We start from the raw sequence: 71852 nt of genomic DNA, 5'->3' as shown, positions 1-71852 counted from the left end.
TCCTGAGACTCTGTGCTGATGTTTCCCTCGCGTATCTCAAGTAACTGGGGGGCTTTTTCCTTTAAAAAGCCAAAAAAGTCACCAAAACGCTAATTCAAGATTTCAGGAGCTAATTTCCAAGTTGTTCCATTTCAAATGACCTTAAAAGAAGCACGTGTTTCTTTGGATTAACTATCTATCATGGAACAGTTTTAAACTACACAGAATCAGAGAAAATAATAAAATAAACTGCCATGTACTGATCACTCAGTTTCAGCAATTATGAATTCAAGGACAGTCTTGTTTTCTCTCTACCCCCATTTGCTGTCCCACCCCACCCACTGGGTTGTTTTGAAGTAAATCCCACCTATATCATCTTATCAGCCAATTCAGTGAGGTTTTTATACTTGTGCTTCACAAGTTGAGGAACTTAAGGCCAAGGACGTCAGCTCTGCCAGCATTAATTACTCATCTGTTCCTACTCCCTCTACTCCCTAGGGCCAGGCAGCAACTTGCCCTGGATCACAGGGTCTCAAACTCTGACTACAAGAATAACTCTTCCAATACAGGTTCTGTGTCTCTATCAGCTAAAAATTAAAGCCTGGAAAAGCAAAACGCATTGTACAGACACGGGTTATATGTCTCCCTCTCTACCAAAAAAGATCTACCAGAAAGTACAAATAAACAGTGAGCAGTGTTTCCCGGAGAGTCAGTAGAGTATCAATTCCTGAACTCTCTACAAATGACTTGGGAGTATCTAAAGGACTCATCTTGTGGATGACTGTACCAGCAATTCATACTGTGGTAATAAACTTAAGTCTGAGCAGATGAGATGTGCTCTAGAGAAAATGAGAGCCCCTATGGGAAATTCTGAATGACTGAAAACCACTTCTCTCCAGCTTGGCCCTACCCCACCCCAAGCCACGGGGCCTGACCCATCCCATGGGAGGAATGGGTTTGTTTGGATGTTAGACATTACACAAAGCCATGTGGAGAATATCTGTCTGAGGAGTAGCCTTGAGAGGAAAGAAAAATGGCAATAGATAAAAAAAAAAAACTCAAGAGGCTACAGAAAAAAAAAAAGAAAAGAAAAAATATATACTGAAATTACATTTCCTGCAGTTTCAGGGAAAGCATGTGCTGTCATTCTATGAAAATTGTCCGCTATTCGCTTGTGGGCAGGGAATACAAGGAGAAGGCTGTGGTGTTTCCTGCCTTCTTCACTCCTGTGAACACGCAAAACCACCCACCCAAGTCTCGTACTTTGAGGTCTCTCAACCAAAGTATTTAAGTCACCCTTTCTACAAAGTACTCTTTCTGTACCCTGAAAAGCAATGTGTGTGTTTTTTCAGAGTACCCAAAGGAAAGCATGTTTACTTCACTTGTGCTACTTAAGATGTGCTTCTTTGAATTGCTTTTGCATGAAATACCTAAAATATATTTCTAAATGATCAAAAATCTACTACAGGCACATTTTAAAGCAATTTAAGGTATAGTATGTTCTAGTGAATTATTTCCTATACTGCAGATTTAACTAAAAGAGTCTTTTGAAAAGTCATGGTTATTTTTTTAAAATAAGAGCTAAATAGCCAGTCTGCTGAGTAACTTTGGTTATGATTTTTAACATATATATTTTTAAATTTTGACCTAGCTTTTCCCCAGATATAAGGCAGAAAAATCTGCTTATTTGGAGGTGCTTCTAAAGCTATGGTAAAATTTCCAGTTCTACTGAGACAGATAAAACATAGTTTCTCCTATAAGAAGCGTCTAAGTTAAGATGTGTATCTTCCAGGAAGTGACCACAGGATGGGTGGGAGAATCAAAGCAAAGACATTGCCGGAAAGTCTACAATGATAATGAATCTAAGGTATGAGTGGCATGACCTTGCATGCATCGTTGATTTTTTGCTTCCAGTCCTTAGAGGGTCATCACCTGCTGGTTTCCTTAAAATTTAATGTCCAAGCTATCCTTACCTCGATCCCACCCCCAAAAAACTAATAGCCTAAATTTCAGTTTTATTGTCTCCTGTTATTCCATAGAATCTAATCAGACTTTTTTTCTTTCTTTCTTCTTTCTTTCTTTCTTTCTTTCTTTCTTTCTTTCTTTATTTCTTCTTTCTTTCTTTCTTTCTTCTTTTTCTTTTTTTTTTTTTTTGTCACTTGAGCTTAGTAGATATTTGCTTGCTGCTGTGTTCTGGTTCTCCTGAGCCGTGGAACCAGCTGGGGACTCCCTGCCTTGTGGAATTATGAACGGTCAAAAAAACATTTAATGAGGATATGGAGTTTAGGTTCTTTCCTGAAGCAAATTTATTTTTTTATGGTGAAAAAGTTTTATTTATATATAGCCAGCTGAACTCAGTTTACATGATCCCAATTTTGTTGGCAACATTCGAAGTGTCATAGTCAGGAACCAGTTGTCTTCTTCTCTCTCTCAGGTTTGAGCAATGTGTTTACATTGGCCATGCCAATGTCATAGAGTTTCTTCACAGCCTGTTTGATCTGTTGCTTGTTGGTCTTGATGTCCACAACGAACACAAGTGTGTTGTCTTCTATTTTCTTCATGGCTGAGTAGGCAGTCAGGGGGAACTTGATGACAGCATCATGGTCAAGCTTATTTCTCATGGAGGCCGTCTTCCAAGGATATATGGGCTGCCTTTGGAGAAACAGCGTCTTGGGCCATCAGATTGTAGGTGACATGTGGATCTTGTTTTTGTGACTATGGACGCCTCTCAGCATTGCTGTCCTGGCCTTCAAAGTCTTCACTTTGACTTCAGCTTCGGGGGAGGCAGGGGCTTCCTTCTTTACCTTCAGCACCATCTTTGTGAAAAGTATCTTAAAGTTTAGACTCTGTGGACCACAAATTTATTTTTTGAATATACTCTTAAGTAACAATCCAGATATTGTTTGTTTTGAAGAACAGAGCTCTAATGACTAAACAAAAACACACATACCAGATGTATCTCTGCTCCAAAGGAAGCAGAATAAATTTTCCAACCACATCTCCTTAAATCCCCAAACAATGGAATGAATGAGTGATCTGGTATCCTTATTTTCCATGTGAGAGTCTGATGATCCAAGTTTCCTCAGAGAGTTAAGTCAATCTCTAAAGCCATATCTATCCCATTATAAAACCTGGGTCTTAACCAAAGTGTAGACCGCTATACACTCTACACACTGAGTTTTGTGTACTTTATATATCTAGGCAATCTAACACCATGCACATAGAAATTACAGCGACATTTGTCTGGTCTTACAAATACAACCAAGAACAGGTAGCATATGACGAAGAAAGGATATGGAAATTTTACTTTTTCATAGCCATCAAGAAGGATTCCAGGCTGAGTATTAAATTGTTATGAATAGTTATTTGTTGAATTATTTGTGTGTTCAACTAATGCTTAACATAAGGAGCCATCATTTAATGGCAAGCATAGGTAACAAACACAGTATATTCTACATACTATAATTCAGGTGGTCTCTACCTTACACCAAATACCTCTTTTGCTATTGTGAAATGAACTTGATAGAAAACAAAACCTACACATATATCAAAAAATAATGCATAAAGATTTTTGAGGACTTAAGAGAAGTTATAGTTATGTTGTTATAACAAAGGAGAGATTAACTGTACTGGAAGAGTATCGTACTGACTTCCATTTAAAGATGGTGAGCTGAGCACACATTTCAGTCTCCATGCTTTCCTGAAGCTCAACTAATATAATAGCAAAGGAATGTTTTTAAGGCATAAGCCATAAAGACCAAAACAAATGGGGGAAGTTGGAAAGTTATACAGTAACAGACCTTGCAGAACCAAGAAATTGAATACTAACCCAGTATTGGGAAAAGTCAAGAAAGAACCTAATATAAATGATAGACCTCCAAAATGCTGAAGAAATAGCATCATCTGATACTTCCAGAAAGACTTAAAACACCAGATAGTTGGTTAAAAGTTTGTTGAAGTAGCAGTAAGATCTCCATATCTACTCCTTTACTCCTGAGACTGCCTCTCCCTTCCATGGTGCAAGCATGGAGGTATATTCTCTGGAAAGGGTAGAACAGGGGGAGTCTCGGTTGGAGGAAGCCAAGCATCATTGAATGTGATGCTTGGGTTCCAAGGAAAGAAGGATTCAGTGAAGACATACAAAATATTGAAACCCTGACTGCAGTTGTCTCCCAGAGGCTGACAGCTCGACTTAAACCACCCAGACAGTAGACCAGCTAATCCAAAATCCACTTCAAAAGGGAAGACATATAAATACTGGTACAGAGTGAGTTTTTCCCAATGAAACAGCATATCTGGATCGTAGTAAGGTGCACCCCACAGTTAAAAAAAATGCCCAGATGCCCAGCACTGTCAATCAACCCTGAGTGCCCAACTGCTAACTATGAGTGGACAGCCAAGGAGTGGAAGATATTTGGTTTTTGCTTTTGTATTTTGTAAAAGATTTTACATGTAAAATCTGTAAAAAGATTTTATTTATTCATGAAGGGTACAGAGAAGGAGGGACAGAGACATAGGCAGAGAGAGAAGCAGGATCCATTCAGGGGGCCCGATGCGGGACTCGATCCCAGGAGCACAGGATCATGCCCTGAGCCAAAGGCAGACAACTCAACCACTGAGCCACATAGGTGCCCCATACATAAAATCTTTAAAATTTTTTTAAAAAATCTTCACCTTTAATATTGAGGAATCAATAGATAATGCCTATAAACAGGAAAATAAAGAAGCAGCAAGTATGTTACATAGTGAAATAAGGTTAATGTTACCAAAAAAATCAGAATTGTTGGAAGTAGTTGCCCCTAGAGAGCAGATAATGGAAGGAGGTAGTTCAGAGAACTAGGTTTTGGGGGGGTTAAAAACATAAAGAACAATTTAACTCTTAAACTATGTACAACTATAACTTTCATAAAAAATACAAAAAAATAAATTTATTATTAAAAAATACATTGTAAAACCAAAGAATGCATTGCAAGGAAGCTAATTGTGAAGCAAGAGGAAGGACCTAAGCAGATGGTGAAAGAGAGGGAAGGGTTAGCCATGAAAGGTGGGTGGAAAAGGCCTGGGGACTGGAAACTACAACCCATAAGCTGTGTCCGAAATAGAGTGGACTAGATTTCAGTGTGGCTGGAGTGTGCTGAGCAGTGAGGAGAAAGGCACTCGAGGAGCCTGGATGCCCAGATGGCACCACACTGGGTCTTGTCAGCCACATTAGCTCAGGCCCTTCACTCAGGAAGACCAAGTGGGAGATTCTGAAAGGTTTTCAGTGGGAGGGTGTCTCACATTCATGTTTAAGCTCACTGTTGAGGCTACCAAGAATGTGTTGGAGGGAGACGGGAGAGGAACAGGGTAAGGATGAAGGGGCAGTCCGGCATGATAGCCAGCTGTCTTCCTTGAGGCCCTTGGGGGGATTGGCTTTGAGTTATTGGGAAAGCACAGGAGGCATATTACTGAGGAGCAGAGATGTGGGATCAGAGATAAGTTCAATTTTAGTTATGACAGGTTTAAGTCATCTGAATCTAAGATGTCAAATGAGCAATTGGAGTCAGAAGTCATGAGCTTAACAGAAAGATATGGCTGAGGGGCACCTGGGTGGCTCAGTCAGCTAAGTGTCTGCCTTTGGCTCAGGCCAGGATCTCAGATTCCTGGGATCAAGTCCTGTGTCAGGCTCCCTGCTCAGTGAGGAGTCTGCTTCTCCCTCTGTTCTCTCTCTCTCTTTTGCTTCCTCTCACTTTCTCTCAGGTAAGTAAATAAAATCTTTAGGAAAAGAAAGATCTGGCCTAGGCATGAAGATTTGAGGGTCGTTAACATAACAGAGTGATGGTGATTGAAATCCGTGGAAGAAGGAAGATGGTTTAGAAAGAAAGCCCAGAGTGAAACCCCTGGGTTGAGCTGAATGTTGCACCATGATATAAAGATTAAGTATTGGAGGAGCTGCCAAAGGAGGCAGAGAAAGAATTGCCAGGGAGGGAGGGAGGAAACCTGTGGAGGGTACACTGGACTCACTCGGAGATCCACTGGGTTCACTTAGACACATAATTCAGACATTCAGGACCGGACGTCAGCCACACAAAGACAACAGCCTCAAGAGTAGACAAACAGAACAAAACTTGACCAGAGGGCTGCAGGCTGAGCACCATGGGTAGAAAAAGCAAGAGAGAGTCCCCACCAGCTGTGATGCTGGTGACAAAGGCTGGGGCACAAGAAGGTTCAAATGATGCCAATGAAGAAAAAGAACAAGAAAAAAAAAAGACATTGTGACAAACTGGAAATTAGCTAAACTTCTGAGAGTGTCAACACTTGACTTCATGGGTGCAAAACTGTTGTAACCAACCGGTTAATTTGTTTGATGCATGAAAACTAAACTGTGTGATTTCTTTGGTTTTTGTCATTCTTTTGGTCAGACTGATGCAAATTCTCACGTTGCTTTACCTTAGCCACTGACATGTGTCATTTCTGGATGGTTCCTCCCATCAGTGGGTGGCCTGGGACGTATGTTGTGAGAACCTCCTGTCCTGCCATGTGTACTTATCACACTCTGTGACTGAGGTCTTTCCAACTGCTGAAACCACTTCCTAAGTATGCGAAATGAGATGTTTTTCTACTCAGGTAAAACATAAAATATAAACACAGGCCCTCTTGAAAGGGTAACTGAATAGTATATTATGCCAAACTGGAATACCTAGCTTAAAAGTGCGAAAATAACAACTCTTATATTGAAAAAGTCTTATCAAATGCTGTTTTTTCTACACACTGTCTTAATAAAACAACATCAAAAAACCTGATTGGAAAGTGTTCTAACATTTTCCTTCAGAAAAAAAAAAAAAAAAAACCAACACTGCTAAGTGCGCAAGTTCCAGGCCTTTGGAAGGGCCATGGGGGTATACTCTGCATAGCTTCTGTGTATTGGGGGATCCCTGGGTGGCTCAGCAGTTTAGCGCCTGCCTTCAGCCCAGGGTATGATCCTGGAGTTCCGGGACTGAGTCCCACATCAGGCTCCCTGCATGGAGCCTACTTCTCCCTCTGCCTGTGTCTCTGCCTCTCTCTCTGGTGTCTCTCATGAATAAGTAAATAAAATCTTAAAAAAAAAAAAAAGATCCTGTGTATTGTCTGATTGGCATGGATAGCAAGTAAATAGTAAATGCTTCAGGGGAAGACTGCTTCCTTCTAATGAATGCTAACTGGTGGGAGTAAAAAATATTAGAAAAATCAAAGAATAGTGGTTTCAACCACATGAGCCACGATATTTATGGTCATGTGCTGTAATTAAAAGGAAATGCTTACTTCTTTTATTTGCCTTCTCAAGACAATGCTCATTAAATAATCCTTTGGAAAAAAATACAGGAATATATATATTTTTCTCTTCTCATCTATTTCTTTACTTCTTCATTTGTATTCCATTATTTACGTGGCTTGAAAATGTAGGCTCAGGGGATGGGTGAGTTACATCCAACGTTCACCTACCTGGAAAAATCTATGTATTTTAATCACAGTTCTTAGCTGTAAATGATAAAAAGTGACTCCAGTAAATTTTTGCAAAACTTATTGGAAACATAGTGAATGACTTGGCATCAGAAAGCAGGCAGCTGCCGTAGGAGTCCAGGTGGCTGAGCACACCACAGCTTAGAATGCTGCCATTGGCCTTTGCTACAGATCCCTGTCACATTCCACCTTTGGCCATCCTTCTGCCACTCACCCCCATTCGGTCACAGTAGTAATCTCTAACTGCCCTGAGTCTCTGCTTCAATCCCTCAAAATTCAAGGTTTTAGGTAAGAATATCCAATTGTGCTAGCCTTGGTAATGAAATCTTACTCTGGACTCCAAGGAGAGAAGCTACAGAATCCATTTTTCCATTTTGGATTCTGTAGAGGAAGACAGGAAGGACTCTGTCTTTATCACGAGTCATACAATTAGGCATTCCTCAATACCAGAGAGGGTGTTTCAATGCTGGGCAACCAAAAAGTGACATGACCTCCAGAGCAAGTTTCAATCTTTTTTCTCTGCGTTCCTAATAAGAAACACATTTACACCACACATCAAAACACACACACACACACACACACACACACACACACTCCTTCACATAAAGAAAAGTTTCATGTGTTACTTATCATTGCTTCTCAGACCCACCACCTTATGACCTGTGGGTGGTGCACAAAAAACACTAGGTGTGTCGTCCACATAAACTAAAATGCAAGTGACATTCTTAAAGTGTGCAGTGGCACAACCTGCACAACCATATCTAGCAGCCTTGTGTGCAGTGCCCTTTGTTCTCTTTTTTCTTATTTAAATTTTTGTAACTGTTCATTGCAAACCACTAAACTGACTTCATAACTCATATTATGGACCGATCATGCCCCCCCACCACCACCACACACACCAAAATTCAGACGTTCAAGCACTAACCTAAAATGGAAATGCCACTGTACTGAGAGATAAGGTATTTATATGGTAATTAAGGTTAATAAGGCCATCAGAGTTAGGTCCTAATTCGATAGGACTGGTGGCCTTACAAGAAGAGGAAGAGATCTCTCTCCCATCTTGCATCCAACAAACACACACTTAGGAAAGGCCATGTGACCACACAGCTAGAAAGTGAGAACGCATCCCTCTGCAAGCCAGGAAGAAAGCTCTCACCAGACACCAACACTGCTGTCACCCTGATCTCAGACTGCCAACCTCCAAAACAGGGAGAAAATAGATTTCTACTGTTTAAGCCACTCAGTCTGTGGTATTTTGTCATGGTCACCCTAGTAGACAAAACAACCTCGCGGTTATACCGCACTTAGGGCAATGCATGGAAACATGGGGACTCCCTTAACAGTCCACTTCTAGCTGCAGAGGTCCCTCATCATCCAGGCTGCAGCTGTTCCTGAGGAGAGCCTACCTATTGTGCAATTTCTCTCCCCAAGGGCTTTTTCTCCCTTTTGCATTCCATTGGACCACTTCATTAACTCAACATGGGCAAACTAAACAGATCATCTTCTTTCTTTCCTGGCTTGCTTGCTTGCTTGTTTTTTTCTTTTCTTCCTCCATTCTTTGCTCCCTCTTCCTCCGTTACTTCCTTTGATAAATGATTCCTTAAGATCTCCACTCTTCCTTAAGCTATGCTATCTCTTGAGAGCATGTTCATTAACTCAGAGCGGATTTCAAGTGCCTCTGGATCAAGACTGGATATATATCTGGCTTTGAAAGCTTTGTTAAGCTTCTCTTAGCATGAGCCTTCTCTTATCGTTATGAGCAAAGTGGGAGCTTTTACAAATAAAGAAGAGAAAGACCTATCTTTTTCTCATTTTAAAAACAAGCCTAGTCCCACTAACTGCATAAAAACAAATCTAAGGTAGTCTAGATTAGAACGTAGCCAAGACCAGTCTCTATCAAAAGGAATAATAAATTAAGGGAAGTTACCTTAAAAATTGTGCTGTCTCCCCTGTACTCTGTTCCTGCTTGTCTTATCTCTCTCCTTTCAGCACCTAGTATTGACTTGCACTCCAGATAAGAATGTATTTTCAATTGCCTCTTTCATCCAATCTCTCCTTTGCCTTCTTCTACTCCTTAAAATGTTGAAAGGCTGGAGAATTATCTTGCATTGACATTTACTATATTCCAGTTCCTTTGTATGTATTGTTACCTTATCTTCACACCTGTGGGGTAAACACTCTGAACCTTGCTTTATAGATGAGAACTTGAAGATTCAGATGGTTCAAGTTCACACTGGAGGAAGTTGCCGATTCATGTTTGTCCAATTCCAAAGTTTGCAATCCTTTGTTCTATACAATATTGTCTTCCAACTACATCTTTTTATTCAAATCAGACCAGAGTGCTATCTTTCAAAAAATTCTGTATTTGGACATCAGAGTGTCATAGATGTGGATACCATTGGCCTACTCCTCTCTAGGAGCTCCTAAGTCCATGTTCTGATGGTGGGAACTGCATGCAACCCCTGTGGGTGATAGTGTTCATTCCAGAAGAATTTATATTCTCCAGACAAATTGAAAATTCTGTTAAACTTCAAAGAGAAATTCACCAGGCTGAAAGCTTCATGGCTTTCCTATTACCGACCACATTAAACTTCTTACATCTTACTTTGAAAAATATCTACCCAACCTCATCCTCACATTGTAAACTATGACATAATATGCTCTTCAGTCTTTTGGAACATGTAGAACTAGGACAGGACCAACAGTCAGAAAAACTGAGCCTTTCCTTCTGGTTTTGACTCCTGGAAGCTCTGAGTCTTCTAGGCCATCAGCTTGCCTTCTGGGAAGATTGTCTCAGCAGCTCTGAATTAACAGAATTCAACCAAATCCTTTCCAATGTCACTTTTTGCTTTGGAATGCAGTGATCTTTTCATGTTATTTACTTTTCAGGTTTTTGTAGCCTTAAAAACCATTTTTTTTAATGGTGCTATTCTCTTTAGTTCTGAATACCTCTATTAGTTTCAAATAGCTAATTCTAAATCTGGTAGTTTAGAATCAACACTATTTTCTGGATTGGGAAAACTCATTTCTCCAAAGACTTAGGTACTAATACTGTAGTCTTTCTATTTTTTTTTAAAAGATGTATTTATTTATTCATGAGAGAGGCAGAGACACAGGCAGAGGGAGAAGCAGGCTCTTTGCAGGGAGCCTGATGTGGAACTCAATCCCCGGATGCTGGGATCACGCTCTGAGCCGAAGGCAGACGCTCAACCGCTGAGCCACCCAGGCATCCCTACTGTAGTGTGTCTAGATTGGCAGGGAAAGCAAAGGGAAGGTGTGGGAAGGAAGTGGTGAAGGCAAGGTGTCTGTAGTGAGCTCAAGGAGATAAACAGTGGTCAGTGAAGTGTGGGGAAATTTTTCTCTCTGGCCCTGCAAACAATCACACGCTAGAGTGATTCCCCAAGACATCTCTATCAGAAGTGCCCTGGGGTGCCCTCCTCTGAGAGCTGGCCCTGGGCCTTGACTGGACCAACTAGTTTACATCAGGTGGCCTGGGAGCTCCTCTCACTCTTTCTCTTCTCTCCTTTTGAAATGGAATTTCAGCTTTTCAAGCAGTAAAACCTTGAACAAAATATGGTATGAATCCAAGAGATCATGTGCTTTATAAACTTTCAACTTCATAAAAATGCACACAAATCAGAACAACAGTGCACCAACATGCTTACAAGCTTAGCACAGTGGGGCCACTCAGAGCTCAAGTGTTCAAGTGACCTTTTTATGTACTTTGGCTAATCAAGCAAAGCCATTGCCTAGGTACACCCAAGTTCAACATTTTGCACTTTAGGGAAATTTGAGGACCTAGGCCAGTGAGGAAGTTGAAGGCAAAGGAAATCCATACAACTCTGGGCACTGGGCCTCAAGCCAGTGTAGTGCTAGATCTCAATTAGGGGTATCTAGGTACCTAGGGGTCCTAAAGGTGACTGGTAGAGGTCTGAGGTGCAACAAGACCACACAACACCTCCTTGCAGGTGGACAAGTCTTGCTGGTGGGTGGGGATACAGTTGCCTACACAGTGTGCTTTGAAGGGCTTGGGAAGGGTAAACATTCCTCTCTTCTTCCTACACAATGGTCTTCTCTACAATGCCTGAAATTTTGCCACCTCACTGCCAGCTCTTCAGTTTTCATTAAAATGATAAATGCTTTTGGGAAACAGATCACACACTCTCCCTGGTGCTTTACTGCAAATAAGTCTAATATGTGGTACCAGGAAGCAAGGTAGGCCAGTGGAGACAGAGATCAGATAGGAGGGGAAGGTGGTGTCTCACTAGGGGAAAACCTACTAGCATCACAGATGTGCCGGGAACCAGCCCATCTCTCTGCCACACGATTTACTCCCACTGCAAGGGAAAATCTAAGATCATGGGTGTGTTTTCTCAAATCATTAAAGCTCTCCCAAAGATGACCTAGACTTGAAAACAATATGGCAAAGGAAAGACACCAAATGAGAAGAACAGGAGAGCGTTCTCGCATGGTACCTGTCACTTCATAGGTGTTCAGCAAATAGATGTGCCTTCTTTTCCTGGTGCTTCAATGTCTCTACTGAATTGATTCTTCTTCCCATAGTTACGGCCCCACAAAGTGTAGCTCTCATATCCAAAATGACCAGAAATTCCAAATAAAATTTTGGAAACATCGACCTTTGAGAAGGAACTGTTGCCATGGGGGATCAGCAGGGCTCCACACTTGTTCCACATGGGCTTGGATGCTCCCAGTTCTAGTAACTGGAGGTGGGAGTTAAATAAAGTCAGCGAAACAAGGAGGTGAAAATGGATGTCCTAGAGAAGGCACTGGGATGGTGCTCACTTCTCTCTGTATCATTTATTATTGCAAATATTTCTGGTGCCATTTCATGTGTAAGTGCTCTAACCATACAAGGCTGATGACAAAATGCAATATGATCATAGACCGTTGGTTCTCCATAGCAGTTTGTGCATTGGAAGGAAACAGACCCGGCAGCCCGGGTGGCTCAGCAGTTTAGCGCCTCTTTCCGCCCAGGGCGTGATCCTGGAGACCAGGGATCGAGTCCCACATTGGGTTCCCTGCACGGAGCCTGCTTCTGTCTCTGCCTGTGTCTCTGCCCCTCTCTCTCTCTCTCTCTCTCTCTCTCTCTCTCTGTGCCTCTCATGAAAAAATAAATAAATCTTTAAAAAAAATAGTGCAACCCTTTAAAAAAAAAAAGAAGAAACACACCTTTCCTGTTTCCTCTTACACACGTGGAATGAAGATGCCATCTTCGTTAGCCCCACTGAAGTCTTCACCAACTGATGTGTTCTGATTCCCGCTGCTCAGTGAGCGACAGTGTTTCCCGTACTGTTTCTCATATCTGGATCCCTGCAGCTGTGCTTCTAGCCTCCACGGCCCATTCATGGTCCTCTTTCCACTTCCCTTCCTCTTTTTTTGAGGTCCTTGTTTGCTGTTTCTGTCCTTTCTTCTTTTCCCTGCGTCAGCACCATGTCACACGTGTCTACTTCTCACTGCTGCTTTCTTCCCTTCATACGGAGACCATTCATTTCTTTGTGAATTCACTGAATGCACCTTATGTACTTGGCAGAGTAATAAATTTGGGGGAAATAGAAATGAAGGGTGCAGTCTTTCTTTAAGGGGCTCATCTGAGGGTAACAGATGCGCAAACCCATCTTTGTCACATAGTGCAAAGAATAACATGGCACAGGGGAGGGACTGAGGGTGGCAGGGACCCTTCCTGGAGAAGGTGACACTTGAGCTGATTCCCAAGAAGGGGCTGGAAAGTGGGGAGGACACACCCCCCACTCACGGGGCGGGTTGCTAGGATTATGGCTGGAATGGAAGGGCACGAGGGGGTGAGGAGGAAGTGGGCCGGGAGAAGGGCCAGGCCAAGGTCATTGTGCATTATGGGCAGGGTTAAGGAATTTTAGTTTTATGTGGAAAGAATGCAGAGCCCTCATGCCTAAGGAGCAGAGTGACACCCTGAGAGAGGCCACGCGGGCAAGGCCCGCTCAGAGTCCCCAGGCAGGAGCAGGAGGCAGAGGGCGTCTGAGGCTGGCTACAGAGGCTGCAGTGGAAGAGATGGGGACACAATTCAGATGGAGAAGATACAAGATTCAATGAGCAAAGAGGGGACAGAGCAGAACGGCTCTCGGAATTTCCACAAAGGCAACGGGGTGCACGGTAATGAGGGGCCCAAAGGCGTGGGAGGAGGAGCGGGTTCTAGGAAAATAGGAGAAAAGTTTCGCATACGATGATGCAGGTGGGGGTGAGTAGAGCTTGGGAGGGAGTCTGGGCTGGAGGGACCCAGTGAGGGCTCCAGGATGGATGGTGGCAGGTGGGCACAGGAAGGTAAACCAAGGGCTCTTCTCCCTGGGCTATGACCTGGCCCTCGCCCGCCCTCCTGACAGGACCACCGCCGGGGCTGCTGCCATTTCATTTTTGCCATGGGGTGGGGGGGGGAGTGGGGGGCAGCAGCCCCAGCTCACCCAGCACAAGGTCGGCGTCAGGAATACCACGGCTGCCTGGGACCCCCAGCTGCCCCCCGCTGCCCCTCAGCTCTGGCCTCTGTGCCTCTGTGTCGGACCACGTGCACACGAAGAAGGTAGGTGAGCAGGCGCTTGATGTCCACACCGAGAACAGCAGCCTTTTGCTGAGTGGGTCTCCAACAAGGTGAGAACAGCTGTCTGTGACATCAGGCCCCAGGGGGCTAAAAATGACCCCCACCTTCATCAGCAAGAGCACAGCCATCCAGGAGCTGTTGTCGCATCCAGAGCAGGTCAAGGCCACGCTCTGGGGCAGGGCCTGGGGGTGGGGCGTGGACCACATGGAGTCCCCGAGGCCCAAAGCGACAGGTGGCCAGGTCCCTGCATCCGGTTGGCATGTGGAGGAGGGCAGGTGTGTGGAGGAGGCAGGGGAGAAGGTGGTCTAGCGCTGTCTGGTGCCCCGTAAAGCGCAGAAGCCACATGAGGGCTTCTTCACTCACAACCTGTTCACACTGTGTGTGCACTTGCTCTTCTTCCTTCTGGGCATCACGTGCTGTGCAGGTGCCACCGTTAAAGCTTCTTCATAGTGGAAAGCAAAACAAAACAACATGCCAAACACTCCAAACTCTCTCCTACCCAAAGACCTGGTGCTTATTATTTCTTCTGTCTGGAAAATTCTCCTTTGGTTTTCCACCACTTTGTTCTTCAGGTCTCTTCAGAGAGCTCTTCCCTGGCCTTCCTGGATAGATCGGTGTCTCTGTGTTCTCAGGAACAGCAGTGTGCTTATTTCTTTCCTAATCATCAGGGCAATATGGGTTTAGTCACGTACTTACTCCATTTTCTCTCTCTCACTAAGCTTCATGCTGGCAGGGATCTGCTCTGTCTCATACACCATTGTATCCCTGTGCCCAGTGCAAAGCCTGACAAATTTAGCATTTGCCAAATACATGAATGAATAATGAATCCAAAACCTCCACGAAAGAGAACTGCATCAGCAAGGCCCTCACAGGAAATGATGACAAACTTAAATTGAGGAGAGTTTAATAAAAAAGACTGCTTTTTTTTAAAGATTTTATTATTTATTCATCAGAGAGAGAGAGATGCAGAGACACAGGCAGAGGGAGAAGCAGGCTCCATCCAGGGAGCCCGATGTGGGACTCAATCCTAGGTCTCCAGGATTACAGCCTGGGCCGAAGGCAGGCACCAAACTGCTGAGCCACCCAGGCATCCCAAGGGACTGCTTTTCAAGATGTGGGAAGTGTGTAGAGAAACCAGAAGGTTGAGAGAAGTCCGTTGGGCCAGGAGCAGCAGGTGCTCCATCACCATCACAAGGCCCAAGGGACATGGAGGAAGCCAGGAGAGAGCAAGCCAGGAGGAGAATAGGGCCATATGGCAGCACCGGGGATCTTGTTACATGGAGGAGAACCAAGGAACTAAGTGCCTAACTTCAGGCTCCTCCTCATATCCTATTGGTTGTTTTCATCCAAATACAACTAGAAGCCAGGAAGGAGGGTGAAAGGGAGCCCAAGCACACTAATGTGGTTATACAGGTCAGTGGGCAGGGGAGAAGGAGGGAGTGGACCTGGAGTGCTGAATGGAGGTTGTGCAGCATAGGGACCATAGAACCCAACAACACACACACATACGCACACACGTACCCTGACATTTCTTCCTTGAGACTCTCATTGACCAAAAGAGCATGGCTGTGTATTCACACCTGTATTGCAAAGGCTCCCGGAGGCAAAAAGGCACCGTCAGCCCCAGAGAAACTGGGTCTGTTCTAAGCAGTCATGGACTAGATGAATCTCACGTCCAAAGCGTTTTTGTAGATGTGCGTCTCCAAAAGCAATTCGATATAATTAAAAAATGGGTACTGTAGTCAAATAAGTCCAGAAAGTCCTGGGTTAAACTGATTTTTCACTCCCAGATTTGTGAAGCTCTTGACTTAACCTAGTGCGCCTGGTTAATTTCCCAAAGAGAGGGCTTCTTGGCAGCGTCACATGGGCCAGCGCGTCCTCTAAAGCACACCCGAGCGCTGCCTGAGAAGCTGGCCATGGCAGCTCTGGCTCTTGAATTCAACTCTGGGGACACTGCAGGCCACTCAGCTCCATCGGATCTCCCCTTCATTGCCTGCCCGAGTCAAGGGGTTGATCTTAGATGTTCACGTTTTTAGGATTCAACATCTATCCCGGAGCCAGCGCCGCCCTCTAACCCTGAATGTCTCAAGTAAAAAGCATGAACCCTTCGGAGAACCTCCGAGCAACAGCCTCCTCGGACGGCTCACGGTGTCTGTATCCCCTTGACCTTAGTCCTGAACCGGTTTGTCATCAGCTCTGCTCTGGTCCCCTGCGGTGACAAACGCCGAGCCGACTGCCTGCAGCAAATTACTCACTCCTGGGAGTCCGCTCCGTCTGGTTCTACCTCGGTGACTCATTCATCTCCAGCTGTGACACTTCAGTATTCTCCAAGGTCATTCCCGCTGTGCTGGGCATCAAGTGTCCCTGCTGCGGTGCTGAGCTCACCACATCTCCTCAGCAGCTCCACCTGTTCTGTCCTCAACAATTTTCTTCTGGCTGCTGATTTTGTTACATATCAGTTCATTTTTTCTTTATGTCTTCCTTTTTTTTTTTTTCTTACCAACAGTGGCCAGCAGCTTCATTTTTCCCCCCTTTCTTCCCCAAGCTGCCGCTGTCCTCCTCCCCCCTCCCCTCGCTGCTCCCTGTGGCTTCCCTGCATTCCTCCGGGCAGAACTTGGCCACGTTGGGACCTTGAAACGCAACCCTCCCTTCCGTAGTGACACAGTGGCAAGTTAGCTGTTCGCTGGGGCTGCCGGAGAACTTACCATTCGAACCAGAATAGTTTTGAGTGTGAAAGAGGGTGCTGCCGGTCATCACGCCAAAACAATAGGTGTAAACCAGGACTGTCCCAAATGGGGTTTTATGGCCACCCCACTGTTTGCAGACATATGACCTGCTTACTATACTACTGAGATTTCGTATAATTTTCTTCTATGAGATGCATTTATGTCCTAATCCTGTAGTTTTGAGTCACCAGCCCTGACCGTATGGTTTGTTGAGTCATGTCTTGCATGTCTCAGACTGTCCCCCGGATCAGCCAGATTCTTCCTTTGAATGACAAGAGCCCTAAATGGGTGGCTAAACCTGCTGTCATATTCATGGTCATAGTCACTGAAGTTGCCAGTTCCAATAATAGCAGCATCTGCTGCCTGCCTGGCCTTCCCCACTTCCCCAGGTTTCTATGTCACTTCTGTTATCCACCCTGCCCCAACTTTCCAGGTACCTGCAGCAACACCCACCAGGACACTCCCAAAGTCACGAGCAAGAATTTGTGCGTCACGAATCCCGAGACTATAACAAGCCTGTGTAGACTCTGAGGATCATGCCCCTCTTCCTTAGCAGCTAGATACCTTCTGGCAAGTGCCATGCTGACTTCGGGGTAAGGGATATAGGCTCCCAACTCAAACTAGTTTAGCCCCAAAGAGCAATTCATTGATTCAAGGATCTAAGTAAACTTTTGACAGTAGGAAGGACAGGGATACAGCCAGGCTTGAGGAAAAGACTAGAACCAGCAATCTGAGTGCCACCTGGACTCTCTTTGCATATCTGGCCCTATTTGGGAGTATCAGCTTGAATGTCTCTCCTTGATGGCTAGGAAATGTGGTTTCTAGGCCCCCAAGATTTGCACCTTAGTGGTGGTGGTGGTGGTGGTGGTGTGTGTGTGTGTGTGTGTGTGTGTGGCAACAGGTATATTTCCATCAATTCCTGCATGTGAACTTGGGCATGCAGCCAGGATCCCCTGAAGTCACATGTGGCCCAGAAGACAGCAGGTGAGGCATATTGCCTCTCAGGAGAATCAATGAGCTCTCTGCTTGGATACAGGGGAGAGCTTTCCTAACTGTTTGGTTTTTAAGGTCTCTGCAAGAAATAGGTTTATTGGTGGTATATGTACACTGGTGATTTCGCTTCCATTCTCAGATTCTTCCGCCAATTTTTATTGATAACTGGGGAAGGAAGAACTAATTTTGTTTTACCGATGTGCTTGGTGAATGTCTGACACATCTTAGTGCTTTGAACAGAGGTCAACACCTGAGATCATGGAATTGGGTCTCCAGTCCAAAGATCCAGATGGGAGGTGGCATGGATTTGATTTTCTATACCTAAGAGAATCAGCCAGAGCTGAAGCAAGAAGGGTGGGGTAGTTTCCAGGACAATGGATTTGCCAAGCAGAAGGGTAAGAGGCTCCTGGATGCTGAGTCTCCTGGACCCCTGGCACTCACTGCCCACCTCAGCTGAGGAAGCCCTTCAGGCGGCCACACTTTTCATCACCCCACACACACACACTGAAGGCCCATTTTCTCCCATCCAGCATGAAACACACCATTGGGAAAATTCATGCTAGCTTCCTTTTGTGTTGTTGTTTTATTTTATTTGTTGTCGTCAGCTGCTTCTGAAGTTGTTATTTTAGGAAGATCCTCATAGGCTGTCATTACATGATTGCCCCAACCTGCTACCAAACAAGCCAGAAGTCATCCCTGACGCTCACCTCACCCAGTCTCCCAGCACAACAAACAACCTCTGACTTCATGCCCTCACTAGCTCCTCTAGTTCCTGCCCTCACCTGCCGGGTTTGTCAGCTGAGTGTCACCTCATGGTGATTTACTCATCTTCATTCAAGTCTCAAGTTTTCTTCACCTTTGACACCTTTCCTTCTGGCACCTTGCACTTTTTTTTTTTTTTTTGTAGATGAAATCTGATGTTTCTTTTTGTAAAGTTGTGCCTACCTCCCCTTGAATTTCTCTTGGGGTCTTTTTTGAGGGCTTAGTTACTCATGCCTTGTGATACAGACACAAGTTGCCCACCACACAAACACCACTGCCACCACAGCCACCACCACTCGACCTCCTTAGATTCCCCTCTGTCCCTCTCCCTCTTTCTCTTTATGGATCTACACCAAGCAAGGCCATCCTTGTCCTAGTGGGGATGATTAGCCCCAGGTGGTGCCCTGTGGCTTCTCCAGGTCATCCTCAGCATCCTTTCACATTTCCTCAGCATCCACCAGTATATCCCCCATTCCTGCCTAAAACCTTTCTTGCAGGCGCTGCCCTTTGGCATCCATGAAGTGCCTGCCCTCTGGGCACATGCTAACAGCCCTGTGTTTCATTTCCCTTCTCACACTGGGCCCACCTCTGCTGCAGCCAACACATGTGTAGTTTATATAAGTGTAACTTCCCTCCACCCAAAGGTTACCCCAGGTTTTTTTTTTTTTTTAAATCAAATCTCAGTTGTTGGTACTATGCTTGAAACACTATTCTCAACTGCATGGTTGAATTCAGAGTTTCCTCTTTCTGTTGCATTTTAAAAATCGTGAAGTGCAATTATTTGTCATTGTAAAAGTAATACACACTTGCAATCAAAATTTAGCGATTAAAATATTAACATTTCGTTTTATGGTTTGTCCTTCCTATTCCTTAAAAGACATAGTTTATAAACCATACTCACAGTTATATCACACAGTGTGGATCCTTCCATTTTCACTCAATACAAAAATTGACTCATCAAATATTCATTAAGCATTTTTATGTGTGACTGATTATATCAAGATCCAGGGGATACAAGTTTCCTTATCCTCATGAGCCTACTGTCTTGTGTCAGAAGTAATGGGACAGTTATGACACTGTGCAGAAAGCACGTTCTATGGCTGCCAATCTGGTGGTCAGGGATGGCTTTCCTGAGGGAGGTGAGGCCCAAGCCAGGGTCTGAAGATTACCTGGCCAACAGGAAGGACCATTCTAGGTGAAGAGAATAGTATGCGTGCAACACAGAAGGGAAGTGGACAGAGACGTTTTGAAGGTTGATTCTAGAGATAACAGACCATGTAAACTAGGTTATTGAGTTTGAATTTTATCCTAAGATCAATGAAGACTTCCTTTTGAGCATAATCAGATTTGCTGATCAGACATCTCTACCTGTAGTAATGAAGCATCAATCAATTTCTTTGTATAATTATTAACTCTTCACAATACATATTTCTGCTGATAACACAAGACCCTAAGTAACTGTACCATAATTTACTTCAGCATTTCCTTGCTATTACTGATATTTTAAAATTACAATGTTGCAGTATGCATATTTCTCTTTGATTTTTACCTATACAGACTAAAACCCTTTTTCGATGCCAATTAAATGACCTCTTCTATGTAATTAACCCTATCTTTTCTTTGTTCCAATTCCAGTTCATGTTTTATGCCTCCAATTCAAGCCCTACACTGGTCTACGAATTTAGCACGGCCTATTAGCAATAGCTGCTAGATAGGTAGTCCCACTGGGGCATGGCCATTGATGCCTACCTTCCTAATGACCGAACTTCCACTAGAGCACTCCATATCTCAGGGAGAGTCACTCAGTGCATTTCACATCAAAAAGAAAGCCCCAGGGACCAGATGGCATGAGTTTCTGAAAGGAGTCGGGAGTCGTAGTAGTAGGGAGAAAGCATAGTGATAAATTGCCGGCATGCACACTGACCAAAAATGTACAGAAAACTCATACCAGCCATGTTCACACACTTCCTCTTTTTTTTTTTTTGGACCTTTTTTTAGTTATTCCAGTTTAGTTCTTAATTACTAGTGAGTGTAGAAGGGGAAGGAAGCAAATACCACCCTTCTTGAGTAGCTGAGCTATTTTAAGTCAAACGTGAGGGACCCACAATTGAAGCTTTGAACTAAAAGTTTTATTAAGCTTCACACCAGTGTCATAAATTACTTAACCTCATTTCTCCGGTTTGGGTGTCAAAGAGCCAAAACATGTATTGGCTATGACTATTTAGGTAAGGCGGTATCCCCCCTTTCCATGTCATTTCCTACTCATTGCAAGCTCTTTGTGTTATTTTGCCCTCTTTCTTGACCACTTAACTTCCTCTCAAATTAAATTTTATTCATTAAGGAAACACTCAATTTTTACGAGTGTAAGTTTTTGCTAGGTAGGCTGTGTACAACCAAGATATTAAGAGCCATGCCAAAGCTTGTAAAACTTCTGGAACCCCTTCACTAATAACCTATCTCATCCTTGGTATCTTTGTAGTATATTTTCAAATCCCTTCCAAGTCCTACATGCTCCTTTGTGCAGAACAGGGATTGCCAGATAGAAATGTCCTTCATTCACTTATTCATTCACTCATTTGTTCAAGAAATGCTTATAAGCACCTATGTATAAACTTTATAAAACATCCTCTCATCTACAGTGATATGGCTATAGTGAGACAGGATCCAAATTCCAGCCCCAGTCTCAAAATTCGATTAAGAGTTAAGAAGTTAGGGGTTCCTGGGTGGCTCAGTCATTTGAGCATCCCACTCTCAATTTTGGCTTGGGTTGTGATCTCAGGGCGATGACATCAGTCCCTACATCAGTTGCATGCTCAGCAGGGAGTCTGCTTGAGGATTATCTTCTTCTGCCCTTCCCCTCACTCACACACACAAACACACACACACTCTCTTTTTCTTTAAAGTAAATAAATTAAAAATGTTTTTTTTTTTAAGTTAAGAAGGTATCCCCTATTCTGAATACCTTGGCAAAAAAGGATCTCTTTGTACAACTTGCAAAGATGACTCTATCACAGTGGCAGACCTAACATAACGCTTGGAGTAGATCACTTGTTAGTACTCACCTCCTCTGGAACACCTGGGTCACTGGGCTGGGGAGAGAAGCAATGGGAAATTTGTTTGATGTTACTGTTAGTGGGGACCAAGTTTCAATGTTGCAAGATGAAAGTGAAACTTTACCACCATCCATCTCCAGAGTTTTACCACCATCCATCCTCAGACGGATGGTGGTAAAAGTAGCCCAACCATGCGAATGTTTAATGCCACTGACCTGTACTCTTAAATGTGGATAAAATGGAAAATTTTATATTTTATGTGGTATATTTTATCATAGTTTAAAAAAATAACTACCTTTAAAAAAGGGGGGGCGGGTAACTAAAATGTACTAACTTTAAGGGAGTACGTGTTGTTAAAAGTCAACAGTAATCACAACAATTGTTTAGAATTTAGACCAATGAAAGAGTTCTTTTAGGAAGGAGCATTTCTTCACTGACCAGGGCATAATAAAACTCAAAAGCACATTGACTTCTAGTCGATTTCATGATTGTCTGTGAGTTCTCTATAGATAATGCGCTTCCTTGCCCCTGTGCCCTGGAGGACAGCTCCCACTGCCCTAGCCTTGGCGCGTCACTGTTCTGTCCTTTCATTGGTAATAACCTTGGTCACACATGTTAAGATGAAGAGATAAGTGGTGGGTTTCCCAATCTCAACACATCCCAGCTGAGCCGATCATCACCTCAGGCCCCACCCTTGCCCTAGAGGACTGCCCATCTCACCTTCCTCTCCTGGTCAAGCACCATGTCATTTCTGTCCTCTAGACTTAAACATTTATGATAACCAGCTCATTCCTCCCCTTCACCTCCACATCCAGCAATATGTGCAACTCCTACCAATTTTCCCTTTGAAGCAGATCTTATGATTCTATCCTCTACCGTATTCAAATCCAGGCTTGCCTCACCTCCATTCTGTATTTATTTAACAGTTTCCTCACTAGACTCCCTGGATCCAATTCCCCTTTCTCTTAAAATGGATTTATTGTTCTGCCTCGGCTGATCTTACTCAGTGCTGCTTTCATCTCAAAATCTTCAATAGCAACCTCTTTCCGGCCACACCGAGGGGAAATGGACCTGCCTGTTTTCCGTGCCCTTCAAAGGATGATCCCACCCATTTACCAGTATTTCTCACAATCCTTCACCTTCTATTGGGTCAGGATGCCCCCACTGATGTTCCACGAATTTGTCTTGCTCATTCCCACCCAGGCATGTGTTCACTCCACTTTCCTTGCCTATGGCAAGCTTTCCTGTTCCCAGCCGCAAAAGCCTCTCCCAGGGCTATAACCTCAAGCAAGCTACATCATCTTTCATCTCATTAAAAAAAAAAACAAAACAAAACAAAAAAAAAAAGGCAAGAGTGAGAAAGGCCCAAACTAGGTCTCTCTGAAACACTATGCCAGAGATCTGCCAAATGCCCCTCCAGATCTGAACTTCTCATTCTCTACCCCCATGGGCTATCTCAATAAACTTTTATTCTCTGGCCTCTGATAGGAGCCGATACCTTCTAATTCCTTTGTGCTATCTATCATCCTGGAGTTGGCCGTGTCCATTGACCAAAAGTCATTGTTCCTTTCCAAATGACCTCTTCTACATGACCTCTTCTACTTCTGAGTTCAGTAACTGCTCTCTCCCCTAAATCCCTCCAGCCTGGAGTTGATAATAATTCTGCTGCTACTAGCCCAGAGCTATCAAATATCATCCCCTACCCCACACCCCCATGTTTCCTCCTCACTGCTATCTCTGGAGGAGTGTCACTGTGAATACATTTTTCTCAGATTACCTTATCTCTTGAGTAGGATATCCTAGAATATCCTATCTCTTGAATGTCCCATCTCTTATCTCTTGGAACTCTGTATCAGATACAATTTACACACCTCCTCAGATGTACTTGACCCCACTTGTCTCCAGGGCCCTTGGTTGCTTACTCATGGAGACATCCTTCCCCACCCACCACTGCCCATTACCACAGCTCCCAGCACTGACCATCTCCAAGTCTCCACCAAAGTGCCCACATGGCCTCTACTGCTTCTGCTCCAGTGGGAGCCACAGCAGTTCTGATGCCCAGGCCAGATGATTCTGATGCCCAGGCCAGGAGGCTCTGGTCCCTCCCCTCACGGACAGAGCTGGATGAAGTGATAAGCTGCAGCACATGGAAACTGGCTTTCCAGCAACTGCCCAAAGGTGTCTGGAGACACAACCCAGACGTTCAGGGAAGCCAACACTCATGTGGAAAGCTCAACCAATGAGACAGGAGAGAGGAAGGAGACAGAATGAGTCTCTTTTCCTTCATCCCTTCAGTGAGCTGTTCTGGGACATGGTGTTCTGTACAGTCCCTCTGAACATATTCCATACAACAAAGCACCCAGCCGTGTCTTTTCTGAAAGCTGTGGCCAGTTTGGTAATATTACTGTTCATTTGCTTCCTGTCCTTTCCTGTTTCACTTCCTTCTTCCTTCTCTTCCTTCTCCCTCACTCTAGGATTGTACATCCTATAAAACATCAGCATGTAAACTTGGCCTCATGCCCTCCTTTCTTTCTGAGAAAGATTCTAACTGAAGCAGACCCCTCCCCACTCTCACTACAGATCTTATTCCTCTAACTTTATATCCTCTGTGTACTCATAAAACCCTCTGTGCCACATAGTCATGTTCTTCATTACATGGAGTGACCTGGTTGCTTTGCATATGGGTTTTGATCTTATTGGACAGTCAGACTGTACATCTTTTTGGAGCTAAGACCACATTCTATACAGAGCTGTTTGTTCTGGAGATAAGGATATGTCCCAGTAACAAATATTACAATAATTCAAGTAACTTTATTTCTAGAGATAGGCATAACATAGGAGTCATAGGTTTTGGATTCTCACTGTAATGAGGTTTGGTAGGTAATTTCTTTTCCCTCTTCCTTCCAGTGACATGGGGAAGAGTTGAGTTTAGTGAGAAGGGCATGCATTTTGGAATCAGATGGCCCTGGGTTCAAATCTCAGGTCTGCCATGTACTAGGAATGTATCCTCACATTACTCACTCAACCTCCTAGAGTCTCAGTTCCCTGGTTTACTATTATACATAAATGTGGCTGCTCAAATGTCAGCCACGATGCCAGCATTTAGAAAAGGTCAGTCTCATTTCTTCTGAGGCTGTTCCCTTGTTTAACAACGTGAAACCTCACATGGTAATGGCTCAGTGATAGTTTGGCCACTTCTATATCAACATACTTTGGAAATCCTGAACGCAGCCTTCCCCTGCCCAGGCCTGGGTTCTGGCTTAAACAGAAGACAACTATGATTCACCCTGGCCTCTGCTTTCTGAGTTGCAGCAACCAAATTACATGACAAAAGAGACTAGCCCTCCCCAACATACCTGCCAACTCTAAGGTGGAGGTTAGTTTGGACGAGCTTTGCTTTTAGGTCATTAGGCATAACTTTGCTGAATTCACAATTGATTAATTCTGTGATTCTGTTGATTCTAAACAGAAATAAAATACTGTGATATTCTAATTTATAGTAAGAAATATATATTTGGTTTTTTCCCCATATCTCATCTAAAACCCTTGAAATTTATAAAAGTGATGAAAGTATTTTGATATTCATAACAAACTCCTCTTAACCACACCTGAGTTTATGTCAATGAGGTCACTTTTGGAAAGCACCTAGGGATAGAGAACAGATTTCAAGAGAACAGACCATGTGATTAGAGGGTTGGAAGTCTCAGTCCCACCCCGCACCCCGAACCTCCAGGAGGGGAGAGGGGCTGAAGGTTGAATGAATCATCAATGGCCAATGATTTAATCAAACTTCTGTAGTAAACCCTCAATAAAAACACAAAACGATGGGGTGTACAGAGATTTCAGGTTGATAACCCACAACGCTTTAGGTGCCATTACTCCAGGCCCCAAACTCCATGAGGATAAAAGCTCCTTTGTTCAGAACTTTGCCCTATGTATCTCTTCCTCTCGCTGTTGATGCATATCCTTTAATATCCTTTGTAATAAACTGGTAATCTAGGAAACAAAATGTTTCTCTGAATTTGTTTGAGCCACTTTTTTAATAAAACCCAAGGAGAAAGTCATGGGGCCTTCTGATTTATAGCCAGTAAGTCAGTCAGAAACTGGGTGACAACCTGAACTTGCAGTTGGCATCTGAAGTGTGTTTGCATGAGCAGCAGTTTTGTGAGACTGAATCCATGAGATCTGGCACTGTCTCCAGGAAAGTTGTGTCAGAATTAAGTTGAATTATAGGACACCTGCCAGGTGTCTGAGAATTGGTGGTGATAACAGGAAACCACCCTCTACATCGGAATTGGTGACTAGAATTTGTCAAAATGACAGTGTGATTTACATGGAAGGAGTTTGATTCCCACGGTTAGCTCACTAAAACATGATGATAGCCACAACTACATCCCCAGACCTTGAGCACCACAGCTGGCACTTAGCAACATTCATTATGATCGTTAACTTTAATGAGCAGCTCTTGGCTTTGTTTTCTTTCCCTTTACCATTACCCTGAATCTCCTCCATGTGTAGAATCTTTTCTCCCCTGCATCCTTTACCCGAGAACCTATTCTCATCTACATAGATCACATGCCATGACATCAACTGGAGACAGGATCTAGCCTCTTGGTATCAGGAGAAAGGAAACTTGATCAGTTTAGCCAAATAGTTCCTATCAATTTCTACACCCCACGGTCAATATGAGTGTAAACTGCTGTCTTGCTTCTGCTCAGGGACTCTCAGGGCCATCAGCAGTCAGAAGGCAACAGTGAGTGGCAGACAGCAATATGCTCTGGTGGCAAGGTCTCGATGTATAAGTGAAGGGCTTGGATCCCATCCCCTCTGTGCACAATTAGATTCAGAACTTAAATCCATAAACTTGTTGCCATTCCACTTTCTTTCCTATAAACTAAAAAAAAAATTTTGAGAGAGAGTATGAGTTGGGGGTAGGGGTAGGCAGAAGGAGAGAGAAAATTCTGAGCAGGCTCCATGCTCAGTACAGAGTCTGATCTGGGGCTTGACCTCATGACCCTGAGATCGTGACCTGAGCCAAAATCAAGAGTCGGATACTTAACCGACTGAGTCCTCCAGGTGCCCCTAAACTAAATTTTAAATATTTCAAAGGCTGGAAGCAAATTGATAGGTCATCTAGTTCCAACCCTCATTCCCAGAGGAGGAAAGAAAAGCAGGAGAGCCAGATTCAAGCCTCCCACCTTGTGGCAGAAGTGATTGAGAAAAGGCTTTGTCTGAGACATGCAAGACTCATGTTAGGCAAGATCACTCCTATCAAAATACTTCTTTCCATAATCTCTGGGAAATACTGTCAAAAAAACACCAAGACATAAAACTATGCATAAATTACGGTAGCAGGTGCACATTTTATTGTTGTTTTATAAAGAAGGGTGTTACATAATCACGTTTGTATATGCATAGAATATCTTTGCTAGCAGCAAGCACTTCTAGAAGCAGGACTGGGGAATTGGGAAGGGAAGGGCTGTGAGGAGCTAGAGGCCAGGTTGAAATGGTAAGTGACAAAGGCATTTGCCAAATCTTTTCTGTTTGCTTTTGCCTGCTGGCCAGACAAAAAGGAAACTTTGGATTTCAGTGAGAAAATCTGAATTAATTACCTTGTTTGTCCTCTTTCTTTCCTATGTAACTTAATTAAGATAGGAACAATTGGGCCTTTTTGGCTCGTGGTCCCTGGCAAGGACTCACATGTGAGTTCACATGGGGAAGCTGAGAGTGCGGCACAGACAGTCTCCTTGGTCCCGAGTCACCATCCAGCCCTCTGACTTACGGAGACCAAAACTTTGGCAAGACCGGAATTTCCGATCAGAAGAAATATCTGGGCGGAAAGGCGTGGGGCCCGGGGAGGGGGCAGTGGTACAGGTGGGGGTAATGCCATTGCCTTTTCACCTTCTCACCAGCCGAGTGGTTAGCAGGGGATCTGGTTGGCTGAGTTGTTCCACAACCATTATTGGCACTGCCTGGGCACTCACATGTACCCAGTCCCTGTAGGCACTTTGAGGGAAAAGTGATACTGAACCAGAACTCAACTCCATTCCTAGCTCCAAGCCTTCAGTAGTATCCATTGACCCTTTCTCCTGAGAATATTCTTCTTCCTTTTGATCCCCTTGATGCTTCGGAAGAATGTTCATTAGACTCAGAGGAATCCAGTCTATTGGAATCTAGAAATGGACCACTACTTGTTTCCTGTACCCATGATGCAAGCAAGACCACTCTTCCTCTTTGGAGTTCTATACGTGTGTGGGAAAATTTAGACCTGAGTACATTCAGCTTCATAGAGAGAAAATCTAGCATGAGTTAAAGAAAATAATAACAGGGGACACCTGGGTGGCTCAGCGGTTGAGTACCTGCCTTCAGCTCAGGGCGTGATCCTGGGGTCCTGGGATTGAGTCCTGCATCAGGCTGCCTGCAAGGACCCTGCTTCTCCCTCTGCCTGTGTCTCTGTGTCTATCATGAATAAGTAAATAAAATCTTAAAAAAATAATAATAACAATAGCCAATTTTGTACAGCAATGTTGTAACTCCTGTAAACTTTGGTGGTATCCGTGCGATGATACAGTTGGGGGCAGGCTCAGGGCAGCTCCCCAAAGACTTGGAGCTGGCATGAGAGGATGCTGTGGTCCGTGCTGTAGCTGATTCCTCACTGATCCACATTTCCACTAGGCTCCCCTTGTCCGCTCACCAGAATGAGCAGGTTCTCCTGAAACAAGCTCTTGCGTGCGGGGCAGCCAGATAACCAGCTTTGACCTCACTCTCATTGTTGATGCAGCAGATGCCTCTGAATGGAGTGAGTACCCAGAACTTTAACCCGACACTGAACATAAATGAAGCACATGCTCTGTTCTCTGATGGGACAGCTCAGAGGGGTCTCGTCTAACTCTGGTTTTGGAGACCAAACATCTAGGTTAACCTTGGGTAACATGGGAGGAGATTGCAGTCCGGGTGGAGGCACAAGCCAAGCTCCAGCCATCAAGGGGGCAGATGCTGCTCCTGGGCAGGGGGCCTTTGAACAGTGGGGTAGGAAGCATGATTGTGGACTGTGCCATGCTCTCTCCCTCTTCACTCCATCCTGAACACCCTCCCAAGAGCCCAGCAAAAATGTTGGCAAGGCAGCATACAGATGAGTACAAGAGTGCTTTGTACGTAGCCACTTTGCATCTCTCCTCTCTGCCCCAAAGTGGGCTTTTGAAACCATGTTAGTGCAATCACAGTTTTCTTGTGCATTTGAGCATCTTTGTGCATTTGATCGTCGTTTAAAAATGTAGCTCAGGGGCAGTAAGGTAAAACTGCAAGTAAATGCTGGCCAAAAAAGTCTTTGTTGAGACAGTGAGGATGTACATCAAAACAAAGAGTCTTCTAACAATTGCAGCAGCATGGAAGACGCTTCCTTTCTGCAGGGATTGGATATGAAAGGGGCTGGGCCCTCTCTTACCTATGTTCCCTGAAGGGGCCAGTGCAGTTCTTTGCACAAAGTAGGTCCCCAATAAGGCTTCAGCTCTCCACTAGAGCTGGCCTGCACTCCACTAGATAGGTCTACCCTCCCCGTGGGTGCATTCCCTCCTGGCTGCCCTTAAGGGATTGGACCTACACCCATGGTATTAAGCAATCTTTACTTCCAATCATACAGCAGACCTACAAAAAGTTCCCCCAGGCCCTTTAGAAAACACTAGTGTTTTGTTCAGGGTATTTTAAGCTCAGAGACTGAGATTCGTTGCCAATAATTTTGTTGACACAGGTTCATTACAGGAATTAGAATTCATAATAATAATATTTTACAAGCCAATAGCATATAAGATCATGCCTCCTAATTAAGCCAATAAAGAAAAAAAAAACATACTCCAAACCAATGACAGATTAATTACATTATTATTCCAAGCAAAGAGGAGGTGGGAGAAATGAAGCCCAAATTATGTTCAAAGGTGTGCCTTTCTACAAATTGGTTCTCAGTGGAGTGGTCAGTCCTTCTAACTAAAAGCTGGGTATCAGCTGCCAGCTTAGGTTCCTCACTCCTGGGGCATATAGCTGGCAGGTGATGGCATCATCATTTGAAGGCAAGGTGGCTTGTCCCAAAGGCTGTTCCAGTGACTGTTCCACAGCTTGCACCACAGCCACTAAGGAAGAGGCTCGCCAAGGTAGGGATAGATGTCCCTTCTCTTCCTGAGATTCAGCTCCACTAACCAAGAATACCCTGGCCATGGCCGGAGCCAAGTGTTTCAAGATCTTTGGAGAACTATTTAGATCAGCAAAGAGTGTCTTATCTCAACCGATCCCTCTCAAATTGTTAGTCAAATCTCTCAGTTTTGCAGTTTAAGAGTCCATTGAGTGAGGACACCACTGCCGTTACTATGGAGTCAATAACATAATGGTCCTTTCCACTCCAGGTGTGAGAGTTCAAGAACACAGTCCTAATATCCAATTTCAGAACCATTTCGTCAAAACAAGTTACTCAAAGCAAGTTCAAACCACAAACAACTTTGTCCATAATGAGCTTTCAAAACATGGATTTGAAATCACAGCAAGCCTGTACACAACAACTGGCTTTCTTAAGAAGTTACCCTACAGACATTTGCTATCAATTAAAGATTGATAGGCCTCAGTCTGTCTTGTCACGGGCATGCACTAGGGAGGAACATGGGGGCTGACTTCAAGTCCCACGGCAGTGCCTAGCACCATGGCAAACCCCTGGTGGAAACGTAGCTCCCCCAGATGGTGCCTGTCTGTCCGCGGCCGGACAAATCCCCACTAGGGCCAGCAAATTCCTGGCAGGCAGTCTTCATGATCTGTTTCAGGTTCTTCTACAGACCTCAAGGCACACGCAAGGTGGGGAGTGATAATCATGAGACATGGCTCCAGCATTTGCCATGTGACGACCGGCAGGTTTATCTATATACCAACTTACCTAACAATGATCTCCAGGACCTGAGCTAGAAAGGTCCGTTGTGCCTTCCATGAAGCATTCCAATGCCCCCACGAGATCAGAACCTTGTTGCCTGAAACCAGAATTGTCAAGGGGGCCAGAAGGAGGTTTCGGGGTGTGATTATTCTGTGCCAGCTACACTCAAGCCTGACAGCCACTGTTTGCCTGCCCAGGAAGCAAATGATGGATTCCCTCAGGACCAACTCAGGGCCTCTTCCTTCTCCTAAGCTCAGTCTGCTGGCCCATCCCAGGCTGCAACTCTTGGCTTCCCAGGCCAACAGCTCTGCAAGTGCTCCATGCACAGATTCCAGCCCTGAACTTACCCTGCTAGCCTTCATGACCACTTTCTCAGCCACCACTGGCTCTGATCGTCTTTTGGCAAACATCCCCAGATCTTTCCATGAAAGCTCCAGTTTGTTTAAAAGGCATTTTCTTTTTCCTCCAAATGGAATTTGTTAACTAAATAATCCACATTAACTGTTTTGGTTTTTCATGAAAATCATCAAAGGTTGTACACCTTGGCCCAGAGACAGGTCCAGGCATAAGCAGGCACAGAGCCATGGGGAGACAAGGCCCAGGCAAGTGAGGGGCCCTGAGGGTGAGAATCTTCATTAGCTCAGTGGTGAAGCCACCTCTGCCCTTATTTGGAGAACTGATTCCCAGCAGGAGCACAGACTTTCTCTGCAGCAAGATGATCTGCAATGGTCTATCACCCACAAGCAGCACAATATGAAAAAGTGAAGGGAGACTGGAGGCAGAGAGGCCTGGCTTCCACGACCAGCTCTCTTGACTTGCTCTGTGATCTTAAGCTAAAGTTATCTAACCTCCCCATGGTTCAGTTCCCCCCTCTAAAAAAAAAAACAAAAACCTGGAGATAATGGTCCATCTTTCATGTGTGTGCTATGAGGATTGCTATGAGGATGGCTTTAGGTTTTACATAACACGCTTAAAAATGTGTCATACTGTCTGCTCAGTGAATGGTGATTCTGACTCCCATCCAACAGTTTCCATTAGAATTTGTGTACATGACTGAAATTTACCTTATACAAGGCAAGTTAGGTTTCTTTTAATTTTTCTTTTATTATTTTAGAGAGAGAGTGCACAAGTTGGGGCGGGGGCCAGAGGGAGAGCGAGAGAGAGAATCTTAATCTGGCTCCATGCTGAGTGTGGAGTCTGATGAAGTACTTGATCTTACAACCTATGAGATCATGACCTGAGTCAAAATCAGTGAAATCGATTGTCCAGACAACCGACTGAGCCACCCAGGCACCTCCCAAGGCAAGTTAGGTATTAATTTGACAAACAACAAACACAGAACAGGCAAGAATATATTCAAAGGTAGTATGAATGCATAAAAACAAGAGGCAAAATAGAATCACATTTCGCCTGAACCAATGGCTGACAATTCTTTCTCTGCCCCAATGTGCCGCAGGGGCACAATCCAGATGACAACAATGGCTTAACACTGCAGTAATAGAAGAGGAGCATATAAACAACTTGCAAAGCTCTCGGGTGTTTTTCCTTCCTCATAATACACATTCTCCTCTGACCTATATCCCAAACCCCATAACTCACTCCCCAGTCCCCCTTGAGAATTATACTCTTTAAAAGAATTGAGGCAAAATACTGAGTTTATTCAGTTGATTTGGCCAATTATTCTGGATAAAAGTGTTTGTTTCATTTGCATGATGTAAAAAACATACCTTAAGGAGGAATACTCACATAATCACAAAGTTAAAAATATATATCTATACAAGAAAGATTCCTGGAGGCATTTGATATAAAACATACATGGTATGCTATTTTAATATACAAATGCATAGGAGAAAGTAGAGTCAGAAGAGTTACAAAAGTGGTATCATTAAGAATTTAGAAACATTTCCATTTTTCTTAAAGGTCACATTCTCATCCTTTGGGATGTACAGAAATTATGTGGTTTACACAGTTTTATCCACATTCAAAACATCATGTTTTAAATGTTTTAGGCATAGCATATACAGTACAAAATGTTTCCATAGGAACATAACAGAACCTGTCACTAATGGCCTGCTGTCAGATGGCTCCTAAATAATCAGCCATTTTTAAGACACTAGTTCAGCTTATTGCTGTAATATTCAAGTTGTTCTATTTACCCGAAATATAATGACGTTAATTTATACTACAATCTACCTACAGAGGCTCAAGAAGTTATATCATATTATATACACCAATATGTACAAAACAACTATACTGAGTTAAATGAAGTCCCCATACTTAAATCAGAACCAAGAATGCTAAGTTCAGGCTAATACATTATCCTCGTGATCGGTATTTTTAAAAATTTTGAGCAAAGTGCACAGTGAATGGAGTCAGTCACCAGAAATGATCCTTCTGCGAACTCTCAGCTTCCTTGGAGTCACACCACCTGAGAAATGAGAACCTTTAGACCTGGCAGCTCCCAGGGCAGCTTCATGCATCAAACCTAGGAGAGCCACATGGAGTCACATTCCTGAGTCACGGGAGCCCATATCCCCAGCTAATGGATGGCACATTTCACTAGCCACAGCCCCAGGATAGAGTCAGCAGAACCAGCTTCCAGGAGCCCAACGCCAAGTCTTAATCATCTAGAGCATACGATGCCATCAATCAGCCATATTCTAGGGTTGGTGGACCTCGTACAAGGTTGAAATAGCCAGCCAGGGCCCCAAGGTCTATGTAGAGGGAACGCTGTCTCTTCAGCATCTCAGATTCCTCAGTACTCCCTGTGCATGATGAATCTGGAAAGGGAAACATTGAAAAAGAAAATTAAACAAATGACCAGGTGACATGCTCAATAATAAATATTTCTTCTGGGGCGAAAAAAACAACCAACCTTGCCTCTAGTCAAACAGCATTCAAGCTATGGTTTTATTAAAAACCTACATACTTGGGCACCCCGGGTGACTCAGCGGTTTAGCGCTGCCTTCAGCCCAGGGCCTGATCCTGGAGACCCGGGATTGAGTCCCACGTCAGGCTCCCTGCATGGAGCCTGCTTCTCCCTCTGCCTGTCTCTCTGTGTCTCTCATGAGTAAATAAATAAAATCTTAAAAAAAAAAAAAAACCTACAGACTTAGAGCTGTAGATGATGGGCTAGTTTACGTCATATGGCCTACAAAAAAAGGGTTCAAGAAAGAGTCAATGATGACAAGAAATTAGCTAGAAAGTGTGGCATATTTTCCGACACTCCAGATGGTTCTCTTTAAATATAGAAAAGTCAGACAAGAAGAGGAGGAAATGCAAATAAACATTCCAGGCTTGACATCTGGGTTTGGACCTAAATGGATTAAGAATGCTACAGATTTTAATCATAAAAATAGAAACCCTCTCCTTGCATATTCAATGTTCCTGGAATGTGTACTGACTTTTCTAAGTGGGAATATTTCATAGCTGGCAAAGAGATTTTAAGCAGAGGAAGACAAAAATGCAAGCTGACTTCAAACTCAGTGTTTTATCAGTACAGAGCAGTGCCCTGATGTCTCCAACTCAGGACTGGGGTGGTTTACTGTAGCTGAATGAAACAGAACCCTGTTCAGAACCAACAAGCAAAACTGCCAGGTTTGATTGTTTTGTTTTGTTTTGTTTTTAAAGGCAAATGATACTCCCTGTTGCAAAAAAAAAAAGCAAGCCAGAGGCAATTTTTAAGGACCGTTGTTACCTACATTTGCTCTGAAACATGTTATGATTTCATGGTCAATTAGCCACATTTTTTTTATCAAAAAAATAAATTAGCTTTTGCTAATTTTTGCTGAAATTTCTCAGACAACTTATGGCACTCAAGAAGTCACTGCATTTTCTTTCAAGTGCTTTCATGAATGACGTCAGAAGTTCGAGGTAGACAGGAAAAGAAGGGAAACAAGGGGCACTGCACCCAGCAGGTGTCCATACCCGCAATGTTCTCAGGAAGTTCCAGCTCCTTCCTACTCAGCAGCCTCTTCCGCTCAAAGAGGGCAGAGTCCAGACTCTGACAGCGTGGCTGATCCTCCCTGGGGGGATTTAGGGCATCATGTTTGAGTAGGTCCGCTGCCCTTGGGCGGTGATTGGGGTTCCTCTCCAAGGCGGCTTCTATCAGCAATCTCATGCCAGGACTGCAATCATCTGCAATATCTTCTAACGGAGGCGCTTGCTTGTGGATCTAGCAACAGATCAGCTCTCTTAGCACCAATGGTATAAAAGTACACCCTCCATAGTTAAAAGTGTTCTGGTGAACAAGACCTGGAAAGCCATTTGTTTCCCACTGCATGCCCTGCAGTAAATGCAGTCATACCCGTAAGCAGGTTTCCCTTTCATTTCTTAGGTACCCTGAGTTAAACCTATCCTTTGGGTTAATGATGTTCAAGGGTCACTGTGCTATAATGGAGAAGCATATGCTCTCTGATCTCTCAATGGTAAAATGGAATTTGCATGTTTCATTGCATGCCAGGCTGGCTTGGGGATCTGTAATCTACTATCTCTTTTTGAAAGTATTCAAAGAATATGTACAGCTTCTTTGGCTCAGAGATTTATGCTCCCCTGATTCCACTAAGTGGCATTTTATGAGTCACGAATAACAGAAGAGCATATAATTTTTGCCCAGCACACATTTAGTGAATTCCCACTACAAGAGCAATGCCTTCTTGCAGGAATGGGACTTTCCTCCATGTGGGAAGAACTTTCAGCTTCATGAGTCACTAGTTCACATCATCCCACTTGGGTGTGTTACAAGAGGGACAGCAGCTCTCCTGAGCAAGTGGAACCCCCCCCTGCACCCTCAGCCCTGGCCGACCTCCACTTACTATGTACAGGTAGGAGGGATAGGCTGAACGAGGGTAGCGCTTCACCCAAGGCGGGGTGCCCGTCTGCATATGGATGAGCGTGGCCCCCAGGCTGTAGATGTCTGCTTTGGTTGAATGGCCTCTGCACAGGATCACCTCTGGGCTCATATAAATCTAAAAAAGAAGCAGAAAAAATCAGTCTGACTCTCCCCATTTGTCTGGGTGTCCATTTCCCTTAGCCAGTTCTGGAAGCTGGCTCATCGCCTTTACCACATTTATTGTACACTCCTGCCCTTTAGGAGAGCATGTGATTGCTGTGTTCCCTGAAGCTAGAGAGACACAGACACCCTTGGCGGGGGGGGGGGGGGGGGGGGTTGAGGGGCGAGGCAGACAGCTTTGGCCTAAGGCATCCCTGAAGCCTAAGGAAGAACACCGTTTTTCCACATATTAAACACACCTGGTAGCTGCGGGGCCTACAGCCGAGAACCCACCTGGCACATCCACTTATCCAGATTCTGGAAGATACCAACTGAGGCTTAATTTTTCTATTAAAACACCTATTCCTTTTATATTTAAATGGACACTACAAATAAGCTTCCTCACTTCATGTTTGTCATTAAACTGCCAAACCTCTAATTATCTATAGTGATTAAAGGTGGCAGAGATCCTTTGGGTATTAACACTAATCACATGTGAGAAAAGCACTTACAGTGTAATGCTGTAATGTAAAGTGGTCCTCATCGGTCATTTTATACAAACTACTTCTTATTTCTACCTACCATGTAGCCCAGGGACTAAATATTTAAACGCATGCCATTTTAACATTGCATAAGTTCTATTTGGTTTCATGCTGGAAAAGCAGGGCTAGTATCAGAAATAGTTTCTCTTAGTCTTTGCTTGTAAACTTAAAAAAGAAAGAAAAGTAAGCAAAGGCCAGTGACCAATGATCCATATTGATGGCTGGTACAGACATACAGGAGTTAATATCTTAATTATCAATATTTAACATTAAGACATTTTTATGCTGTCCATCCTTTGAACATGAAAAAAGGGTAAATATTCCTGGAATATATTTCAGGGTCAATAAGTAAAAAAAAAAAAAAAAAAACTGGCTTACAAAAACTGGGAAAATTTCCCAATTTCCCCATCCTAACCATACTCAACACCATTCTACAACACACTTCCTGGCTGGCTTGCTTTTTGTTCCCTTGCTCATTCTGTCTGTCTGTCTCACCAAACAGGCTAAACTGAGCTCCTTGTTCTCGAACATTTCCTGAAGTGAAGGCAGAGCATTTGGATCCCTATGACAGACTTTCCTACTAAATACTAAATATAATCAAAAAGTTAAACAACAAATGCAGCAGGAAGGATTAGTTGTCAATAAAGGATGTTTATCTCCTCCCCCTTGCTTGCCCTCCTAAGCAAAGATCAGGCCGATTATTTACTGTTGGTGTAACCAACAGCAGTTCTGCACACAGGGCTCTGGAGGCTCTCAAATGAGTACACATTTGGGGATACAGCATCCTGTCCACCTGGGTGACTTGGCTGCTGCCCCCCCGTCCCCCCAGGCAGATGCCCTAGCATTCCAAGGCTTAGAGCTCCTGCTCCCTCGGGCTCGACAGGAGCCAGAGCAGCAGGGCATGGTGTTCGAGAAGGCTTCAGGCCGTCTCACTGCAAGCACAAAACAGGCCTGGTGGGAACCATGCAAGGCTCTCTGACACCTGCACAGCCTCAGGCATGGGCACTGGAGCAAGGGAACCTATATGACCAGGGGTCAAGGCCCTCACCTCTCAACACATTTATTAGAAAGATAAGATACTATGTAGGTGTGTGTGTTCACATGCACGTGGGCGTGCACATGTGATGGTTACATGTTTATTTAAATCAAGTAAGACCAAACACAGACTCAGAAGAAAATAAGAACTTTTACAAAAGAACCATGCTATAAAAGTAACTCTAGGGGTGCCTGGGTGGCTCAGACAGTTAAGCGTCTGACTCTTGATTTCAGCTCAGGTCATGATCTTGGGGTCCTGGGATCAAGCCCCATGTTAGGCTCCACACTGGGCGTGGAATCTGCTTAAGAGTCTCTCTTTCCTTCTCCCTCTGCCCCTTCATCCCCTACTAAGCTCACTCTCTCTCTCTAAAAAAAGCAAAAACAATTCTAATTGGCTATCTACATTCATTATTCTTTCTCTGTATCATATAATTGAAAACCAATAGATTAATATATGCCAGATCAATCCTGTGCTTCTATTTCATGGTTACAATGTAACATTCTGAATATGAATGCTGGGAGAGAGATCAAACAAGGGAGTAGTGTTTGCAGTAGTGAGCTACATTGCAGGGATCAGAAATCATCTACAGAGATTCAGTAGCCAAGTGATCAAGTTCTAATGGAAAGTAAATCGACATGGTTGACATTAACTAATGACATCTTATTGGCTCTTTAAATCAGAAGACTAAAAACAACCTGCTAAAAGCTTTCCATGGTGATTTCACAACCTTGCTCATTATCAAACATTGACTTGTGAGTACTGTACAGATAATAAATGCAGGCTGATTTGAAGAACGTTTGTAACTCTCAATATCGGTTTAGCACTTTATAAAAAGCAATTTACACTTGCTGAAAATAATCCAAATACTATTTAGGAGAAAACAATGTTATTATCTCATACTCAAGCACAGACCCTCTTTCTGTTAGAGAATCCCAGGGAAGAAGTTTCCTTCTCCAGCCATTGCAAAATGTTCAATTTGATCATACTGCCGGGAAGAGAAGGTATTTTCTATCTTTAATACCATAAATAGTTTGTTTCTCAAACTGGCTCCAGGAAAAAGAATAGAATGTCACATATCTGAACTTCTGACTAATGCCAAAATATGCTGAGACATTTTCCAAAAAAAACATGTCATAAGCATTAAGTCTTATTAGATTTTGTGCTTCGCTGAAGTAGTCTTAAGATCTGACCACTAAAACATTCTTTTTAAGAAGTCTGTTTTTTTCTTCTAAATATTATTCTGCTCAGAGGCAACTATCAAGGACCCTTCCTCAAGTCTTTTTCAGAATAATGCAGCAAGACCAGCAATTTCTTCTGCTTCCCAAGAGACTTTCTTCCTTGAGAGACTTAAGAAAAAGCTAACACAATCTTGGTTTTTAAGTGGAAGATTGTTTGTTTGCTTGGTTTTGCACTGCCTTTGGGTTCGGTGCAATATATCTACCAGCTAGACTACGGGTTGTCATTTGGTTGAACACTAAGACTGACTTGGTAATTTTTTTTTTAAGATTTTATTCATTTATCTGAGAGAGAGAGGGAGACAGTGAGAGAGAGAGAGCACGCACAAACAGGTGGAGGGGCAGAAGGAGAAGCTGACTCCTAGCTGAGCAGGGAGCCGGACGCAGGGCTGGATCCCAGAACCCTAAGATCATGACCTGAACCGAATGTAGAGCTTAACCAACCAAGAGACCCAGGTGCCCCCTGACAATCTTATGGCAAAGGCACAGCCAAGTGCCCTCTCTCCATTGGCTGGGGGCACTTAGAGCAGAGAGAAGGCACGGGGTTGGGGGGCTCTGATAGTTAAGCATGGGCCATGGAGGTAGCTCTCATACCCATTTACCGTCCCCGTTGCATCCAACCACATGCCCATGATAATCTATGAACTAAACTCTTGCTTCATTTAATAATACAGGTAAATTTAAAATAGGTCCTTTCACCAAAGAGTGGGGGCTGCCAGAGTACTGCCAAGGGCACCGTCCTTGTTGGATGCAGCCAGGGCTCTATCCCTGATGCCCACAGGAGCCCAACTCAGAGCGCGGCTCAACAGGTGCTTGCTCCAGAATCCACTATTCAGCCTAATCGTGTGCATGTTAAATTAAATATACTATTTGGAAGCCCATGAACACATTCCTCTGAATCTCATTTACATTCAGAAAAGTTTTTGGTTTGGTTTGGTTTCTGCTTCTCAAATGAATTAAATATTATAGCTAGTTTGTATCTTCAAATACAATCTATTTGTGCTGTAACAAATTTGAGGTTTAATATAGGCTACCTAGAATAAGCCTAAAATGTTGTTGGTCCTCAATATATATTAACGACCATGACAATTCTGACTATAATTGAACCAAAACAATACTGCTTAGTGATACTAAGAATATATATATACACTAAGAATACATATATACACTAAGAATATATATATATATACATTAAGAATATATATATGTTATACTAAGAATATGTACATTAGTTATATTAAAAAGTCACATAGTAGTTGACAGAACTTAGATTCTGAAAAAAAAATTGGTTTAAGGGTCAGATATGTCACTAGCTGAGTAACTCTGGGCACTTTATTTTAACTTATTCAAGTTTATTTCCTTATTATAAGTAATAGTATTTGCCTACAAAACAGTATCTACCAATAATAGGGTTGTTATATGGATTAAATAATTGATTTAAAATGCTAAAATTACTACTTGGCACAGAGCAAGTGCTCACTAAATATGTTTCAATGATAATAACATTTGATGCAATGGTTTTCCTCCCCTTCTTTGTCCTTTCTGCAATAACACCAGAATATTTTTAATTTTTACTCTTAAAAAGATATTGACCTTTCCTGTGAGAATAGAATTACCTCTGTTCCACGGAGGTCCTTAGGAAAATAGATATCCTCAGTCATTTGAACACTTAGGCCAAAATCCACCAAAACAGCTTTTGTAGACATGAAGACAATGTTGCTAGCTATAAAAAGAGGACATTTTTTAAGTATAAAATTGTCTGTGTACCCATAAATAAAATAAAAACAGCGTCTAAAACAATGAATCCCGAATCAGAATAGATTGAAATGTGCTCCCTACAGAGATGACTGTATTATATTTAAAAGAGGAGGATCAATCTGGGTGAGAATTGAAGTGAAAATCACTTCAGATATGCCAAGAACACAGCCAATGTCAGTGTAAATGATTGCATGCACTAATAATGCTCAAGATACAATGGCTACATCATGGAAACAACCTACAGGTCCATGACGGATGAGTGGATAAAGAAAATATGATGTGTATACGCATATGAAACAGAATATTATTCAGCCACAAAAAAGGATGAAATTCTGCCTTTTGCAAAATGAATGAAACCTTGAAGATCTAAGTGAGATAATTGAGATAAGTCGGACAGAGAAAGATGCATACTGTGTGAATCTCACTAGTATGTGCAATCTAAAACAACTAAATTCATAGAAATAGAGAATAGATCGTGGCTGCCAGGGGCTGTGGGATGGGGGAAATGGGTGAAGGTGGTCAAGCCGTACAAAATGCCAGTGGTAAGATGAACAAGTTTTGGGGATGTACTATAGCAGAGTGACTATAGTTAATAATGCTGTGTTAGATATTCAAAAGCTGCTGAAAGAGTAGATTTTAGAAGCACACACAATTCTAACTATGTGAGGTGATGGATATGTTAACTAACCTTATCGGAGTAATCTTTTTGCAATATACACATACAGCAAATCATATTATATAACTTAGACTTATACAATGTTATGTCAGTTATATCTCAATAAAGCTGTAAAAATATGATAATGCTCATGAGCTTGACTTTCAAATTCTAAGATATATGCATATTATCATATCACATTCCTAAAATGAAAAAGTAAAATACCCATGTTTTTAGAAGTAAAAATGTTGTTTGTTCAATTTAGTATTAAATATTAAGGATTGATAGTAGGTCTTTGTTGTGCATTTCCCAGCATCTCTTCCTCCTAAAAAGCCATCAGTGAAGGTTTGTTTAATGAATTATTACTGAAATGGTGTTTAATTCTGAAATTAAAAAGCTATTTGTTTCTCAAAAACTATGTGACTGTGCATGTTTTAAAGTAAATTAGAAAAAAAAATAAAGTAAATTAGGATTTTTTAAAGCCTTATGAACAAGGACATGGCCAGTACTTAATAGATGTGTGGCCCTAATCCTCCACAATTGGATAATCATAATTCCTGATGACTTTGAAAGCTTTAGCACTCCCATTTGGTGATAAAACATGTTTCAGGAGCACAGGGGAGGAAGATGAAAAGTTGTCCAGGAGAGTTGTCTTCCCTGCCACCAAGGAACTTTACAATGAAGAGGTAAACCCATTCACCTCCTCTGTCTAACTCATCTCTAAGCCAAAAAAGTTACATGTCCAATGGTAACTCACGTTTAATATCATGATGAATCACTTTCTTTGAGTGTAGAAAATCAAGTCCCTTGAGAACATGCTTTGTCACCCAAATAATTTCAAATTCTCTCATTGGTCCACAGCTCTCCAGTTTCTCTAGAACAGACCCTCCTTCTCCTGCTTCCATAAAGAGATGCACAGTTTCACCCCATAGCACTGCGCCATATAACTCAGCGATGTTCTCATGCCGGAAGCAAGCCTGGATTTCCACGTCGGACGGCTTAAATTGATCTACTGGGATCTAGAAAACAAAAATACGAATAGGATTCTAAACAACTCTGGGGGAATGAAAAATATATTTGATATAGGTCAACTCACAAACCAGAGAGCAAATAAATGCCCTCAAGGATACTGTGATCTGCATAAAATTAGGCTGCCATATTAAGATAATATTCAAACCAGCTTTTATATCATGTGAGCTTTAGGTAAACAATTCAAAATAAGAAAAAATAAGAACACAATATAAAATATTTTCATTTAGAATACAGCAATCCAACCAAAGAATTATTTATGAGTGAATCAAAAAGAGAGATAATTTCCCATCTATTTTACATGTACTTTCTATGGCACCTAGATTTTAGGTTGTATTTTCAATATTTCCACTTGTCATGAAATAATAGAATGTCTTCGGACCCACAGCTCATGCTCTAGCAATACGTTTAAAATAAACACTGGCTATCTTTTCTGGGGAAACTCAAAAGTCATTAATAAAGAAAGAAGTAGATTTTTCAGTGTAGATAGATATGGAATGTCTCCAAAATTACAGTGTTAGATGATGAAAGCAAGATGCAGAAGTGTGTATATATGTGTATATATATATATATATATATAACTATATCACACTCCCATTTGTAAAAATCACTTAAGATACACATACACATGTCCATAGAAATTTTCCAGAAAGATGTATAAGGATTCATTAACAGTAGTTGCCTTACAGAAAGGGATCTCATTCTTCAACCTACATTCTTTTGAATCTGCTAGGGGTTGTTAATCATCTTACATGTTTTTCTCCTTAAGAAAAAAAAAATACAGCTTAAAAATTAAATGTAAGTACTCTTAGGAAAACAAGCCCACAAAGCTATTTTTTCATGCCTTTTGTGGTAAGACTATAAAAATAGGAAATTTTGGTTCTAAGATCTTTCTAAACTGTCACTAGCTTCTTTTAAGAGAACCGGAACATGTCCCTTTGAAATGCAAGCTTTTTCAAATGGCCTATTATAATATCTCCTTCTTTTCTTTTGATTACAGATACTCTAGCAAATCCTTATGGAGGAATAAATGAGGCCAATGTATGGTTGATCTTTTAATTACAATAAGATAGAAAAGGCCATATTTAGCAAATCAAAAGTGAGTTTATTTTATTATACTTTTTAAAAACTTTCCAAGTGAAACAGATATATTAAAAGGTATAAAACTGGTTAAGTATCAAATTCCCTGAATTTTCAACCGAACACACCCATGTCACCACCATTTAGATCAAGAAGCAGAACTCTACCGATATCCCCAGAAATCCAGTCACTGCCCTTCAAGGGCACCCACCACTATCCTGACTTCCAATGGCACGGATGTGTTTGGCCTATTTGGGGCCGGTCCATAAGTGGAATCTCACAGAGTAGATCTTACTTAGTATCTGGCTGTTTTGGCTTACCATATGGCTATAAGATTCATCTACATTATTGCAGTTATAAATCATTTGTTCTCCTCACTGTATAGTATCCCATTGTATAAATATACCACATTGCAACATCTGGAAAATTTCCAGTTTGGGACTATTGTAAACAGTGCTATGATGAACATTCTAGTACATAGCTTGTGGTGACCATGTGTACACACCTATTGGGTGTGTGCCTATCAGAGTGGAACTGCTGGGCCACAGGGTGTGTACACGTCCAGCTTAGGCAGACACTGCCAGACAGTCTTCCCAAGCAGGGGCGCCTTAGCAATAGCTACTTCATAAAAAGAGATGAGGCCTTTTCGATAATTGGTCTATTTACATTCAGTCCTTTAATCTGCAGGCTTGAGAAGCCTTGGAGCTTTCCCAGCTTCTGCTTCCCTGCCTGGCTCCCTCCCCAGTCAGTGGGATTAAAGGAGCAGCAAGAAGATTTGCTCCTGGAGAATAGCTCCCTCTACTCCACCCTATCACAAGATTTGCTCCTGCAGGATAGCTCCCCTCTATTCCACCCTATCACACCCTATCTCTTATACAAGTGTACAAGAGAGACAGTGTTATCCAAGCTGGTGCTAAGCATACTAGCAGTGTTTTCTTTTTTATCAAGGCAAAACAGATTAGAACCAACTATGCATTAGACAGACTTAGGGGCCAAAGAGCCCCTGGTAGCAAGCATATCCCACCTTCCCCCCCACCCAAAAAAAAGAAGGATGCATTTGGACAGGGCACCTTGCATAAGATTCAGTCAAATGGTAACAACCTTTGGGTAATGCAAACAAACAAGAGCCATAAGGCCAAACATAGGATGCGGGATGTCTGGTTATAAAGTACATACCAATTTACATGCCATTCTTTTCTTAGTCTTTATATCTTGTGCTAAGTACACTTTTCCAAAGGCCCCCCGAGGTATGAAATCAGAGCCAATATTCCTGTAAGTCAGCTTCCAAGGGATGAGAAGAACATCAGAGTCTATCTGATAGCGTCCATTCTGGGGAGTGATTACCTACAACAAAAACAAAAAGAAGGGAGGTGAGAATTGCAGCAAACTCCTTTTCTAAGACACACCCTTTAGAAACTGGTTACTTTAGATCGAATTCCTCCGCGCAGTGTTTGAAATTAATGTCACTGTTGTGTAATCTTAACAGTGTAGGGAGACTATATTTAGAGCTTCAGCAAGCTAGAGAAAGCATGTAACAGAAACACGTCCCTGGTCAGACCTGATCGAATTTCTACCTACCGGTGAGTAATTAATTGTCAAACAAAAATTTAAAAATTATTTATCTAAGGGAGCATGACTACTGTGACCAAAAGGCTGAAAATAAGGATTGCATAAACTATGCCTGCAAGTTGACTTGTTTCCAATTAAAATGTGCTAACCTGTTAGTCCACATAGCTATTACTCACACATGACGCATACAGAGAGAGCGTGGAAATACACTGATGATCGTAGAGGATTCTGGAAAATAATGTGTTATGCCAAAGCTATGGGTTGACAGCGCTGCATAAATAAAGTAAAGGCAGAATTATTTCTCATCTACTTGCAACAGTTAATATTTACTGGGTGCATAAAAGGCACCAGGCATTGTGTTCAGTGCCAAGGAGGGTAACTATGAACAAGTGAGAGATGACCCTTAACCTCTGAGAGCTCCTGAACAGGTCAACATCAGAACAAGAGATTTCAAAACCAGTCAACTCAAAAATGAACAGAGATGTATCCTGATAGCAGGGTGGGTTACAAGGGCATGTGCTTTTGTCAAAACTCAACAGACTGGGCATTTAAGGTCTGTGTATTTTACTGCATATAAAGCAGATCTCAATTTCAAAAGAGTAAAAAAATTAAAAGGATGAATAATTATAATTATAAATATGAAAACCAGTTAATAAGATAGTCCACCAGAGTTATGACCTGGAGCACATGCCTAAAATATGTTGAAAATTGTTCTAAGAGTTAAGGACCTCAAAAATACAAGTTTTTCTTCAATGTCATTAGCAATATCCTGACTTCAGATTATGGATTCAGGAATTGTGAAACTGTCAAAGTGGCATTAAGTTCTTTCAAGCGCAGAGGCTAAAAAGGGGAATGTGGACCACATGGGAAAAGAATGAACACCTGATTCATCTACAGATGCATGGGCCCCTCATAAGGCCACTGCCTGGGAATAGTTCTAATAGTCCCAGGGTTATTCATTCAGGCTTCATTACTGCTAATCTTAGCTGTACCCCACAAACAGATGCATGCACTATTAGTCAGGGAACGAAGTGGAGGACGACTCCAATACTTAGAGATGTGAAGTCACTAAATTTAAAATGAAGCATTTACTGAGCACTCCCCTGAGCCAGCTCCTGTGTAGAGCCCTAGCAGGAAAATGAATAGGCACTCACTACAGTCCATGGTCTTGCCTTGTTTGAAATATGACCTCCTTTCAAGAAGTGTGTCACCTCAAGTTACTGGAGGCCTCATTTAACAGTATGCTAAGAACGTGATAAATTTAGTCCCTTGCCACATTTAGACAGAACCCTACCAAGGCACTCACTGTACTTGCTTACTGTCTCTTTCTTGTTATTAAATATTTAAATATTTACATATCCCATGTCACTTAGGCTCCAGTTATCCACTTCAGTGTTTCACTCGCCTTTGTATAAGTTTTACTTTTGTCCAACTCAATTTGTGATAACCCAATGTGACCCAACAGATCACAACTAGTAATGGCAGCCCTATTTTGAGTGCTAATGATAAGGCAGGCACTATGCTAGCTCTCATCAAGATCTCCCGGCAATTCTGGGAGGTATAAGTACTATTTTTATCTCCACTTTGCAGGTGAGGAAACTGGTTTCCAGAGGTTAAGTAACTCACTAAGGCCATGACAGAGTCAGAATTTGAACTCAGATCTGTCTGACCCCAAAGCTGTAGCTCCTGTGTGCCTTCTCTCTTCCAGAAGACTGTCATGCTCAAGCCATGATCAAAAGCCTGTTACTAAAAGCCTACATTTACAAGTCACTGAGCACCTCAGCCTTCGCCTCTTTAGATGGAATGCAGTGAGTTCCTTCATCTCTGTTCTACAACCTCCCATGTTTTGGGGACCCTCCTCTGAGGGCAAGTTCTCCTTTGATGACAGGCCCTGAAATGTGTGATATGCAAGCACACACCAGTCAGCAGTTCTGCAAAGTCCCCAGTTCTTCCTCTGACCCAGACCTTTCCTCTTTGGGTCTGTGATGTTTTTTGCTTTCCCCTTCTTCTTCTTCTTCTTCTTCTTTTAGGGGCTCCTTCAAATAATTTGACGGAACTCTATTTTGCTCTTGTCTCCCAATTCTTCAGCTTACCAAAGCCACCATCAAGTGTAGACCTTATCAGCATGCTTTTAATTTCCTTATCCAGATGCTGGTCTGGTCACACAACAAATGAACTGCCACGCTCAAGTTTGGGGCTATAAGGCAGGCGCTGACCCAGGCTTGTGTTCAGAGAGTGCAGCCCAGGTGAGGATGAAAGTTAACAGTCTAGTAAGTGACAAGTAGCAGACACAAGAAGAAGAGTTTGTGACAGAAGCGTGATGTGGGGAAAATGCAAGTCTTTTTTTTTCTTTTTTTTTAATTTTATTTATTTATTTATTTATTTATGATAGCCACAGAGAGAGAGAGAGAGAGAGAGAGGCAGAGACACAGGCAGAGGGAGAAGCAGGCTCCATGAACCGGAAGCCCGATGTGGGATTCGATCCCGGGTCTCCAGGATCGCGCCCTGGGCCAAAGGCAGGCGCCAAACCACTGCGCCACCCAGGGATCCCCTAATTTTTTATTTATTTACGATAGTCACACACACACACACAGAGAGAGAGAGAGAGAGAGAGAGAGAGAGAGAGGCAGAGACACAGACAGAGGGAGAAGCAGGCTCCATGCACCGGGAGCCCGACGTGGGATTCAATCCCGGGTCCCCAGGATCACACCCTGGGCCAAAGGCAGGAGCCAAACCGCTGCGCCACCCAGGGATCCCCGGGAAAATGCAAGTCTTAAAATACTGGAAAGACTGTCGTAAGGAAGGACACCAACCATTGTTTACAACTACAGCTTCCACAACAGCTTACATTCTTTCAACACTCACTATGCGTAAATAGGTCACGTGCATTCATTATTTGTCCCACACGACAGCCACTAAGAGTTAAGTGCTATGATGCGACCCATTTTACAAATGAGTACACTGAGCCATGGAGGAGAGACTAGCTCAAAAGCTACACAGTTGATCCATCTCAGAGCTGAAATACACACCCAGGTACTTTAATTCATGGGCCTGCATCCTTACACTAGTCAACATCCATACCTTTTTATGGCTAAAGAGTAGGCTAAGGAGAATCAGAGATGGATTTTAGTGCTATACAAGGAAGGTCTTTCCTACAATCAGAATTGGCTCAATATTTCAGCTTAGGCATCATCCTTTTAGAAGCTGACATTCTCTCTCCCCTCGTGGCTATGTGAGGTGTCCTGTCTGAGCATCCCCACAGCAATCAGGGTGTAGTTGTACTGGGAAGAAGCATACCACATTATAATTGCCTGTTTCCTCATCTCTAGCATTCACCAGGCAGTGAGCTACAGGGAGCACAGACTCTTCCACGCTGGATCTGTAGCACCTGGAAAAGTGCCCGACACACTGTCCAAATCTGACCTATGTCTAGCAAATGAATGGATGAATACTTGACTGAAGGTATCTGGTCTGTACGCAGATACACTTTATAGATCAAATTTACCTTGGAACCAGTCTGTTAGATAATTAGCAATTGTTTTTTAAAGCAGAGAAACAGCAACCAATGAAGCTCAGAATGGAAAAGTTTTGACAGGCTATTAGGGGAAGGGCCACAGGGAGACAAAGGTCTTGAACACAGGATGGTTCCAAGGAGACCACCATGTGAGGATGAATGGGAGCCAAAAGCAAACTATGCCTCCTTCATCATCTTGTCTCTGACTGCCAAAGATCAAGCATGGTAAATCATGATTCTGGGCCACTGTTTATAAAGCTCGGACCTGGCACAGGATACTAGCAGGCATAGGATGTATCTGATTCTTAAGCTTAGTGACAGAAAAGTCAACCACAACACCGAGAGTCAGGGACCCCTGGCTGGATTGGCCCAGGGAGGCATGGTCTACACGCCTGCAGATGTTGAGGTTATCCTATTATTCCCCTCTGGTTTTAAATCTTGCTTTAATATTCTTGATCATTTTTAAACGAAAAAATCTTTTTAAAGTTTTAAAGATCCCTGCTTTTAGGATATGTCCTGTTCTTAAATTTTCTCCTGAATATTCATTTGTTTCCTTACAGAGCACAAACTCCATGGCAGGGAGAGACAACATTTTATTCCTATCCTTGACTGATAATATTTCCACTTCCCTGTAATGTCTTTGTTACTCTCCTTTTCTGAATTGGCTTTTTCCCCCCACTCCAAACCTTTGGGAAGTTATTTCTTTGTATTTCTTATAATTTTCTTGAATTCTCTTCTGTACATTCCCTATGAAGTTCTACAGCCCATCTCTCATCAGTCTGATGGGTCAGGGGAAATATATGCAAGTTTCTACATATTTACAAGCAAAAATATTTTTGTTAACCTGCATGTGTTCCTTTAAAATACTCATTTTAACAAAATACATATGTGAAAAAGGAAACAAAGAAAGAAAGAAAAATACATAAATAATTATTTCTCATTATAGGACATTTTTAACCAGAATTCTCCAGCTATATTTTACTTTAGAAAATCAGGTGGTGCTCCCAGTTCAATATAACTTCCACATATGAGAAAAAATAATATTCTCAAGGTTAAGTACTTAGTCAACTATTAAACACAGTTACTCAGACCAAAGCAAGTCACACCACTATGCAAAACGTAGTCTTGCTCCAAGCTGAGCTAGAGCTGAACACAACTGGCTTCTAACAAAACAATTCGCCACATAGCTGACCTAAATTACTGTGTTGTTTTCAACTGAACCAATGTAGTATGCAGGAAAAAAAATTAAGTACTTTGTCCAAGACTCTAATCATTCAACACTGACCCTCCCCCTACATTAGCCATTTTGCCACATAGATGCACCAAGGAAAAGGGATCACTTTCCTCAATATGTAGACTTTGCAAGTTACTACCTACTCCTTTGCAAACTGTCCTTTTTAAAGAATTAGATGACCTTTACCCAGCACCTACATTCACCTCTGACACACGGAGACTGCCAGAACCCCAGGCACACCCAAACACATCATCTGATCAACGATTTTGACAATGTGTTGTCACAATATTTTAGATTATTTGCATGCTTGGTATGGCTAAGGAAAAATTTCATTTGTCATTCATACTCTGCCAATTCAAGAGAGTGAATCCATGGATAGCTATTTACTGCCTGCAAACTACATTTCTAGAAAAACTGAAGTTAGCCAGTATTAATATTGTGACATTCCAAGACATGACAAGAGAGGAACAAAAAAAAAAAAATCCAGCTTTCAAAAATATTAGAGAGGAAGTATTTATTCCCCTCTCAGATGAAGAATTCTTTTTCTTCTGCTTACTTGGTGAGTGAGATTTTTAATAAATTGTTAAGTTAAAATACATTCTTCTTGCCTATTTGTATGACTGCTACTGACATAAGGAAAAGATTCTTTAAGTGGGACTTTTAATGAAGACCTTTTTGACATCTTTAACATAGAGGTGATTCTTACAGGTATCACATTTTTAAAAGTCACTGGCAGCCAGTCTAAGCCAAGTTTAATTGCCCCTCTGCATTAAATGAAGCTGCACCAGTAAAGCTGAACACAGCCCTCAACTGCTCAGGAAAAAAAAAAATACATACCATATTTAATAAAATCCCAGATTCCTGTGGTCGGTGTCCATAAAAACGCTTTGCCGTGTTGGATATATGGTTTGCAAAGGCAAGCAAATCCTCCACGGTTCCGTATCTGACCGATGACAACCAAGGCACCTCTTGGCCACTGAGCAGCAGAGATTCTGAATGCTCCTCATTTTGATTACTGTCTTGACACATGGTCATTAGACTGGGTTCATAAACTGCTGGCTCTTCACTTGTGTAAAGATTTTCCATAATGTCTATTACATCGGACACGTTCAAGTGTTTAATTAAGAAATCAATTTCTTCCTTATTGTCACTTCCAGTGCTCATGTACTCCATCACTGTGATGCTTTCTAGAGAGTCTGCAAGAGAAAGGACAAGCACTTAGTTACCGTATTTGTATTTGCATTTGAGACCAAGGAGAAACTGATATCAAAGGGACTGGGGACAGGCTCCCCTATGCCTTAGTTTATAAAATGAAGGTTCTGTGTCAACAGTGTATGTAAATTCAAGTTGACAGACAGTGAAGAAAGGGACCTTAGATAACCTCTTAGCCCAGCAGTATACTTTGCAGAAGGGAAATCTGAGATCTAGAGAGCTTACTCCTTACTCACTCACTCACTGATCTGAAGGCATCAGCTATAGCCACTGAAAACAAACTTCACTAAACGTAAACACAAATAGGAGCAACGCAGAAACCTGAGAAGCAGAGGCTCCTGGCCCTTAACACTTTCTGACCCCACTGCTCCCCCCCTCCCCACCAACCACCCCAGGGGGCAACCCTCCCCGCCCAGACCTCTTGCCTTAGGTGACTTTAAAGAAAAAGAACTATTTTATCCAATTCAGGAGATCCCTTGGCAAAGAAAATTCAGGCCCTGGAACCTAAAGCCTGTAAAATGGATTCTAATCTATGCAAACAGATGATGAGAGAGAGGTCAAGTTTCAGGAATAATTCTGATGCAAATGAACAAAACAGCTCACTTAGACTGGGGACCACAAGCCTCAAATCTGCCCCCTGGAAACCTATGAGAAATGGGAAGATTCTTTTAGCCTGTGAATCAGCTGTCTCCTCTTGAGACCTGAATTCTTTAATGGTACAAACATGTATCTCAATGGCCCAAGAAAGCTAATCTAATATTTAGATCAATCACCCTCTAGAAATTGTGGTATTACAAAGAGGCCAGGAAAGCTGAACATATCCTACAAGACACAGGTAGGGCCAGAGCTAAGTACAGTAGCCAATACTGTTACTTTAGTTCTTATATGCAAATCAGGTGATTCATCTTGGGAGCTGTAAATGAGAAAAAGAAGGTAAACCCAGGGTAAAAGATGATGCTGTTACCTGTGACTTTAGAACAACTCCTTCCAGAGGATTAAAGATAAAAGGATTTGGGACATCTAAGAAAATTCAAAGACATGAATGTCTGCTTAAACTATTGTGCTCCCAAAAGCCTCTCTGGAAGATGTTTCTGATTCCTGAAAGCACAAACCTTTAACACATTCAATATTCAATGCTCAGTGCTAAAAGCCACAGGCCTCCCTCAAACTGGAGCTCAGGAACAAAGCTCCAGGAAGTGTTCCACCTGCAACTCAGGACTCCACCACCCTACCTTGGGCCTTGAGTGAATTTCATTTGAGAAAAGACCCAGGCAATCTAGTGACACTATTCACTTACTTGATGGCCATTTTCTGATGTCCAAGTTGTATCTGCAGAAAGCACGCTATCTTGCATCCCAGGCCCTCCTTTACTGCCTACATGATCCTGGGAAGGCACCTTACCCACTCTGCACCTCTGCTTCCCCTAGATGTGAAATGGAAGTACAAGAGCACCTACCGCATAGGGGGGTTGTGAGGTTTAAAGAATTTCAGGTACGTAAGGTGCCTGGTGCATAGTCAAAAGGCTCTGCCGCATGCAGTTGATGGTATGTGCACAAAAGAGAGCAGTACTGAGTCACACTCCTGGCTTTGCAGATACTGCTTAGGCCTCTTCTCTTATCTGCAAATGGGCTGTGGCTACTTGTTCCCTGGGCTTCTTCACAGTAAAGCTTTAAAGGCTGTATCTAGAATAAAAGACAAAGAAAATAAAGGCCAAAATCTCTGAGATGTTCCGAAAGCTGCTAATCACAGTTACATCTAGAGAGCACAGGAAGCTCCCCTCAGAGATCTCCTGCATCTTTGAGGGAACCTACAATTCAGGCTCCTGGAGTCTTGAGTTAGGAAAGTCATTTCTTAGGTTAACAGAGGAGCATTCACCTCTGATTTCGTTGGCCCATTCAGTTGCAGTTTCTGCTTATAGAATTTACTGAGAAAGGGAAGTTAAAACAAAACAAAAAAAAAAAAAAACCAGCCTCGGAGGACCCCACTGGCTGAAAAGTTCCAAGGCTCCTAGACTTAGCTAATGGCTGACTGGAGAGAAAATAAAGTTCTCAGTAGTAACATGACTAAAGAAAGAAAGAAAGAAAGAGAAAGAAAGAAAGAAAGAAAGAAAGAAAGAAAGAAAGAAAGAAAGAAAGAAAAGTCCGCACAGTTTACAAGTCAGTCAACTGATCCAGAGAGGAAAGATATGCCTTGATTTTAAAATTCTGCAGAAAGTCTGGAGCATTTATATGGGAAGCCTAAGAGGTCTGAACACATACACCCCTAAGTTGTGTGTTGAGGGAGAGAGGAAGGAAGGGGGGGGGAGGAGGGGAGGGGCAAAGAAGGAAAGGGAGGGAAAAAGAGGGAAAGGGAGGAGAAAAGAGGAGAGTGGAGAGGAGGGCGCCAGGGGAGGTGGAGGAGTATATGACAGGATGCCAGGAATAATTCCTTAGCAACAGCAGGGCTCCTGTCACACAAATCAGTGCACCCCAGCAACCCAGATGACCAGGCAGCCTGCTAAGTGTCCCTGCAGAAAGCCTCAGCACTTCCAGCCTTAATTGAGTAGACAATATGCTAGTGATTTCTGATTTATACCGATCAGTACCCATCTAGAAAAACTGGGGACCGCGAAGGTGTTCTACTTGACCAACAGACTCTTCCCTCCTAGTTTACAATAAAAATCCTCATCAAATCCCCACCTGTCAATGGAGTCAGACAACTACAACCATCTTAGAAATGGGCAGAGATCGTTAAAAGTATTTGCTTCGAATTATTTCAGAAATCAACAATAAGACCAAGAGGCAGGCAACCCTATTCCTAAGGATTAATGTTACACTCTTGGCTACTTCCATTTACATAAACAAAAGTGGAGAAATTCCTAGCAAGCGTGAACAAAAAAAAAAAAAAAGGCCAAGATTATAGATATAAACCTCTGCCTAACAAAGGATAATTATACCTCCTGTTGCTTCTCACTTAAAAGATTTTTCTGCCAAAACAGTACACTATCCCCTCGGGGCATATCTCTTATTACATTTTTTCTCCAAAAGCCCCAGAATTACACATTCTAGCTGTGTAGGAACACAGTCACTCTGCTTCAAAACTTCTAGACACCTCAACTATCCAATTTTCCTTATAAGAAAAAGTCCCCAGGGGCCAGCTAGCCGCCAGAAGTCCTGCATACAAACCTCGACCCCTCAGAGAGCTGGGGGCGTCTGCTGGATTCAGATTATAGTCCACTCGGCAAATACAGGAGACACAGGCCACAGATACCTAACGCGACTACATTGGGGTTTCTTTCCCTCTTTTTCATTAGGAACGGTTCCTTATTCCGTGCCAAAACGTCTTTCCACAAGTGAAATAGCCATTTCTCTTAAAGACAGCTCCTGCCTTCCTGGTTAACTTTCGGGGCAATCCCTGCGCACCCCGCTCTTTCTACGCGTCGTCCCCCGCCCCGATCTGGGATTTCAGAGTCCTGATATCGTATTACCACCGAGAAACACCCGTGAAATAACCTTCCCCCCCTAACATTCTGTCCTAGACTGAAAGCCCAGCCCTCACGTTCTGCCATAACGACCCCTTAGCGGCAGGATAGCGCCCGGGTTACATAAGCTCGAAATCAAGTTTCATCTCTTCGGAAGGTTCTCGGCTCCGCCAGCCGCCACCCTCACTCCCCTCCTATTACTCTTTAAAGCAAGGAAGCCGACCAGGGCTTGCGAGTTGGAAAAGCCCCCACGGTTTGGGTGGGCGGCGGCTGGGCTCACCGGCGTCCGCGGAGACAGTGCCACGGTCCGGGCGGTGCGCGCGGCGGGTCGCGGTCACGGCGGGTCTCCGGGGCCCCGCGCACTGCCCAGCCCGGCGCTGCTCGCGCGCTAGGGATCCGGGAAGGAGGAGGAAGGGGGAGGAGCCGGAGCCCGCACCCCGTGAGACCCTTGCGCAAGGTGCTTTCCAGCCGTGCCGGCTGCGCCCGCGGCGCGCGCCAGGCGCCGAAGCTCCGCAGCGCGGGCGGCGGGCTCGCCCCCCGGCCGGGGACCGCCGGGGCACCCCGGAGGGCTGCGACCACCGAGACACCCCGAAGCCCGGGAAGGGAGGGTTACCTGGCGGGCCGAGCGCTGCAGCCGCGGCCCCCCGACGGAGCCTGGCGCGCGGGGACGGCGAGGTCCGGCGGCTGCAGAAGCCGCAGCCAGGGCCACCGGTCCCGGAGCGTGGCGCGTCGTCCCGACCCGAGCGCCCCAGGGAGCACCGGGCCCGCAGCCCGGACCTTCCGCCCAGGCCGCCCGCGTCCGCCCCTGACTCACGGCGTCTGAGCCGCTCGAGGGGCGGCGCAGCGGACGCCAGCCGCCGCCTCCCCGCCTTTTCCATTTCCCCTTTCACTCCGTAAACAGAAAGAGACTGCCGCGTTGCGGGGAAGCAGGAGCCCCCGCTCTGGGAAATTCCGTCCCCCCCGCCCGCCCCCCCGTTTGTCCTCCGGGCGCCGGGGCGGAGCGGAAGGCGGGGCCCGGGCGGAGCCGAGCGCGGCGCGGGGAGGGGCGCGGGCCGAGCGCGGGAGCCGGGAGCCGGGAGCCGGGGCCCCGGGGACAGCGGCCGTGGCTCGAGTCCCGGGGCTCGGACACCTAGGACCTGCGGCCCCGACGCCCTGGCGGTGTCAGGCGCCCGCACCCCTTCCGAGTCCCGGGAAGAGGAGGTGCTTCCTAAGGAGCTAGCGCCCGCGCGTACTCGGGGGCCCCGGGACGCGGGGGACGAGCGGCCCGGCCCGGTCCTGCGCCCACCCCCCCCCGCCCCGGGGGTCTTGCCCCAGAACCGCGCGCGTCCTAGCGCCCGACGGCGGGTGGGCAGCGCGGTGGGCGCCTCGGCCTGCGGTCCGCACGCAGGCGGCCTCCCAGTGACAGGCTTGCGAGAGGACGCCGCGGGGCGAGGAGCACCTGGAGACGGGCCAGTGTACTCCGCCGGCAAAACCTGGTTTTGTTCCCTGCAGCCTTTCTTGGAGCGGGTTATTTGGTGGCGCTGTCCCATTACGGACCTCCCCTTCCTAAGCCCGGCTGCGAGTCTGGGGTTTTCTGCAGCGCTTGGGAAGATCAAAGTTTTGTTTACAGCACTCTTCCTTCTTGAGTGGAAATTGTTTCCTCCAGGTGAAACAGGAAGCGAGTTGTAGGGGGGGGAAAGGAAAGCGCCTCCGTTCACGAAATCCACTCTGCTGGGCAGTGCCAAGAACTGACTTGCAACTCCCCACCCCCGCGCCCCTCAATACTTCGCTCGTCTCCTACACCTACTGCGGCCAGACATTGTGCAGGGCAGCCCGGGGAGCCCGAGAGTCTCTGGGTCTCGCCGAGCGGACGGCGGGGCGTCCCGGGCTGAGCCTAGGTCCAAGTGTCCCACAGCTCTGAGTCGGCGCCCAGTCCTTTCCAGTACCCACTCTCATTCCGCCCCCGCGCTTTCGAAACGGCGTCGGACCCGCTCTAGAGCTTTCCCTGTCTCTTCTGTGGAAAGTGAGCTGCTGTTCCGAGCCTAAGAAGGCATATGAAAACTGCTCGCAGACCCAGGCTAGCTCAGGTGAGGCGCAGGGCCCTCCTGGTGGGACCGTAACTCCAGTCTGTGATTCCTGGGTGCCTCGGGGCAGGCTGGGCAAGCAGCCGAGCCCATCAGCAAAAGTGAGCCCCAACTAGCAAATAAAACGGCCGGCGCGGACTGAGTCGGCACGAAATTGCCACCCCCGAATGATTTTAGCTATTGGAGTGCTGTGACGTGAATGACGCGGATGCATGCCCAGCCCTGGAACCGTCCAGGAGGTCTAGGGGGTGGCGGGCGGGGAGGGCGTCCCCAGCAGCGGGAGGAGAGAAACCTTTCCGAGCGCCGGGGCTTTTCTGGTCCGGGAGGGAGGGAGGGACCAACTCTGCAGCTCCGGCCGGGGAGAGGCAACGTGCGCAGAAAACTGAAGTCTAAAAGGCTCTGGCCTCTTCTCTGGAAGCCGGGTTGTCGCCTTGTTGTCCCTAATGGTAACGTGAGAGACGTCTCTCCCTCCTCTGTTGTCTTTGAGCAACAAGGGATGATCTTTATAAACATCTTAAAAATAGAAACATGGAACCAGTCCCGCCTCCACCCAGTAGAATGAGCTCATCACAACCACACCTCATCTTCTGGGAACTAAGTATTAGCCTTATTTCCTACAAAGAGGTCTCCCGAATACAGCTGCAGTTTAGGGAGCTGGTGAGACGGCTGCCTCAGCAGGGTTCTCTGGCTGTTCAAGACGTACTCGATAGCAGATTTCATATGGGGTGGGAGGGAATTAAGGGGAAGTTTAATGTAAAAAAACTTTTTTTTATAAGCCCAACAAAAATTGGATGTGGTGTCCTGGAAGAGACGAGATGAACAACGGAGCAGAAAGAAAAAGGTTGCAGGCTAACGTTTTACTTGGTCGGGACTTTGTGTTGCAACAGACTTGCAAGAGCAATCCTGCTTTTTTAGGAGCTTGCTAGGAAAGTGAGGTTTCACCTTGCCGAGCAGAAACCACCTGAGCCAGTGTGGGCACAACCACAGGAGAGTTACTCAAGGAGCCATTATGAAGTGCATTACAAAACAGCTCCTTTGAAGCTGTTCTGCAGCCAACAAAATGCACTTTAAAACTGAGTCGCAACCAGTTGCAGTTTACTTGAGGTTTTCTCCACCTACAGGTTGACATGATAATGGGTTCGTAAACTGTAGTTTGCAGATCAGATCTCATTTACTCATGGAAACGAAATGAGTAACAGTGGGTAGGGGGATCCCTGGGTGGCGCAGCGGTTTGGCGCCTGCCTTTGGCCCAGGGCGCGATCCTGGAGACCCGGGATCGAATCCCACATCGGGATCCCGGTGCGTGGAGCCTGCTTCTCCCTCTGCCTGTGTCTCTGCCTCTCTCTCTCCCCCCGTGACTATCATAAATAAATAAAAATTAAGAGAAAAAAATTTAAAAAAAAACTGGGTAGGTCAGGGGGCAGAACACTGATCTTAGGTAACCCCAAATGGGGCTCTATGCTAATGAACAGAATATGAGACACTGCTTTCCAGTGTTTTTTGTAGTCATAAAATATAATGCTTAGAAAATACTGGAATAAGTTAAGGGACACCTATATGTAGCTTGGGAAAAAAATTGTTTCCTTTTCTTAAATTATAACCGTAAAATATGAAGTTTTTGAGGGCAATATTTAAATACTGAATTCGAATACAGCTTTAAATAAGTTCTGTTTTGTTTTTTAGAGGGAGAAAGCATGCATGATGCGGGGGTGGGGCCCAGCATGTAGCCCCCACACGGGGGGGGGGGGGAGGGCTCCAATTCACAACCCTGAGATCATGACCTGGGCCAAAATCAGGAGTTGGACACCTATCTGACTGGGCCACCCATGTGCCCCTAAATAAGATACTTTTAAAGTTAAAAGGAACTTGAGGGTGACTTCATGAGCATAACTTTTTTCTGTAGGTGCTTGTTGTAACAACTATACATATTTACCAATTAAGTTGTTTGAATAATGATTTGTACAAATTTCTGAGAAAAACCTTCAGATGAGACACTGTACAGGCAGACATGTGGGTAATAAATTTATTTTTTTGACTTTTTTTTTCTTTTTTTAGATTTTATTTATTTATTCATGAGAGACACACACAGAGAGGCAGAGATACAGGCAGAGAGAGAAGCAGGCTTCATGCAGGGAGCCTGATGTGGGACTCGATCCTGGGACTCCAAAGGCAGACGCTCAACCGCTGAGCCACCCAGGCGTCCCAGGTAATAAATTTAGAATCATTATTATAAGGCACCTGGGTGGCTCAGTTGGTTAAGCATCTGCCTTTGGCTCAAGTCTCCATCCCAGGGTCCTGGGATCCAGTCCCTCATCAGGCTCCCTGCTCAGTGGGGAGTCTGCTTCTCCCACTGCCCCTCCCCGCCCTTGTGCTCATTCTGTCTCATAAATAAATATAATCTTTAAAAATAAAAGAATGATTATAATCTTCAAAAATTTAAAAAGTTGAAATGCTGTTTAAAAAATCTAGTAGCTCGTTTTCTTTCTTGGGCATATGTAAGTTTCTTATGCTAATGTGTGTGGATTTCAATTATAATCGGACCTTTTCATAGTAAGGCTTTCAAAATGACAAAGCTTCTGTTAACAGCAGTTAGCTTGGACAGCACTAAAAGGACACATCAACACAAAGGATGAAGTAGCCAGTGGAGGAGGAGATTCAGGGCTGACTCCCTCTGCTCAGGGACCACCAGGCCTACCTCTTGCCCTACCCCTAGCTGTCAGTGGCCTTTGGCCGTGCTCCTCTGGTACCTGAAACAAACCCTTTCCTGCAGTAGGGCCTGAGTCACGGCAGCTGCTGATTGACAGACCTGCTTGGCCGCATTCACCATCTGGAGGTGGATTAGGGATGTCCCTTCGACCTATAGAGGACACATGGCACAGCATTAAATTCTGCTCTGCCCCAGCAGCACCCATCCCAGATGAAATTGCAGAGGCAACAGGCCCTGGAGCCCCTGGCCCACATCTGACTGCCTGAAGGAATAAGGGGTAAGTATCTATGATGCCCTCATGGCACCTCTGTGTGCCAGGCCATGCCCTCCACTCTGGCAGCCCTCTCCCCTGCAGATTCTCCCCCGGACTCTTGGCTGAGAAGTGCAGCCAAGGATGAAAGGGACAATTTCTCTGTCCTCCTCATTCCTTTCGCCTTTGCCTCACCTTTTGGGCCCCTGTGCTCATTGACTTTTGTCAGCACTATGCAAAGTGGGAACAGCAACTGAACAGGGGAAATGGGGCCTGAGGCTGAGATGGAGACCTCACGTGGGGGGAAGGGGAGAAAAATCCCCCAGCTGCCCTGGGAAGGGAGGGAAGTTCCGGAACACTCTCCGCTGTGGCCACTGTCTATGAGGGCTGTGTGTCAATTGGGCCTGTGTGTGAATCAGCTCTCCTCTTGTGCAGAAAGCTAAAATTGAGGTCTTTCAAATGCTTAAATTGCATTGCTCTGTGTGATCTCTATGATGTTTTTATTAATTGCTTTGTGCTACGACTTCCTCAATTTTGAGGTCCTTGAACCACACTGAAAACAAAAACCACTCTATGCTTCTCTCTTCCACCTCCTGGATAGAAAGTCCTGGTACAGCATTTCTTAATCCTGGGCTTCCGAGATTGCCACATGGCTCAGGATGCCCCCCAGGAACTGTGCAGGCCTCTGACTTTCATTTTTCACATTTTTAGAAGAGGAGAGAGGCTCATTAGGGCTGCTCCCCCAGACTGCCTGGAGCAGTCCCATGTGGATATGTGGGGCTTATCCACTAGCACCCTCAGGTACCTCCTGTCACTCCTGGTAAACCTCAAGCCCCCACCTAGTACTCAGTCACCTGCAAATGGTGCATGGAAAAGCTACTGCCCACGATCAGAGGGAGGGAAGTGCTGGCAACGTACTGTTTGCTTAAGGGAGGCATTGCTGCAAAAAGTTAAGTTCAATGATGGGCACTGAGTAATGTATAGAATTGCTGAGTCACTGTCATGTACACCTGACGCTAATGTAACACTATATTAATTATACTGGAATGAAAAATTTTAAAACTAAAATTAAAAAATAAAAAACGGGCACCTGGTTGGCTCATTCAGTTAGGCAGCTACCTTTGGCTTAGGTCATGATCCCAGGGTCCTAGGATAGAGCCCCACATTGGGCTCCCTGCTCTGCTCTGCTCTCCCTCTCTTTTCCATCTCCCTCTGCCTACCAATCCCTACCAAGAGAGAACTTGTGTTCTCTCTCTCTCTCAAATAAATAAATAAAATCATAAAATGTATATAAATGAAATTTAAAAATTTATAAATGCAAATGTAAATGCATAGTAGGGAAAAACACATGCTAGAGTAGCACACCCTCCCCAATGAACTTAACTCTCCTCCTCTAAGGTGGTATTCACCCAACATGTGAGGAAACAGGTCACATTATTTTAGGAGCCTATAAAAGTTGTGGCATGCTTATCTTCATGTGATTTGCTTTAAATCAAGTGAGTTAAACACATTTTGTGGTTTGCCTTTGTGGTTGTGTTAGAGCACTAGAAATAATTGCCAACAGATTCCATCTTTTTATTATTTTTTTAAAGATTGTATTTATTTATTTGAGAGAGAGAGAGCAGAGAGACAGACAGAAAGAACATGCATGAGTGGAGGGGGGGGAGTAGCAGGAGAGGGAACCTAACCCAGACACTTAACCGACTGAGTCACCCAGGCACCCCCAGATTCCATATTTTTAGTATGTGTATGTTGGGGCAAGCGATAGCCTCTTTCCTTTATTAATTAAAGCCATGGATTACTGTTCATCACAACTTTTTTTTTAGTATCAAGATGCTCTGATGGGTGGATTTCATAATAAGCATCACTGTACACCTGACCATATTAAAATAACAACAATAGCTACGTGTTTCAAAAATTTATGGTAACCCAGGTACTCCCCCTTTGCTAGATTTCTTCACATCAGTCCTGAAGTGGGTGCTAGTGTCTCCTTTTGCATAGGAGGATTTGTATGTGTTTAAAGAGGTTAAGTATTGTGTCCAAGAAAACGAGATTCCAGTCTATGCCTGTCTGACCCCAACCCCAGATAATAACTTCCTGCATCAAGCAGCACGTGGGTGCCTCCATGGCAAAAGCACCTCAGTGCACAGCTGGCGCTTGTTCGTGCCAGCTGAAGGAAAACAAGACTGACCATAGGCCAGTCGTGAAATGCCCCAATTACTTTCCCATCCCAGCCTCTCCTCTCTCCTTTGGTCCCCTTTCTCTAGACATGAATGGATTTCAGGCAGACCTCAACCAGGTGTTTATATTTTTAATCTTTTATGTCTAATTGTGAGGGGAGAGAGTCAAAGGAGTTTCAACTATAGTCCAGGAGTAGAGATGCGGCAGAGAGCTGAGCCCTAGGAAGCCTCAAGAGTAGGACATTAATTTTGCTTATCCTTAAGCAAAACCAGCTTTAATTCCTCTTGGGGTCTGCAGGAACCCAGAGGGTCTCACGCCATGCTGGGTGGGATGATAGGCTTGTGTAGATGCTGCTGGAGTCTAAGATGTTGTTAAGGTGTGTGTGCAGCTGTTCTTACTTGCCCACCCAACTCTGGCACAGATACACAGTCCCCAGGCCAACACTGTCCCCCAAAATAAGAGTCCTTTGCCAGGACCCCTACAGGCAGTGGCATGTTTGGAGCCCGTTTTCACCGACTCACAGAGCCAGTGTTAACCTCTGTAGGATCTGTGAGAGCTGGTTGTTAACAGTCATTATTAAAAATGAAATGATATGAAATCACAAGTAAAATAGATATTAAAGGTGAAAGTAATGAATACTAAATACTGAAAACTTATCTCTGATTATTTTGTTTGCATTCTATTGTTTCCCAGGCTCCTGAGGTTACTCGCATCTATTATATGTGCGTGGTGGAAATACAACACCATGACGTGCTCCAGTGCCTGTCTTTGCAACTCTGCAGTTGGTGGCCTCACATTGGTGACTTAAAATAGGCCATGGTGTGAGTGTTCACACCACGGAAACCAGCAGATGCTACAAACCAGGGCTGGGTTTTGAGAAGTCTGGCTGTTAAATAGTTAGCAGCAGCACACCATTGCCTATTGATACATTTTATGTTTTTAGGCACTTTGACACTTTTAAGGCTATTAAATTTGTTTTTGCACCCTACTCTCACATTTCTAATATTCCGTAGTACATCTGAATATCTCATTTCAATCCAAGTAGCAAACTCTCCAACAGTGTAGGCTGACGGTGGGCTCCACCTTCTGTCATTTGAAGCTTTCCTATATACTCAGCTCAGCTCCATCCCTATGCTAACAGCAGAGCCAGGCAGGGGAGAAGACCATGGAATATTGCCCTATATAGTTCCCATAAATACACTGTAATCAAATACAATCATCTGCATCATCTTTTTCTTCCTGATGCAAGTCTGGGGTGAAAGAAAGAACATGTTTTAGTATTATGTGATGTCCAGATTCCTTTTTTTCCTCCTTTCACTTGCTGTGTGATTTGGAAAAGCTACTTAATCCTTATGAGTTGTAGTTGCCTTATTAGGAAACCAAGATGCTTAATAAATATGGTTATTATTCCAATGTTTGAATGGAAAAAGTACTAAGAGAGTACAGGGGGAAAACGACACATAGAGTGATAAAATTTAACCTCTTCCATCAGGGAGAATAAAGTAGAACTTGGTGGTGGTTGGGTTTTTCTTTCACCTGAATAGGGCTCTGTTTAGGAGCATAAACCCCGAGTCAGTGCGTGGAGATGGTCAAAGCCATCTTGCTGTGGTTTTTCTTTTTAACATGCTAAATCTTCCTGTTTTCTTTAGAGCTTCTTGTATTATACTTGATTTGTCCCTTCATAAGCCTTGTGATAGTGGTTTCATTTTTACCATGTACACTGGATTATCCCACTGCAAATCTCCCTGGGGTTCTTGGAAAAATATCTAAAACTGATAAGAAACAGGACATTTTTAAGGAAAAACCCAACTAAGAAATCACTGAATGCTTACACAGTTTGTAAAGGTTTTCAGAAGGTCTTAACTGCCTCTTTGGAAAGGTCAATCAAAAGGCCTATTTTATGTCTCAGGGAACTGCATGGAGTATTTATCTTATTAGAACACTGAGACAGACTGGCATAAGCCTAATTTTTGATATCTTGGAGGCCTGAGCTATGAGACTTATCAGGCAGATTTCTCTTTTTCTAACTCAGCTGGGTTGCCAGGGACCAAGCAGAAGTGGCTTGGTCCAGGAAGAAAATGTGCTCCATCCAGAAGGGTGAGATCACACTGTTCCCAGATATGGGTCTTCAGCTAGAGGCTAGTTTCCTTTGCCTTGCAGCCCCAGGGGAAGCATTTCTGCCCATAAGAAGGCAGTCTTCCTGTGGCTTGGTGGCAGCAGCATTTCCAGAGGGGTGAGCAAAAGCCAGTGACAGATGTCTCCAAGAGGGAGTAACACACAGGAAAGAAACATGGCAAAGCAATCTCCCTTCCCTCTTGCCTTTTCAAAGGATCTTTTCTTTCTTCTTTCTTCCTTTCCTTTTCTAAATAAAAGAAGATATTAGTTAATATTAAGTGTGGCAAGAAAGGAAACAAGTATGTCTGCAGCCGTGACTATGTGTCTGAATGTGTAGGCTTGTTAGGATCTAAGTTCATAGAATGAAATATTAAAGTTGGCTTCACAGGACACCTGGGTGGCTCAGTGGCTGAGCATATGCCTTTGGCTCAGGGCGTGATCCCAGGGTCCTGGGTCCTGGGATTGAGTCGTGCATCAGGCTCCCAACGAATAGACTGCTTCTCCCTCGGCCTATGTCTCTGCCAGTCTCTCTGCATCTCTCATACATAAATTAATAAAATCTTTAAAAAAATAAAATTGGCTTCACAATCAAAATTCACATGCATGTGAATCCGTACAAATCATATCCATACAAATCCATCTTTATAATCCAAGTAAAAAATTAGTATAAGCAAATATAGCTATTATTATTATTATTATTACTTTATTATGAATATGGCAAAAAAGGACTAACCCATTCTCCAGGGAGAAAAGTACCTCCAGGAATAACTAGATCAACGCAGTGTTTTTCATGTGGCAAAACAACCTCTTCAGAAGAGTGTAGACTTCCTCTCTCTCTGTCTCTCTCTCTCTCTCTCTCTCTCTCTCTCTCTCTCTCACACACACACACACACACACACACACACATAGTGATGGTCCTCAGTGGCAGTTCTCAAGTTTTAGCACACCTAACAACTTGTAAAAAATGCAGTTTCCTGAATCCTACCCCTAGAGAATCTGATTAAATAAATCTTCAGGTAAAGTCTGGAACTCTTATATTTTAATAAGCTTGCCAAATGCTTTTGAGGCAAGAATTGGGTCCCTGGACCAACTTTAGAAAGCCTAGCCTCCCAAAAAAGGAAAAAAACACTTAGGCTGGAATATACAAAGTCAAACTGCAACCACACTGGTGTCACATTCCAAAAGCTGACGTTCACATTTTCAAAACACTTGTTTACAAGCACTTGTACATGAGGTTAAACCTAATTGACCGTTCATGTTCCCAAAATGGCAGTAATTGCTTAGGAAAAAAAACCTCAAATTCTATGGGAAAGAGAAAAGTTGTCAATACTACTCATTTACATACAGCATTTCCAAGGATGGTGAAGATACAGAGCTCTTTCAATTAAGGCAAACTTGTAGCTCAGAGCACTAGGTAATTCACTGAATAGAAGACATTCTCGTAATCCCAAATATTTCCTATGATTTCAGGCTTTTTCAAAAGTCCTCTGTGAATTTTGAGGTGCCTGAATTACTCTCTTTGAGGATCTTTGATAATTTTTTTTTGGTTTTCTAAAAAATATTGTTAAAATACTACACATTTTACCTTCAGAAAAAGGAAGAGAAAGACACATAGAGATGGACCAAGCTGGGACTGTTTGTCACTCTGATCACCATTCTACCTTTGCTCTCAGCCTTTTTTTTGATTAACCTTGGGCAAATTATTTAATTTTGCTGTGCTTCAATTTCCTCATCCAAAAATGAAACATGATAATAGCTTATTCCGAGATAATTCTAAGATAAACATTTTAGATAAATGGTCTAAGATAAACATTTTCCCCCAATTTTAAAATCTCTGACGTCAAAGTGTATTTCACTATGATGATGAGAAAACATTGTATCTTAGATTAGTAGCATTTTTCTTAGTGGTACATAAATAATGGGTTGTTTAATAATGATGATAGCTTAAACTAGATGAAATATAATAATAGCTCTATCCTAGGATTTTTTTGGGGGGTAACTGAGTCAAGAAACAAAATGCTTAGAAACTATGACTAACTGATATTATTTACTTAATAAATTAATCTATTAGTATTCTAATCTGTGAATGGATTATAAATTAACTAGTGTCTCCTTGTTGAAACTTTAAATTGTCTCCAATATCCCTACATCATGTACTGCATTGAATGTAAACCCTTACATGTATCTGTAATCATAGAAGTGGAATTACTAGGTTAACAAGCATGAATTGAAGGGATGAACTTATAATCATGGTGGAAGTCAGTCAAACCTGGGTTAGAGTTACTACTTTGTGACCTTGGTCATTTTACTTAATCTTTTCACATCTGTTTTAGCATCCATAAAACAAGGATAATAATAACATCCAGAGGCATATTATAAGGTTTAAATAAGATGATGCAATTAGACACAATACAGCACAGGCTCATAGAGAATTCCAAATCAGCATAAACTATTTTCATTAGGACCTTGGGCCACCAGTAGCACTGTGTGGCCTCATGCTGGCTTTGGAGGAGCACTACTACGAGTTTCCAACAGTGTCCCCGTGTGGCGGTAATTGAAACAGCAGCAGCAGAAAATAGTGTGGAGTCAGAAATGATCAGTTTCATCAGGACTTCTGGAGGTGGTGACAGGACTATTTGGAAGGCAGAAGACTGAGCCTAGGATTCATGTGTGATCTGAGACAGACAGACTCAGGAAATAATAAATGTTGCCAATCTGGGTATGAGGGTCTAAAGTGATTGCTTTAAAATACTGAAAGATGATCTCATTCAGATCTCATAGATTATATGTACTGGTGAAGAGTTCAACATCATTTCTATGGATACGCATGGGAACAGCTTATCTCTCTGCATAATATAACCATGAAAAATCACTTTGGCAACTTTATTTGGGCTATATAAATCCTGGCAAACTCTAAGACTGAATTTTAGTGAATGGTTGGGATTGGCATGCTGATGCCCAACCTATTATTTATGAAAGGCCTCTTGGCTTGAACTTCTGGAAAAATGGGATGCTTAGAGGTTAGAAAGACAACCAGAATTGATAATATAATGAGCATATTGAATATGTTCAATAGCTAGCTCATCAGGTAATGAGATTACATATTTCATTAATTTTATTTCAGAGAATATCATGTCAATCTTAATTCTATAGAATTAAGTTTCAGTTAATTAAGTTTCTATAATTTACTCCAAAGGATCAAGCAAAACAAACATGATTTTAAAATACACTTCTACTATCTTAAGTATATGAATGTCTGGAGTACAGAGCTCTATCTAACAGTTTTGAAAAATTACTATCAGCAGCAAGTCCACAAAACCTGTAAGATATGGATGTGGATGGTCAGTTTGAATTATAATAAAACTAGAAAATATAATTATAAAGGTTTATATGATTTTTAAGTTTAGTTTGTATTTAGGAATTTATATAATCACTCAATTAATAAAGTTAGATTGAGGACCTAATGTGTTTAAAGGTACTTCTTTCCCCCGCCCCTAAATATGCATGGTACAAAATTTAAAAGGGGCAAAAATGTAGATGATGAAAAGTAAGTCTCCCTGGCTCTCCTGATAATTAGATATTCAATTTCTCTCCTTAGAAGCAAATGGAAGATCTGAAGGCACTTTTAATTAAGAAGTTTTTTAAATCTTTAAAATAAAATTCAGGGGATCCCTGGGTGGCGCAGTGGTTTAGCGCCGGTCTTTGGCCCAGGGCGCGATCCTGGAGACCCGGGATCGAATCCCACGTCGGGCTCCCGGTGCATGGAGCCTGCTTCTCCCTCTGCCTGTGTCTCTGCCTCTCTCTCTCTCTCTCTCTCTCTCTCTCTCTCTCTCTCTCTCTGTGACTATCATAAATAAATAAAAATTTTAAAAAAAAAGCTTTCCTTTAAAAAAAATAAAATAAAATTCAGAATTACAACATTTTAAATATTTAAAAATTTAAAGGAACAAAAGGTATAAATAATCCCCTTCTCACACTTGATTCCATCTGCAAAGTCAATCAAAACGACTAGCTTTTTGTGTATCCTTCCAGAAATAGTTTGTACACATACAAGCCAAGTGTGTGTGTGTGTGTGTGTATGTGTGTAGTGTCCTACCCTTTGCTTTACTTAGCAATTTTCACAATGTATCTTGAAGATAATTTCAGATCAGTAAATAAAGTTCATTCATTTAGGGTTGTATATTAGGGTTGTTATCTCTCGATATAAAGCAGCTGCAATATCAAGCAAGTATATACATTTATTTATAAAAGTAGAATTGTTAGATCAAAGGTTTCATGCATTTGCAATTTTTTTGTTTTAAGATTTTATTTATGTATTTGACAGAGAGAGAGAGAGCGCACAAGCAGGGGGAGCAGAAGGCAGAGGGAGAGGGAGAAGCAGATTCCCTGCTGAGCAAGGAGCCAGACATGGGGCTCAACCCCAGGGCCCTGGGATCATGACCTGAGAGCCAAAGGCAGATGCTTCACGGACTGAGCCACCCAGGTGCCCCTACATTTGCAATTCTAATAAATATTGCCAAACAATCTGAAGGACACTTTTAAAAATTTGTTCTTTAAGTAGCCCAAAGAAACTCAGATATAGTTACATTTAAGTTTTCATTGCAAATCCTGGTTTCATATAACAGAAGGGTAACTGTAGTCTAATCTCTGTCCAGACTACCTTATTTCCAAATTGGTAGAATATAAATAAATTCTTTGTTTTATTTTTTATTTTTTATTTTTTTAATTCTTTGTTTTAAAACATATGAAATTATTTAAAAATCTTTTTTCTTTAAGGGAGCAAGTTGAAGAAAAGGATAATCCGATTGATTGAAAGGGAAAGCGACAGGCACTCTTATGAATATATGTCCTATGCTAGCACAAGTATGCTTCAAATTTTTTTGTTCATGATTCAATGAATTGTGAACCTACTCTGTTCTTACTGCTGGAGAAACAGGATGAATAAGTCACACTCCCTAATATCAAATTGCTCACAATCTTGAGTGTGCGTGTGTGTGAGGGGGTGTGTTTACAGTATCATCAGTTATAGTGGCTCCCTCTTTCCCTCTTTGCTGCACCCTACCTTTGGGGGAATATCTACATTAATCTTTACCCCTCTTAGCATTTATCACTAGACCTAAGTAATCTCCTGATTAGTCTATTTTCCTCAGCAGAGAATGGAATCTATGAGGGCAGAATCACTCGCTGTGAGTTTGTTTTTTTTTTATTTTATTTTTATTTATTTATTTTATTTTTTATTTTCTTTTTGACAGCCAGAAAGTATGAGAGCTCATGAGCAGGAGGAGGAGGCAGAGGGAGAGGAAGAGAGAATCTCAAGCAGGCTCCATGCCCAACACAGAGCTGGATGTGAGGCTCCATCTCAGGACCCTGAGATCATGACCTGAGTTGAAATCTAGAGTTGGACGCTTAACCAGCTGAGCCACCGAGGGTGCCCCAAGAAACTCTTGATATAAGTCTTTTATAACCTTATAGTACTGGCACATAATTTTAAGAGAATAGGTCTTAACTGAATTATAAGTCTTTATGTCATGATGAAACAGAAGATCTGGGGCAGGGCACCTGGGTGGCTGAGTCAATTAAGCGTCTGCCTTCCACTCAGGTCATGATCCCAGGGGCCTGGGATTGAGCCCCATATCAGGCTCCCCGCTCAGCAGGGAATCTGCTTCTCCCTCTCCCTCTGCCTGCCGCTCCCACTGTTTATGCTCTCTCTCTGTCAAATGAATAAATAAAATCTTTTAAAAAAAGAAACAGAAGATCTTGTGTTCCTCTTTCTGCAGTTTAGCAGACACAAAGGACTAAAAGCAAGATGTTGAATTCCTTTCCTTAAGGACACCCAGAGCAGGTTCCTGGCAGGGGTGGGAAGAATCCAGCCTCCTGGCTCCCTAATAAGGGCCATTTACTCACAGGAGTCTCCCCTTAATAGATGATGTGATTGCACTAGAAAGCAGTGAAAATGTTCAGTTAGGCCTCTGAACATCCAGGCATTTAATAAAGGAGCTCAAGAAGTCTGCAGCATTAGAGCTGTACCTCTCAGATGGAAGGGCAGCAATCTCAGGTTTTGGGGGTGGGGGTGGGTGGGTGGGGACAGAGCACAAGAACCATAGACTGCCAATCCAATTTTACTCAGAGATGATTTGAAAGGAAAAGTAAAGTAATTCAACTCTATAGTAAGAAAAGCATTATTTTTCTACTGCTCCAAACACATAAATACTCTAGTAAAGAATGCAAAATTTCCACGATCTTAAAGATAAAAGACACAATTTCACAGAAATTGAAAAAAAAATTGCATTAGCTCATGCGTTTCAGAAGCCCCAGTACTTCTCGGTTTCCTTTTTTCTGCTAGAAAATTTTTCCCTGGCACCTCTGCTTGCTGAGCTTTTCTTAGCTGATATATTTGTCTTTGAACAAGAAAGTCCTTCTTAGTGACTCTGAAAGGACATTAGTGAGGAAATCACATAATTTGTTATAAAACCTGGATCACTTTTGAGACTAAAAGAGAGTGTTTCAGTAATTACATGGTATCAAACAATATATATGGTCTCTGAGCCCTAAATCACATACATTCACTTTTAAAAAAAATTTAAGAAAGAGCACAAGTGGAGGGCAGAGGGAGAGGGAGAAGCAGCCTCCCCATTGAGCAGGGAGCTGATGTGGACTTGATCCCGGGACCCTGAAATCATGGCCTGAGCCGAAGGCAGAGGCTTACCTGACTGAGCCATCCAGGCAACCACATACTCACTTTTTATCAAAGATTAGCTTAATTTACAGTAAGTATTTTCATAACAAGTGAAATGTACACACAATTTTTGCTTTTTTCCTATTGGCTTTCCAATCTGCCTAGGATTCTTTTTTTCTTTTTAATGATGCAACAAATATCTCTGTTTTTTAAGATGGCAATGTTAAAAGTCCTTCATTTCTATGTACCTGAGCCTCTGTTTTCCCTCCTCACAGGGAACTGTTGCTGCTGACAGTTTGGAGAGTGTCCTTCCAGACATTTCCAACGCTGTATTTCACAGGATCTCTCAAATGAGAGAAGGATCCCTTGGCTTCGTGGTGTGAAACACACTGAATCTGATTGATGACTGTGATCTGATATCACAATAATATTGGTAATAATTATAAGTATAAGGCAGGCTTATTAGTTTCCTAGTCATGCTCTTATAAAAATACCACTATCTAGGTGGCTGGAATGACAGAAATGTATTATCTCACATCTGAAGCCTAGAAATCCAAAATCAAGTGTTCCCTCTGAAACCTGTAGGGGAATCCTTCCTTGTCTCTCCCTAGCATCTGTGGTTTGCCGGAGATCCTTGGCATTCTTTGGTTTGCAGTCACACAACTACAGTCTCTGCCTTGTCAACATATGGCATTCTTTTTCTATGTCTCTATCTTCACATGGCTGTCTTCTTATAAGGACACCAGTTGTGTTGGATGAGGGGTCCACGCTACTCCATTATGATGTCATCTTAACTAATTACATCTACAACAACCCTATTTTCAGATAAGGTCATATTCTGAGGTGCAGAGGTCTAGGACTTCAACACATTTTTTTTTGGAGGACATAATTCTGTCCTTAACAGTAGATAAACTTTGTAAATATAAAAGTTAAGGCTACTGTCTGTAACAGATATTCAGTAATACCTGGAAGTTTGGTTCTTTCTTCCCATGTTCCAAAGAATCTAGGGGGGCAATTCTTGATAGACATAGAGAAACCTGAATGAACCTACCTCAGCTAACTGGAATCCTCAACTGTTTGACAAAGATGTATTTGCACTTGCCTTTTCAAAAGAGAAGTCATTAACAAAATAATCAGATATCATGAGTATAACTTTTTAAAAATATTTTATTTATTTGAGAGAAAGCAGAGCACGAGAGAGACCATAAGTGGGGGGAGAGACAGAGGGAAAAGAAGACTCCCCGCCAAGCAGACAGCCCAATGTGGGGATTGATCTCAGAACCCCAGGATCATGACCTGAGCTAAAGGCAGATGCTTAACTGACTGGGCCACTCTGGCGCCCCTCAGGGGTATAATCTTTTTTTTTTTTTTAAGATTTTATTTATTTATCCACAGAGAAAGACACACACACACACACACACACACACACACACACACACACAGAGGCAGAGGGAGAAGCAGGCCCAACGCAGGGAGCCCGACATGGGACTCGATCCCGGGTCTCCGGGATCGTGCCCTGGGCTGAAGGCGGCGCTAAACCGCTGAGCCACCCGGGCTGCCCAGGGGTATAATCTTTTTATTAAATGTTAAGCAGGTACAAAATGGTATTTACAAATTATGTGTGTGGTTAGAAAATTCTAATACAATGAGCACCCGTGGCCCTACCGCACCGGTTTAAAAAATAAAACATTACCATATCTTTGAAGTGTCCTATATGAATTTTTTAATGGTAAAGTTACTATATTGACACATGCTTATTGAAAAAAATTGTATATAATTAGAATTCTATGATGTAAAAATTTGAAGTCTTCTCATGCCAGAGGTACCCCCTAGACAAAGTAACTCACTGTTTGTAATAAAGAAAGAGAACTTCATGGTATGTCTATACCCTAGTTGATGTAACCTATGATGGATGTTGGAGTTATTTTCATTTTTTGCTTTTACAATTAATGTTGCAGTGAACCTTGTCTAGATACCCTTGCACACTTGTGCAAGTCTATCTAGAAGGTAAAGTCATAGAGTGTTGGGTAAAAGTCACAAATATGTTCTTTAAACTTACGTAA

General features: G+C 43.2%; 1 protein-coding gene and 1 long non-coding RNA gene across 6 annotated transcripts; one reads left to right on the top strand and one right to left on the bottom strand.

The window, feature by feature from the left end:
- Positions 1 to 31817: 31817 nt before the first annotated feature.
- Positions 31818 to 54705, bottom strand: MAP3K8 (mitogen-activated protein kinase kinase kinase 8). Of its 3 annotated transcripts, none has more exons than XM_055334541.1 (9): positions 54411 to 54705; positions 51794 to 52019; positions 49963 to 50321; positions 43985 to 44152; positions 41457 to 41718; positions 39903 to 40009; positions 35298 to 35450; positions 34411 to 34657; positions 31818 to 33263 (listed from the first exon to the last, which is right to left on the bottom strand). In XM_055334541.1, the coding sequence occupies exons 3-9, from the start codon at positions 50296 to 50298 to the stop codon at positions 33133 to 33135; spliced, it is 1404 nt and encodes a 467-aa protein (XP_055190516.1). In that variant the 5' UTR covers positions 50299 to 50321; positions 51794 to 52019; positions 54411 to 54705; the 3' UTR covers positions 31818 to 33132. The 3 variants fall into 3 exon arrangements, with proteins under 3 accessions (XP_055190516.1, XP_055190518.1, XP_055190517.1); XM_055334543.1 differs by having other exon boundaries at positions 54612 to 54702; XM_055334542.1 differs by lacking the exon at positions 54411 to 54705 and adding an exon at positions 54078 to 54190.
- An 861-nt stretch (positions 54706 to 55566) lies between these two features.
- On the top strand, positions 55567 to 71125 carry LOC129515575 (uncharacterized). Of its 3 annotated transcripts, none has more exons than XR_008665604.1 (3): positions 55567 to 55863; positions 58631 to 58844; positions 70065 to 71125. It is a non-coding gene; the product is annotated as an uncharacterized LOC129515575 (long non-coding RNA). The 3 variants fall into 3 exon arrangements; XR_008665603.1 differs by lacking the exon at positions 70065 to 71125 and adding an exon at positions 61692 to 62443 and having other exon boundaries at positions 58634 to 58844; XR_008665601.1 differs by lacking the exon at positions 70065 to 71125 and adding an exon at positions 61692 to 62443.
- The last annotated feature ends 727 nt before the right edge of the window (positions 71126 to 71852 follow it).

This window comes from Nyctereutes procyonoides, unplaced genomic scaffold (genome assembly GCF_905146905.1).
Source record: "Nyctereutes procyonoides isolate TBG_1078 unplaced genomic scaffold, NYPRO_anot_genome, whole genome shotgun sequence".
Classification (NCBI taxonomy): domain Eukaryota; kingdom Metazoa; phylum Chordata; class Mammalia; order Carnivora; family Canidae; genus Nyctereutes; species Nyctereutes procyonoides.
The sequence above is the reverse complement of the archived record's forward strand: the minus strand, read 5'-3'. Positions and strand labels throughout refer to the sequence as shown.

What these genes read in the sequence shown, in the direction of transcription:
- MAP3K8 (XM_055334541.1), bottom strand. Translation starts at nt 50,298, where the DNA reads ATGGAGTACATGAGCACTGGAAGTGACAATAAGGAAGAAATTGATTTC. An exon ending in AAAGAATGGCATGTAAATTG is followed by an intron (nt 41,719 to 43,984) that starts GTATGTACTTTA and finishes TTTGTTTTCTAG; the next exon opens with ATCCCAGTAGATCAATTTAA. An exon ending in GATTCATCATGATATTAAAC is followed by an intron (nt 40,010 to 41,456) that starts GTGAGTTACCAT and finishes CTCTTTTTATAG; the next exon opens with CTAGCAACATTGTCTTCATG.